The 72,089-nt window shown below is 42.3% G+C and overlaps 1 protein-coding gene across 12 annotated transcripts; it reads left to right on the top strand.

Annotated features, from left to right (window-relative positions):
• The first annotated feature begins 18,963 nt into the window (after positions 1 to 18,963).
• Positions 18,964 to 47,542, top strand: LOC113019343 (transducin-like enhancer protein 3-B). Of its 12 annotated transcripts, none has more exons than XM_080308250.1 (22): positions 18,964 to 19,438; positions 19,958 to 20,181; positions 20,718 to 20,818; positions 20,998 to 21,061; positions 22,961 to 23,005; positions 29,183 to 29,245; positions 29,974 to 30,048; positions 32,696 to 32,734; positions 34,892 to 35,094; positions 35,561 to 35,618; positions 37,978 to 38,100; positions 38,557 to 38,607; positions 39,016 to 39,171; positions 40,061 to 40,199; positions 40,670 to 40,842; positions 41,435 to 41,511; positions 41,604 to 41,853; positions 42,728 to 42,975; positions 43,106 to 43,253; positions 43,436 to 43,586; positions 45,522 to 45,598; positions 46,090 to 47,542. In XM_080308250.1, exons 2-22 carry the CDS (start codon positions 20,158 to 20,160, stop codon positions 46,195 to 46,197), a joined length of 2,373 nt encoding a protein of 790 aa, XP_080164376.1. In that variant the 5' UTR covers positions 18,964 to 19,438; positions 19,958 to 20,157; the 3' UTR covers positions 46,198 to 47,542. The 12 variants fall into 12 exon arrangements, with proteins under 12 accessions (XP_080164376.1, XP_080164354.1, XP_080164324.1 ...); XM_080308228.1 differs by having other exon boundaries at positions 34,889 to 35,094; XM_080308198.1 differs by having other exon boundaries at positions 29,974 to 30,078.
• The last annotated feature ends 24,547 nt before the right edge of the window (positions 47,543 to 72,089 follow it).

Raw genomic sequence — 72,089 nt, 5'->3', positions numbered from 1 at the left:
GTTGGAAGTTGTTTTTCATAATAAAACTGAAATGAGTGGCTGAATCTTTAATGATTTTGTGTATTTCACTGAGGTTAAGAGGAAAACTAAAATAGCATTTTAAAGAAAGTGTGTAGGTTAGTAAACAAAATGAGGAGCTTTAGTGATTAACAATGTTGTTTTTCTTGAGAGGACTGTGTCATTTTGACCGTGTCGTCTTACCTCCGAGCATATAAATCTAAACCATTTAAAAGAAAAACACAGTCATCTTCAGCTTTTTTTAACCACGCAACCTGATATAAGGAAGCCAATGAATGCTCTATTCATTTTAGTATATGACTAATTCTGACATGTGTGTTTTCACGTACACCGAAATCACTGACACAAAAGCATCACCCAACACTAATTCTGTTTTCAGTCAGAGCTGGTGCAGCGTGTCTTCAGCTCTATCCGCCTACTTCAGCTGGCTACTCACAGCTTGATCGCAGTTCTTTAATCTCATTAACCGCTATCGCTGGGAGCACATCTAAATGACTTTAAGGCAGATGATGCGGTTTAATAGAGATTGAATAGTTGTAACCTCTCTCACCCCCCCAGCTATTGTAACTGCTGTCTTAGCTAAGAGCTTGGCAGTAGGGCCAAATCTTCCTTCTCTTGCTGCTGTCTCTTTATTCAGTCTTCAACTGAGGCCTTTGGTATGTGTCACTGTATGAATATAAATGAGGTTTATGTGGATCTGTTTGACCCTCTTTAGCCAAACTCGAAATGTGACTGTAGGGCTGATCTTCATGGTCTCAGTCAAAACTGAGACATGCAAATAATGATAAATTCAATTTAGAGCAATTATTAGCATCCTATACTAAACTACCATTGTGAACATGGTCGTAATTATACCTCCTGAGTGCAACCAATGAAATGAATGTGGGACTCTTAACCAACTGTTCAGGCTATTGTGGACTCTTTGTTGGCACCTTTCTGCATCATCAGCATACATGTGGCACGCTGCTTCTTTACAGCTATCTGGTGTCTCACTAATATATAGTAGTGGTCCCAATATTGAACCTTGTGGAATTCCCATTTTGCAATTCTTATGTTACACTTAGTATTTATGAAGTGTACTGTGTACATCCACAGTACTCACCTGCAAATCTCAGGCGCACATCTTCTGCACATTGTAAAGATGTCAACTGCTAAAGCCACTTAAAAACAGGCTGACCCTGGATAATACAGTGCTCTGTGTGTGTGGCTCTTTGAATGACAGAAATGTCTGTTGTTGGAGAGGCACTTCAGTTTCTAAAACATATTTGTGGGTGATGCTACAAAGAGCACGGAGTAACGTACATACTCTTGGAGGTGCTAAAGCCCCGCATTGTGACCCCTGAGAGGCTGTTGATCACGTTTTGTAACAATCTCATCTTCTCAGGCCTAGAGGATGGAAAGGCTCAAGTGGTTGCTCTGTCATTCACTAACAACCACTTGAACCTCGCTACCAAGGAGACCCAGGTACTCCCCAAATCCCAATTAATGAGAGAAAAGCTTGAAGAGGGTGTTCTTGACGGTAGCTGTGACAGCTTAATTGTGATTTTGGCAAGGCCCCTCTGGCAACAATCTTCTACACTTGACAGTTCTGTGCTCTTGATTTAACTGAAAGCCCCTTTTTTGCATACTAATTTAGCTTCAACTGAAAACAGTGTAACGGTGGAACATATGTCTGATGAGAGGACATGGGCAGGTTATTTGAAGGCAATAGGTTTCATCTACTCAGCATGCTTGCATAGTGCAGAGAAATCACAAACATGCTTAACTTAGTTGTATTTTTGTCCAAGCTGATTAGTCCTTGTATATGTATAGACTCCTCATAATCTGCCTGACTCTGTATGTCTCAGTAACAAGTCAGAGTAACACACCAGATATTTGGCAGTTAGTGCGCATAGCACAGATATTCCTCAAGTTTCAATAACATGTACACTGCTATCACAGTGAGGTGGCTGTGTTAGTTTGAACAAGCTAATGTGGACACTATTAAAATTGTGTCTTGAACAGTATCACAATCGCACAGTTGTAATTTCTTAACTTCAGAATATGAGTGTATTGACAACATGTTAATAGTATGGTACTATAGGTGCAAGATGATGTATTCAGCTTTAAAAGTAGCAATGGAAGAAGGGATTAACACCTCTGTCCATGGATGTGGGGGCTGTGAGAAAAGATTCGCTTGACTGCTGGGCCTTACTCTTCTTGCAATAGCTTTGCACTTAATGGTATGCAAGGTTAATAGAAATATTGACGATAATAGCAAAAAAATAATTATATATATATGAACATTAGAGATGTTTTTTTTTTATCTTGAGCAAGATTCAGTTCACCTTGTCAAAGCAGATCTACAATGAGAGTGAATCAATTAATCATCAGTTGTACTGCTTTCATACAGATACTAATTGTATGCTAGTGTAAAATTTGTATCTGCATGCGATCTGCTGACACTGAATGCTCATTTAATACCGGTGCTCTTTATTCCATTACAAAGAGCATCATTGACTATTGCATATACAAAATCATCTTTATGTCGAGTTAACACTAGGCCATGGATTGCTACGGTGATAAAAACTGTGACTTTGTAAATGATTGTGGTATCCTATGATGGCCAATAAATGATCCACTAAGTAAAGTCATTATCTGCCCTCCTATCTGACATACTGCATCTCTACTGCATATTCTATCTCAATCTTATCATATTAAAACACGATGTGACAAGTTAAAATATCAGTTTAATCAGCTGAAATAATCAGTAACATTTGGCAGTAAGCCAAAGTGGTAAAGCCAGACGACCATTAATCACACGGCTGATTGTTTAAAACTTTGACTATGAGTGTGTTGATGAGCTCGACAAGACCAGCATTTCTCTTGATATGTGTGGAGAAATTACAATTAAATCGTTGTGTTCATGGAATAAAATGGGTCTTGTGTCTCAGACTGATCTGCTGATGTTAGGCCGGAAACCAAAAGCTGTCCTCCAAGTTTTTTGCTTTTAATATAGGAGAAGTGAATGTGTATTTATGCTTCCTACATGTCTAAGTGTATCTAAGCACGTGCATATAGAGTACAGTCATTGCAGTACGGTTATGAGATATTTTGAGAGAATGGCCTCAAAGAAATTGTAGTTTCATTGTAAGCCTTTTGCAATGTAACTACATTTTCTGGATATTTAACTTTAGTGCTGTAAATGCGGAGACTTCTCGGTGGATGGAGCTGTGATAAATGCACAGCTGCTGGGTATTTGATGTGCATAAATGGTTGCAGTGGGTACGTAAATGTGGGATACTACTTTTGAATCAGGCAAACTCGCTTTCTTTGACTTACATAGCAGATAAAAGCAACCAAATGATCAGGGACATGTATTAAATTAAATCCGGCATTGTTTTTATTACTGAACTCATAAACAACTGACTTTGAGGTCTGTAGATTAACTATGGTAATCATCACAAATAACTGCCTGTTTAGGTTTAGAGTCCCAAAACTCAAAGTTTTATGCACAGATCTATTAAAAAAAGTTTCATATTGTTGCTACTGCGGCTTTATTGTCACATATATTGTCCTTATGCATGATGGTTTACATGAGAGCACTGAGGAACATCCCTTATTTCAGATCAACCCATCAATCCATGGGGAAAGGATGCATGATGCATTACCAATTTTTTAATATTTGTGGGCACTTAATAAAGAGCACTGTAGTCCTTATTAATGTAATATTAGCTTTGAGCAGACCGGACCTAAATGCATGCTTCTTTGTGAATAATATAAGTAAAAGAAACATGCTGTCTTCCACACGTCTTTTGCACACACAGTCCGGCTTTTTGTCTCTGAAGTAGACGCCTCTAAAAGCCTTTCTTGGGAGAGTGCAGTGAAGTGGACAGCAAAGCAGAACAAAAGGTTATTTTGTCGAAAGAGGCAGAATGGTGACAAATTATGAACAACTCATTACACTGAGGTGGCACTTTGTCGAGCAGTGAAACACAATCAGACATGAAGGGTGGATCTCTGGGGGAGTGTTGGAGGGTGCTAATGGCTCTTTGTCAGTGACAACATGAATCACATTAAATTTCCCTAAAGACCAAAAAGCCATTAATACTTTAGTGTTTCAAGTTTTAGGCGTATTTTCTGTGGTAGTTCTACTCCGATAGGTGTGTGGTTTCATAAGTTTGGGAAAACCCTGTGATGGAAGCAAGAGCAGGTTTGTGTTTTTATGTAATATTAGTTCTTATGTACCACTCACTCAATCCTGACAGTAACTGTCTGGACTGTGCTTTTTACTTGAGAAGTTCTTTTCTTTCTTTTTTAAGTTTAGAAACATGACAAAACACAGGACTTCTTCACAGGGGGTCAAGGTTTGAGTCCTGCATCCCAAATGTGAAGGTATTAAATTACATTAAATTACATAACAAAGCAAGACATTAATGAAAACGTATTACATTTGCCTGTAACACATTAATCTTCTATTTTTCTTCTTTTTTATTCATATAGCTTCAAATCACAAAACCGGTTGTGTCAGGGCGCTTTAAATTGTAAAGTAAAGACCCAATAATAATACAGAGAAAACCCCAGCAATCAGACGACCCTCTATAAGCAAGCACTTGGTGACAGTGGGAAGGAAAAACTCAGTTTTAATAGGAAGAAACCTTCAGCAGAACCAGGCTCAGAGAAGGGCAGCCATCTGCTGTGACTGGTTGGGGGTGAGGGACAGGAGAACAGACACACTGTGGAAAAGAGCCAGAGATTAATAATAACTGAACATATGCGGGATGGTGAATAAACACAGAGTGAAAAAAGGTGATGAAGACTCAGTACATCATGGGAAAGCCCCCCCAGCAGCCTAGGCCAATTGCAGCCTAACTAAGGGAGGATTCAGGGTCACATGATCCAGCCCTGATTATATGCTTTATCAAAAAGGAAAGTTTTAAGCCTAATCTTAAAACTAGAGAGGGTGTCTGTCTCCTGAATCTAAACTAAGAGCAGTTTCCACAAAAGAAGGGCTTCAAAGCTGAAGGCATTACTTTTCCTAAATGCATTAATCACATAATAGTTATTGCTATGATGTGTTCCAGCCTACCCACAACACTGAATTGGGTATGTGATAAAGAAAATGGATGGATGGCCGTTATACAGTAGCTACTAATCAAATAATTGCATCACTTATGCTAAGTCCTCCAATTATCTGGATGATGGGCGACATAAAGAAAGTAACTACTTTTGTCCCATCTTCGGACTCAGGACAGAAATGGCAGAATGTTTTACAGGGGCGAAGATTTAGACGTTCATTTATAAAGATAAGAATGTAACAACATGCCCTCCTTATTAGGAAAATGATAGGTATAGCCACATGGGTGGTTTAGCGTTATATTATCAAGCAGCAATTATATGACACATCTTAGGCCATTTTGTGGAGTAGTGGAAAGAGTAGTGTAACAAATTACTTTTTAAAGGGAATAAATAGGTGAGGAATGTATTTTTTTAAAACAAAATAAGTAAGAAGCAGTGTTTAATGTGTACAGGAAATACAGTAACAACTCAACAGGTTATTGTTGGATTATGGTAAAGGTGTTTTATGTTGCCAAAACATAACCATAAAGACTAATCGTGTTGTTCTTAATTGTGGAACAGCAGGTCAGAGATGCTTAAGTTATGTACAGCCATTAAAGGTGTTTCCAAGTTATGCACAAGACACAAGGCCTTAGAGCTAAAGTCATGAGGTGATAAGCATAACTGAGTTCAAAGACTGGAAAATGGGGACAAAGTTTATAAGATGAGTTAGTCATTTGACCTAAGATTTTACATAATATGTAAATGAATAATTGTGGTTTCTTTAACCCAAGGACGTGAGGATCAAATTGTATTTAAGCAGCAGGACTGTTTGCAGTTTTGCTAGTTGTGATTGATAGAGGAAAGCAAATGAACAGACCATGAAGAAAAAAACAAAACCAAAGAACAGTACAGTGGAAGAGAGCTGACAAACATCGACTGTCTCCATAATTGTCGTGGAGTTAAATCGTTTGCTTCTCACTTGCCTCTGGCGTGGCTGTGGGGTAAAATGGTACGAGCCACTTCTCATCTCTTGGATATAGTTATCAACTGTTTGGATGCTGTGGTGTTAAAGAGAACCGCTGAGTAGGCCAGCACATGTTTCCCCGGTGGCATCATCAAATCCCTGTGGCTGGACTCCCCACTTTGCTTAATATCCCCTGTCAACAACTGCTTTGGGTTCAGTTCCTGTCACTGGTATTCTAATCAGTCACTGTTACGGGTTAAACAGCTACAGTGGCCCCGAGGCCAGCTGCTGGGCATGTTTGGATGTGTTTGGATGCACGCCTGCATTGCAGCAGCCTGCCAGCTTGGGGGCAGCACTGTTTGACAGACACACGTATACACATAGTGACATGGAGAAAGAGACTGTCATTAATTATGGAGTTTTCAGTTTTGCTTTTTAATGACAAGTAACATCACACTGCGGTAGATGGCTTCTAATATCCTCAGACCTGGATAACTGCATGGCTAGGTGAAAATATAAACTCACTATAAATATTTGCTGAGTTTGTGTTAAATGTCGGATAGAAATATTATCAAAAGACGATTAAATTTAACAAGCTGTTTTCTTCCACATTTTACATCAGGTTCCTTTATGATGGCGAAACAGGTGATGAAAAAGGGGGTGAAAAAGCCAGGATTGTAACTGATAGAAGATTTGTCATGATTTAGACCAGGGATGTCAAACATTAGGGTTGGGGACCACAAGTGGCCTGGCAGAGTGTACAATCTGGCCCAGTGGATGGCTTTGGAAAATATGAAGGTGGACATAAAAAAGCACACACACACACATTGCATTTCATACTACAACAAAATAATTTAGTGATATATACTATAGAAGGGTTTGTCTGTTTGTTTTTTGCAGTGCATCCATGGTTTAAATAAACACATTTTCTAAGGATTAACAAAAAACGTTGTATCTTAGAATTACAGGACAGTCTGGTCGAGGAGGTTTTTATGTAATTTTACACATTTATCATCAGCAGTTTCACTGGTCGGGCCAACTTCAAATCAAAGTGGACTGCATGTGGCCCATAATGTAAACTGAGTTTGACTAACACTAATATTTTTTTTTAAATAGTTTTCAGCACATATAACAACGCTCTCATTCTAAACTGTTGACTTTTAAACCTGCAATTATATTTTTGGGATATAAGTGTGTGGCAGAAACATGAACGGACAAGGGTCAAAGTCTGAGAAGTGCCTTTTTCTGATGACTTTATCGGCTCAGGTGCTACTTTTTTAAACATCAGCTTGGATAAAACGTCAAGTCCATTTTGTAAATTATGGCAGTAGTGAGCATACATTTTAAAGAATCAGCTTTGAACTTTTTAATAGGGCTTTACTAACCACTGGGAGTGGTGAACTTGTTAGCAAATAGTTAGCAATGTTAGCAATAACGTATTTATTTACCCACAGGTAAATATGATCAACATGTTAGATAATTTGTGTGATCATTCAATGAGAAATATAAGTGCACTGTTCACTCCTTTTTTCAGCTCAGTTTTTATTCCCCTGAAAACCACGACCACAGATAAGGGGCCAAAAAAACAAATTGCTTCACCTCTGTTAGCTAAATTTGCCCCATCTCCCTCTGTTTTTAGAGCATCTCTGATAATAACAATTTGTTCAATTAGTCTGTACTCCAGTTTTTGCAGTGAGTTAAATTCTAGTAGTATTTGATTACTTGTGTCATGCGCCCAGCAGGATATTGCTAATACAGCTAGCTAGAGGTAGTTTATATCTTAGCATGCCAGCCAAATAAAACAAAAAAAACCCTCCAAACTGTAGTTCACAAACTACAGTTTCTGAGTGATGAATTCATTGGTACATTCACAGTTTAGTGTCTCTGCCAAATTTGCAGCTGTTTAGCTGCTAAATGCTTCACTGTGTTCAACAGCTAGTTGCTTACTGTATCTGTCTCTGTTGGCCAGACAGCTGAAAATGAGCTGAAACTCAAGCTGCAGATTCAGGTGATAATTCCTCTTTCATATTCTGACAGTGTTTCACATGGTTATCACAAAAAATATGTTTTTTCAGAAAAATAAAAATAAAGGTTTTAGATGTTCAAAGTTTGGGGAGCTCTCTCATCTTTGTTTAATATTAATATTAATATTAATATTAATATTAATATTACGATCAGTATTGCATTGCTGTATAATTTGAACATAACATTAAAGTTAGTAACACTTGTTTTTATGGTCTGAATAAGAGACTGAAAGACAGAAAGTGATGGGCGGTGGGCAGTGTGCCAGCCTTGGTGATAAGTGGACCACTGCAGCGTTATAGGCATGGAGAAACCTGATAGCAGGATGGCAGCACTCAGCATGTTGGAGGTCAGGGACAAAGGAAGGGAGCGTATAACACTACAACAGCACTGGCTCTTAAGTGGACGGCTTGAAGATATTAACACGAGATGCTGTTGGACCGAGTGGAGTGTGTTAATGTCACATCAAGCCAAAGTGCTGCTGAGAGGAAATCTAAATAGAGCAGTGAGTGAAGGTGAAACTCCATAACAAAGTCCCAGGCTTCCTTTTTTGTGCATTGTGAGAGTTTTTTTGTTTCAAATCCGGTGACGCGCTGAGAAAACAAAAAACCACATCTGCAGTTGGAGTACTGTATTTATTTTACAGCAACTTTCTGTTCTGTGTCATAACCTGCTTTAAAAGTAGCTTTGATCGGTAAGAATTTAGAAATATCCTGTGATCCTTCTGTCATTGGTGTGTTTAGCTGGTAGCTAACCCTCATGTTGGCAAACATACACACATATTGTGTGTTATTTAGCCAGAAAGATGTGTGTCAGTGTGTTTTCAGTTTCCATCCAACTTCCATTTACTGGAACTTTCTCATGTTTGCAGAAATGTTATATTGTGCTAACTGTGCTAAGTCAGAGTCTGGCTGGATCAGCTAGTAGAAACTGGTTGACACCGATATAGATTTGAGTCACAAAGTGCCTGACATTAAGGTAGTAGACTGAAATGACCAAGCATCTGTAAAAGTATATTTCCGCCTGAGACTGTTAATTTAGTGCCGTGCAATCAGCGATACTGTATTTCCTCACTCCAGTCCTATGAAGATAGTAGAATAGTTTCTGAATTCATTACGGTGGGTGGAGCGGGGTAATTAGAGCTATTGATTTGGCTAAATGATAGCTTTCGCCTCGTGCTGAAGGGCATGTGCTCAGCAAGCCCCAGTGTTATCTGATGACCCATAAAATCAATGGCCTGGCTGCAATCTCCCTGGTGATTTAGCTCATTCCATTTATCTCACAGGGCTGACTGGGTTCACACGCATGAAAACAGAACAGGAGCCTTTGCACTGGATTGCATGCTCCCCATAAACATCCATAAATGCTACACAGTCCCCCCTGAGGTATACAAGAGTGCCAAACACCAAATCTTGCCTGTAGTCCTAAGGCGCTGCCTGTAGGGGCTTGTTCCCTGGAAAAACACATTCTGCTCAGGTCATAATGAACTCAGTGCCTTTGTAACCTGCTGAGCGACTGATAAAAAAACATCACAACATGAGGGAGACATTTGAAATGCCACCAAGATGTCAGACTGCTTTCACATACTTTATTCAGCCCTTTTTTCCTTCCTCTGTAAAGTTTAACAAGGAGCGTAGCTCACTGTAAACCTCTGCTTATGATTAACAACGTCTAATTTGCATTGTTAATCATAACCTTGATTTTTTTCATAACCAAGTATAAACATTTTATAAGATACAGTATAATGTGAAGTATAGTGAACAGTGGAGACATATTGTATAAAAACAAGATGTTCTATGTAAAGGATCTTGCAGCTAAATCAAGAGTCTGCTAATTCATTCTCCTACTAATAAGGAAATGAATGGTAAGCAATGGATGCCTGAACAATGCTTTTTCATCCCAAGCCATCAAATCCTGCAGTATTATCATCCAAATCTATCAGGTTTGCTTATAAAAACATCCTGGTTTCAATTAAAATGTGTATAAATGGGCACTTCAGATGTTGAAGTAGACCCGTGTCTCCAAAGGACACATTCTGGTTTTTGGAATTATTTTTCTGATGTACACATATATCCATGTGTGACCCTCTACCATATGCCATTTCCTTAATGCGTAATTTATGAAAACTTGTGAAGTGTACAGAGGTGGTTTCCAATCACCACAGTAATGCTCCTGTGCAGTCCTGCAAAATCCCAACTGCACTGTGCACCGGGCAAATGCTGACTGGTTAACAAGTGGGCTGAAACAGGGAGGGTCCGACAGCATCAGAGATTAAAAAAAGAAGAAGAAAACACACTGGATGGAAAGCAGAGCCAGTGGCTAAAGTGGAGACTTTTCATTGTTGTAACTTAACGTCCATGTTATAACTTCACTCTTCTCCACAGCTGTCTGGTGGTCCAATAACAGCACAACCAGGAGTAGAGTAGCCCGTAGACTGATTGCAATAAATACTTTGTACACTGCCTCCATTGACAGCTTGCTACCACTGCTGAACCATAATTTCAGCACAAGTTGGCAGTGCCTTAGAACAGCGGTCCCCAACCTTTTTTGCGCCACAGACCGGTTTATGCCCAACAATATTTTCACGGACCGGCCTTTAAGGTGTCGCAGATAAATACAACAAAATAAAACTAGTACCGGTACCGAAAAAAAAGAAGATTTATTCATAACACACGTGAAAAGACCCAGGAAAACCGAGTTAATGATAAAAACGATAACAAAATAATGCTAAAAACCCTGAAAACCATACATTTCACACCCGAGCCCGGTACCAAACGATTCACAGACCGGTACTGGTCCGTGGCCCGGAGGTTGGGGAACGCTGCCTTAGAAGTATCCCCCTGTGAAACTTGTTTCATATATTATTAGGTGACATAAGACTTTTAAAAACATACAGTGGTAAAAGACATGAATATTTGCTGTGTTATTTTATTCCAACCATACGGATGAATGCCCACCAATTCCCACATTTGAGTTTCTCAACAGTGAGATAGGGGCTTACCCAGGTCACTAAAATTGCCATATGATGGCCAAAACCAACACAAAAATGGCATACTTAAAAGCGCGATGAAAACCATGTTATTCATTTCCACGTAATCATGCTCATTCACTTGCTAAAGGCAAAGTAGGCCTCGCTGTCATCACTAGGTTCTCTTTCACTCTCCAGCTGAAGGACAGGATAAGGTCACTTTGTTGACCTGCTTTTTACAGCAGCCACTTGGATGATAATCACAAAAAATAACACCAACCCACTAAAGAGCCATACACGGTGCTGGCCTGTAGACCAGGTCACAATGAGTGCTGTCTAAATGAGCTTATTAATCACAGACAGCACCAGAGGCAGAGCCATTGTGAATTCATTAATGCTCAGCAAAGGAGTGTGAAAAAAAGGCTCAATCATGTTTCCACTATCAACAACCGTGGACCCATTTCAAATTGAAACTGCATGCGTACGGCAAACACTCCAACTGCACGAGCGCTTAACATCACATTCCAGGGCAGTAGGTCCACAGAGCAGCACTACAGCTAACTTGCATTTGCAAAACTCGACAATTAACGAGTCAAATTCAGTTATTAAAGCAAACCACTGTTAAGCTGTGATTAATATACAGTATTACTTCAGCGCTTTTAAAGCAATTATTCATGAACTCCTCACTAGAAAAATACTTTTCCCAAGCAGTCTTGGAGCTCGGAGTGTTTAATAACTCCAAGCTCCCTGGAAAGACGAGAACAAAAGGAAATTGGTCAAGGCACTACGACGAGCCTCCCGTCTTTCCTCACTTCTTCACCCATGTTTACCTTGAGTACCTCAACAAATTGCTCTGATAGACAGCTGTGTTTTCAGGAGCCTTTGCAAGTTTTCTGTGCCTGCTTTCAAGGGCCAGTTGCAGCAAATCACCACATCGGATTTTACAAACAAAAAAGAATTCCTCAAGATCCGCTTTATGTATTTGAAGTTCGCTTTTGTTTAACTTAGTTTCTATTCTGTCAACGAATAGAAGAGACTATGGAGAGTATTTTACACCTGTTTTCTGCAAGTATAATGCAAATGTTTTGACTGTTTTCGGCATTTTTTTGTGTGTAGACATATGCAAGAAGCCACTGCTGAAATACCTGAAACCTGCAATAATTTTAGAGGTCAGCAGGGGGCGACTCCTGTGGTTGCGATTTTTATAGAAGTCTACAAGAAACTCCCTTGACCTGTGAATTCTGATGAATTCTTATTTTTATGTATTATTTAATACAATGATGTTCATTTTATAACTTTTTGATCTGTTAGAGTTAAAAATGGACCACAAAGGGGGGTATTATTTAGAACGGGCCTCACATGTGATGTCATGTGCTCAGTACATGCAGTTTCAAAATAGAAAGAGGACCCTGACCCTGTGGATGTCGTTACGGTGCCTACATCTATGTTTTCAACACAGTCTGTATCAGATTGACAAACAAGCTAAAGGTGGGGGAAAAAAGCCTTTGCTGTTTTTTTGTAGGACTGTTCAAGTCTGTGTTTGCCTCTCTTTCTAGTGTCCTCTCATCTTATATGCGTTGATTACAAGCTGACGAGTCACAGCGATACACTTAGGGGCCTATTCATGTTTAGAGCCCCCGCGACACACACTGGATCCTTTATTCTGAGGAATGTCTCCTTTCAAGGCCTGAACTCGCCTGTGAAAGCATGTCAATAATCCAGAGTCAGTGGGTGCTTCACAATAGTGCCGTGACCACCCCACCAACCACCCCACTGCAGAAATGGGCCGCAATTCTGCATTCTACCAGTGGAAAGAGACCCGGGTGGTTCAAAGAGGGAGCAGTTGAATGGATGAAGTCATTAATCTGATGGATGCTGATAAATTCACAGCTTCACAAAGGTGAGGCCACTCTTGCGGGGAACGTGTGTGCAGTCTTTATTCATTTCTAATGTCACGCAACCACACCAAGTATCTTGAGAATAGCATCCTTGTTTTCACCCGACAGACCCCCGAACGCTAAGTTGAACGTAGTTAGTCCTCTCAGGAAGTATCGGGGTGTTGGTGTACGGCAGAAGCAGAAACCAAGCATTGGTTTTCTGTAGAAACTGTGGTTTTGGTACTGAGTATTTGTTTGAGCAGAGAATCTGATATCATAAGCAGAATAATTGGGATTTGAGTCTTTAGTGGTCACTAAAGCCATTAAAAATATACATCTGTGATATTTATTCTAGAGCTGGTGTGAGTTGGCCGGTGGGGGGGTTTGCAGTAAAGGCTTAAGGAATCCATTGGCGAAGCTCTTGCAGAGATGGTAGTGGAAAGAGCCAATCATTGCTCTGTAAAGAATTAAAACCACCTCTGCAAATAGCCTCAATATTTGTGCAGCGCCTCAGAGTGGGAGTTTCACAGCGTCTGGGTTTCCAGTGCAAATAAACAGTGCGGAGGTCTACAAGGGCGGACTCCCCCCCCCCCTTATCCCAGAGGTGAAGCCTGCTCCTTTGTTGCTGCTTAATCTAGGCCACTCTCTCTTGAGCGGGATGAAAAGTGAATCTTTGTGTGAGTGTTTGTGTGTCACTGTGAGTGTGTGAGAGAGACACGTCCGGGGTCCTTGATGTGTCAGATGAAGCTGTACGATAATGTCTGTTTGTATGTGGTTCTTGAATCAGAGTCCCGGGCCTGTGGAGACCACCACTGTGTTTGCCAGTTCCCAGATAACCCACATCCTTACACCGGGCCTACACATACCGATCCCAGGATGCTCAGCGCAGAGCAAACTGACAAATATCAGCATGCCTGACCAGCAGCTCTGCTTAAATCAACAGTACATGCCCACTTGAGTACAGCTATGATGAATAGGGGATGATGCAGATATGCTAGCAGTTGGTTTTGGACTGTTTAAAATTCTGGCTGTTGCTGCAAAGCTCGTACACTTGGTCCACTCAGTTCCTTCATACTTAGATCAGACCCAGGATCAAACCTGGGAAGCATCTACATTAAATTAAATGTAATTAGCATTCGATTGGACAGTAGTTAATGCTTTTGGGGATTCTGGGTTAAATACAAAAGCATGTTGGAGTACACTGCCCGGTGATTTGGTATGTAAGAGTTACAGGAGAGAAATTAGTTTTGATGTAAAATAATGCAACTGAAACTGCTTCCTGTGTTGGTGTTCATACACCATCTCTTAGGTTCTGTTTGTTGTGGATTTGACTCTTCTTGGGTTTTTTGTTGCTAAATTATCAAATTTTTATAGGTTTTTTATTATTATTTAGACCTACTGTAAAAGCATTATAGTACATAAGACCATGTAGATAAAACGTAATAAAACTGTTTTTCTACAAGGAATGTCTTGAGTAAAACCTGAAACACAGTGAGCCCTTTATCTGATAGCAAAGGCTACACAGAGAAGTAGTTTCTGAACGTGAAACAAACTTACCCAAACTGTCACGCTCCTGTTTTTAATGTAGACTTGATGAAAATGATGATGCGCAAACGGTGCCTTTGGGAGGCAACTTACACATCAATTGGCTGTTCTTATTTCTGAAGTGGATTAGAGTAATACTTATTTTCTTGAGCACTTTACTTAGACTTTTGAGAAAACTGTGCTTTAACATCCTACATAATAACAGTGGGTAATTTAATCAATTTAAGAGTCACAGTAATTTGTATTTTCTTGCAGAGCACGTTAAGATTTACCTTAACAGCCTTACCTATGGGGAGGGGGGCGTAAGTCTCTAATACACCTGGTTGGCTTGTTTCTAGGATGTACTTAGAAACTGCAGTAAGCAGTGCAAATACACACAGAGCCTGTGAGGTGAAGCCACTCGTGCCGGCACGCTTTTAAACTAAATAAAAGGGCTTACTCAGAGTTGGAGGCTAAATGAAACCTGAACTTGTGTATCTGCTCTTGTCTGGATGCGTTTGTTCTGAAACATGCAGAATGCACTGGTACAGCCCGCAAGTTTGTGTGATTAAGGTCAAAGGTCAAAAGAGAGGAGAGGCAGAGAGGAAATTGCTCCAGTGGGTTTTTTTCTGTTCTTTTGTAGAAAGATTAGTTGATAATTAGAATTTTTCCATAACTCAATAATGAACTTTTAATGCTTATTATTAAATCATATCCAGCAGATTAAAGATTAGAACCCATCACGTCACTTAAGCTGTTTCAACAAAACTTTAGGAAGCTTTCTTGTGATTATGTGCAGCAGTTTTTAAAATGTAAGACATTGTATGTTTCAGACTTGTTTTTCCTCATCAGCCTACACTCAGTACATGATGACCATGCTAAAAACATTTTTTTTTTATATGTTTTAATATGAAATATCTCTTTTATGAAGGACACCCCTCACAACTACTTAATTGAAGTACCTTTGTGTGCAGTCTTTTTGTGAATGGCCTTAAAGGTTGGGTACATTTAAGCACAAGCAGGTTGCAGCCATTTCCAGGTCCTTCCAGAAATGATTCTCTGTTGGCTCCAGATGTTGACAGATGAGGTTTCTTGATGTTGTGCTTTGGGTTTTTGTCTTGTTGAAATGTAAACCTTCACCCAAGCCTGAGGTCCTGAGCTTCCTGGAAAAGGTTTTCAGTCAGAATGGATTCATATTTCTCTGGATGCATCTTTCCCTCTGCCCTGATTGGTCCCTTGTTTTAGGGACTGTCGCTGAAAGGCATGATGCACAGTCTGATGCTGCCACCACCATGTTTGACTGTAGGGACGGAGTTAATGAGGCTGGTACTTTTCAGCGCTGCAGAAATGGTTCCCCCATAGGTCTGTGCACTGACACAATGCTTTCTCGCAGGTCTGTGGAGCTTATAGCTTATTTTTTTCCCAGCCTTGATATGACCCAATTTCCAAGTGTACAGGTGTCTCAGCTAAACACCTACCTGTAACCGGCTATGCTTTGCATTCTGGGATGTACCACAAATGTGTAGATAAATAAATAGATGATAGCAGGCCGAGCTGAAGATGCTCAGGTTTTGAGTGAGTGATCAGGATGGACAGGAAATGAGTACATCAGAGGGACAGCACAGGTTGAGCAGTTTGGAGAGAAAGTTAGAGAAGCAAGGCTGAGGTGGTTCGGACATGTGCAGAGGAGGAATAAGTGGATATATTGGACAAAGGATCTTGAAGATAGAGGTAACAGGCATGAGGAAAAGAAGCTGAGCACAGAAGAGGTTTGTGGATGTAGTGAAGGAAGACATCCAGCGGGGTTGGTATGACAGAAAAGGGTAGGGTGAGATGGAGACAGATGATTCCCTAAAGGGAGCAGCCGACAGAATATCTATTAGTCCAGAACACAGCACCTTCTTCCTGTTTTTACTTTTTGTTACCGAGACACATCCATCCAGTAAGAGGACTGAACGTCCTTATGCGGTTTGTAGTGACGACTTTTGGATCACCTCGAGGTCACTTAGAGCGTTCTCTGTGCAAAAAGAAACCAAACCAACAGGAAAAAGCTACAAGTTTACAAGCTCGTCGGCTAATTCAGACCAGAGTAGCTAGAAAATTGATGACCCTCGGATAGCTGTGGACTCGGGTGAATTTTTGGAGGCAGCCTTAAGGACCACTGACAGAAACAGGATGCATGACAGCTCAATTCAGAATTTTTTTATTTTTTTATTTTCTTTACACATTTGATTGATATTCTGTATTTGTGTGGTTGTCAAATTCTATGGAACATAACAAAATAAAAGGGCCTGAAAACTTGCAAGGAAATTGGCACAATTATTAAATCAGATTGGAAAACATGACAGAAATGGTTTTTTCCAAGAGTGACTTTTTCTTTCTTTTTAAATAGAATAATGGGAGGCCATTGGTGTTACCTGTTAATGGGTTACGAGTCAAAGTGTCTGTCAGAAACACAAAGCCAGACAGCGGTTGTTCCTGGCTGAGAACTAACAGTTCCCTCAGGAAGCTCAGATTTGGAGAAGTGCAAAGAGTTTGCATGTAGTTTAAGTGCGTTCCCACTCAGAGTGCCATGATTACAGCGAGGACTACAGATAATTCATCATTAGGAGAAGTTCTGTGCAGGGGGGAAAAAAAGGGCCTTCTTTAAAGTCTGCCAGTGTGTTGCTCACTGACATGCCCTCAGTGCATGAGTTATTATCCCAACTGATGTCACCACATCTGCAGGAGGGATACATTTGTTGCTTAGCAACAGCTAAAGCTCTCAGCATGCTAGCTGCAGTTCAAATTTGATATACTTCTTGACTTTTGGCACTTAGTTATGCTACAAATAACATAGAGTATTTCTCACTATGGTCACCGCAAAGTATTATTCTGAAACAGTTCACATTTTCCCCCCTTTCTCATTTGTTGTCACAGCAGTTTCCTCTTAAATTTGCTCTCGACATGTGGTTAAGTGTCATACATGCTATCACCATTATTAATGCTAGGATGCATTAATTTAAAGTGTAATATATAGCCTACATACACGTACACACACACACACACACACACACACACACACACACACACACACACATACATACATACATACATACATACATACATACATACATATACATACATATATATATATATGACTACTAAATCTAGGTGAAATGAAACAGTGGGGAAGACATTTCACAGCATGCTAATATATCAGTCAAAGCATAAATGTCATGTGGGTCAGGTAAAGCCAGGCCACAAGCAAAAAGAAAAATCTGGTCCCTAAATTTAAACATGCAGGGGCTAAATGGACACCCAGGTAAACAAATGAATCTAGTTTTAGAAGAAAATGAGAGCAGAAGCAGATGAGTGAGAGAATCCAGTGTTTGAGCGAGGTAAAAGCTTTGTTTTGCAGCAAATGTTTTCATGGAGGGGTTGAAGAGGAGAGGGAGGGGGGGAATCAAACTGATATTTAGCCCCTACTGGCTTTTTTTTCTCCTGCTTTTGTTTTATGCAGGGCTCTTTTTACCACATGGTAGTGACAGATTGTTTGAGCTGAAAGGAAAAGCCATTCGAAGCTAATTAAGCAGCCATTCCAGGCACTGTTCGCAGGCAGGAGGGAGAGTAGCACAGGCATTTGTCAGCGCCGTACCCAACGTGGGTTTAATTGACAACTAGGACTCCTGACTGACAGCTTTTCCAGCCCCTAGCCAATGGTGAGCCGCGCAGGAAGACAGCTGCGAGATCATTGGATGAAAGGCGGTGAAGTGGGGGGAGAGGGGGTGGAGGGAAAGAGGGAACCCACGTGGGGCAGGGCATAGTGAGAAACACGTGATAGGCTGAGGCGCAGACGTGTTGTAGCCTACCTAGTGCTGCTGATAGGAAAGCTTGTAGATGCTTGAGGTCTCGTTAGAAATAGGTCGATCAATTCAAGTCACTCAAAGGACACTCTGCTGTAGATGAAGGGGTATTCACATCTGCGCACTTCGAGTCTTGAATGAAATTCTATGAGCGCGTATTATTCTTGGCACAGAAATAGGACGTATTTCTTTTTCTTGGCATCTCTAGCTCTCTTTTTCAACCGAGAGCGCAGTGAAATAGTCAAGCTTCAAACTATAACCTTCTTTTTCAGGGTCACGCCAGCTTCAGTTATAATTGCTCATATAGTGAGCAGATTTTGAAGGCGAAAAGCTTTTATTAAAATGATCCCTTCTATTTTCGGGGTGGGTTATTTTCTCTATTTGAGAACGAGACTTGTTTTAAATTGTACAGCTCGTTGGTACATACCGTGTAGTATTGTGAAACACTCGGGCACCCGCTGCAGTGCACGGACATATAAATTATTACCTTTGTTTTGAACAAGTTGTTGAACGCACCGAATGTCACTTCAAATCCAAAATGGCGAACATGCGAGGTCACATATCGTGGCCCAATCAGGACGCGACAGTGCTGTGTACCCCACGTGGGACTGACGCGCTGTGATTGGTCTTCGGCGCTAAACTCCTCCGGAGAACCCAATTGGTTAGCGCGAGGCCCCTCTCTCGGCAGTCGGGTCCTCGTGTCAGTGCACAGTCTGTGTGTGGTACAGCGCGCGGCAGAGGAACTGGGTACCCAACTGCAGGCTGGCGGTGCGTTTCACAACGGCCGACATTTTAAACAAGAAAAAAAAAAAGAACCGCTTGAGTCGCAAAATAATAATCCCTGGACTTACTGGAAGAGTTTCGAGCTGCTACTGGATCTAACAGAGGCTTTCTTTGAAGTTGTCTGCGGTCAAAAACTCGTCCCAGTCGAGGGGTTTCCAGCGTCCGAGCGGACTGAGCGGCGCTCTCAGTCTCGGGAATCACCGGGGCTTTTAAAGGACTCTCAAGGGGGCAAAGAAGAGCAAAGAAGTGTATGAAAAACAGAAACGACGACGGACAATTGTCTGCGGTGAACGTTACAGATTACCGGATATTAAGCTTCGTGTGGATAATATTTTTTTCATATACATTATTCTTACCTGTGCAGAGGAGAGGAGGAGAGGAATCAGTCGAGACAAAGGTAAAAAAAAAAGAAAAAAAGAGGGGGGTTACATGAAGAGAGCCGCTAACAAGACGGGTGGTAGTAGTGGTGGCGGTGGCTTTATGGCAGCCGACTTTGAAAGCAGCAGCTCCTTGTTTTCTGATCTTCCAGGACCACCAAAAACAACAGTTGCGTGTTTTCTTTACCCTCTAGTGGAAGACGACTCGTTAGATTTACGAGGAAAAAGCCAAAAAAAAAGCGCATCGTGTCGTTGCGGGTGTGATCAAAAGTCTAAACTTTGGGATTTATTTGATCCGTGGCATCAAACGCATTTTGCTGCCACTCTTGGTTTTCTTTTTCCCTTTCTTTTCTTTTGCAAATCTAGACGACAGATTTGTTTTGTGGTACACACGTTCAGAGAATTAGTGGGCAAAAAAAAAAAAGAAAACTACTTTATTCTGCATTTTGCACAAGGTGTATCGGAGAGTTCATAAAGCTCTACGTTCGTGTTGCTTTCAGGCGCTGTGAACGTGATCCAGCTGTTTTCTGTTTGTTTAGGTACAAAAGAAAGGAGCTGATCCATCCGCTGGGCTGGCTCTGAGTGTGCGCCTCGCAGCCGAGAACGAGGCTTTGTCCGCCGCCATCCTGCGCATATCGGGGAGGGGGTGGCGGGGATTTACCGCACCTTCACTGGGATTACGGAAAGAAAGCACGAGAAAAACAACACACAGACTCCCGTGTGGAAAAAAAGACTAGACATGTATCCACAAGGCCGGCATCCGGTAAGTCCCCCGTCTTTAGTCGCTGCTTGTAAATTGATGCAGAAGCGCTGCCCTTCAAAATGGCCTAATTAGCTCGTCAGAGTGAAGCTGCTGATCCACACCTTACTATTTATGGTCTGCATCAGTGCTGCTGAGGGCTTCACTGTGGCAAGGAGAGGCACGGAGAGGTGGTGTTTATTGGAAACAAGATCTGAGATTGTGTTGAACTCGTAAAGTAGATCATCAGTTTTTTTTTTCTTTTTACAGTCCTGAAAGTTAATTGTGCAGTAAAAAAAAACAGCACTGTGTGATTTAGAGACTCTACATGGCAAACGGATAAAGTCACATCTCTGTCACTGCACAAGTTGAGTGAAAGCAGCTCCCTCTGCCAGTCCAAGACTCAAGGGAAATGAGAAGACAAACCATTAAAAAAGGACTGAGGGGTGTTATCAAAAAAAAGAATAAAATAAAGGAGAGGAGGAGGTGCCAAGAGAGAGAGCTCAGCTATGTGATGATGTTATTTACACCTGTGGTATCTCCAATCTCACACTTTTCAGGCTCCTCACCAGCCAGGGCAGCCTGGCTTCAAGTTCACAGTAGCAGAGTCCTGCGATAGGATCAAAGATGAATTTCAGTTCCTGCAGGCCCAGTACCACAGGTAATGACTAGACTACTGTAAAAACCAACGGCTTCCTGGAAACATGAAGCAGAAGCCGTTGATGTTTTGTTCCCTTACTGTAGCTTTGTGCAATCATAACGTGGCGCACAAAAACCAAACGTTTTGCAGCGGTGTACCGATCCTTTTTACAAACGCAATGCTTTTTCTTCTCCACCCAGCCTTAAAGTAGAATACGACAAACTGGCCAACGAAAAGACGGAGATGCAGCGTCACTACGTCATGGTGAGTACTACAGCTATTAAGCCGAGAACAGGATTTGAATGGCGTTTCCTCCCTTTCGCCTCAGGTGGTGAACAGTCACAGGTGCTGAAAAGAACCTGGTTGTTTTTGTAGAGCCTGTGTTAAGACTGTTGACTCACGTCTGAGTTTTCATGGGATAAGAAGGGAGGGGGTGTGAAACTCTAGCCGAGGTCAAACGTCCAACTATTGATTGTGGGGTGTGACCACCCCCCCTACCCCTCCTCTCAGTGGCTCTGGGGTCCTCTTTATGACCCTCCACCACCCCTCCCTAACACACCCAGCATGGCCCACTGGGGGTTAATGACTGTGTGTGTGTGTGTGTGTGTGTGTGTGTGTGTGTGTGAGAGAATCAGACAGCTTCCTGTGTGTGTGTGTGAAAGTTTTAAATCTTAACTCTCCCAGAGTGAGCCATGTGGTCACACCCAGAGATCTCTCACATATTGGGAGACTTTGTGTGTTTTTCCTTCCAGCTGCAACGATAATGAACTACTTGTTGGATAATTACTTGTTATTGAAATATCAGTAAAATCTATCTCTCTATTAGTAAAAAAAAATGGATGGAAAATGGAAAAAACTTACATTTGATAATCAAAGTAAGAAATGGATTTAGGTCCCCCCCCCCCCCAAATGTTAAAGATGTGCTGATCACAGTTTGTCAGATGAGAAATGTTCTCATGTTTCTGTATTGTTTCTGATTATAAACTCAAAAGCATGCAAGTTCAAAATGTGTCTGTAAGGGTTTCACATCGCCAAAAACACCCAGGGGCATTTACTAGATGAGTAGCTTTTAGTCGCAGCTTAAATCACGTTCGAAGTCAGAGAGCAGGAAGTTAAAAATCTGACCCTGCGTACTTGCTGCATGTCATTTTGCTTGCTTTGTGCACTGCATGTGTCAGAGCTTTCACCTTTTAATGGAAACCACACTTGAGAAGTGAGATAATACTTGATGCTTATCAAAGTGCTGCAAAGGGTTAAATGTAAAACAGTTCCAAGAGTGCAGTTAAATCTTATTATAGTCAATTCAGAGCTCTCTGATGATCAAATGGGAGACAAAGAAATCTGTGCCTCTGTAAAGACAAGCCAGCTCAAAGCTTCTTGCTAATACAGGAAAGGCTTCATTGTGTGCATGGCAAGAAAAAAGAGAAAAAAAAGAACAATCTTTATCTGACAAGTTGTGTAACTTAGACCTCACACTTGTGTATGTGCGTGCTTATCTTGTTTGTACATGAAAGGAATGACTTTAACCAAACGCAGCAGTACGTTTGTTAAATATTATTTTCCCTGTGAGGAACCAGAAGGTGGTGGGAGTAGCTACAATAAATGGAAGCTGTTTGCTGTGTGTTTGATAAACAAGGCAGACAAACTACTAGGCTTTAGTTTGTATCTGTTGGTGGGCTTGCAAGCTTTTTTGGCAATCAGCAGCAGATAATGTTGTTTTCAATAATAGTATTGGCTTTCTCCTTGCTGTCTGGACGGGGTTTGCGCTCAAAGACGAGGCCGTGCCAAGTAGAAGTAAACAGGCGCTGCAGCCAGGCGAGCGTCTGCCGCGGCTGAAAAATGCACGTTGAGATGTCAGCCTCGTCGGCTAATGTCAGTTCGCCCGCGCTTCAGTTGTTATTCTACATGTGATTGACTTTCTTTTATTCTTGTTTGGGTGCTTGAGGGGACCGATAAGATGTCACACCAGTTAACCACTGTTTGTCTTGTTGCACGAGTTCTCTGTGCGTTCAGAGAAAAGTCTAGAGCAGTTTGGACTGTCTTGCGTTTTGCTCAATTAAGAATGGTGTCATTATGTATAAACATCTGTCTCTAATTAATTCAACATATGAATTCATTTAAGTTTATAATGTCTTTTTCTGCTCTCTCTCTGTTCTTTTACAGTACTATGAGATGTCCTACGGGCTTAACATTGAGATGCACAAACAGGTATGTAGCCATATCAGAGATGCTTTGTGTACAGCCAAAACACCCCCCTCCCCCATCCCTTCCTAGTGATTAAGAATATAAACACATACACATGCATACCTGATCTTAGTTTCTACCCTCATCCCTAAATGCTTCTGGGAGCGTACACATACTGGCTTCCTGTAGTGAAAACGCTGACAGGCTAAACAACACGAAGGGCACGCTGCCTGATGTGGATGGTTTGATAAGATTAAAGTGAAGTATTTGGCGCAAATTCTGAGAAGATGGTGCGTGTGTGCGGTTTGCCTTTCTGAGTGTGTGAGTGAGCACATACGTTGCCTGCTTTATTCTCCAAGCCTCCCAAGTGCCATTTGAGCTAAAAGCTCATTAGTTCAGCTGCCACCCAGTACTGCGCATCATGCTGTATCAAAAATGTCCACAGTTCACTCCATGTCACGTTACCGTTGAGTTAGGTTTAGAAGCGCTGGCCACATTTGTTGGTGTACTTCCAGTTGATCTTTGGTCTGTCATGTCCAGACTGTTTGAAGCAGGTTGGTGGTTTCTTTTTTTTTTTTTTTTTTTGCTTTTCTGTTTTGTTTTGTGGAAACCGTCCCGATAATGGGATAGTAGTGAAGTAGTCAATAGTGAATTGACTTACTGAACAGTCCTCTAGCAAGAAACAAAAAGTTGAGTAACTCCAGCAGTGCTTTGATGGCCTGTGTGTGTGTGTGTGTGTGTGTGTGTGTGTGTTTTTTTTTTTTTGGTTTTTTTTTGTTTTTTAAATCTATAATACTATAGAGTTGCAAATCTAGAGAATTAACATGAATAATGTTTTCAGTGGGGTTGGGGTGTTTTGGACTGGCTATTGGACACAATTTATTCCCTCAGAATGTTCGTTTGGGCTCTAGGTTTGTTTTTGTTTTTTTTTTGTTTTTTTAACATGAATCCAGAGAATAAAAATAGCTGTAAGTTGTGGCTTCTACCTGTAAGATGTCTGTACTTGTTCTGAGAAATCTCACCTGATGAGTTTTGATGCACGCACAGGTTGATCTGGACTGTATGCCAGAGAATTTTTGGAATAGTTGGAGTAAGATATTGTAATCACACACATACTGTAGTCACCAGAGGCCCAAATAAAGAATCAACCCTCTGTAAAAGTCAGATTGCACCTGAAGACAGCACAGCAAAATTGCTCCGTTTAGCTAACGATGTGACCCGAGGCTGTAGTCAGCTGTGTGAAATCACATCAGCATAATGTTTTTATTCTGTTTACTTTAAAAGGAGAAGAACAAAAGATGAACATAATCTCCAGACTGCCCCCTTTTTATCTTCCTGCACTTACATTTCCATTTGCTCTGATTCACACTTGCTTTCTGTTTCCTTCAGTCGCTTTTGCCTCCCTAATTCTCCTTCTCCACCTCCTCTTGGCGCCCTTATGTCTTTTCATTGCGCCCTCCTCCCTTTTCTGCCCCCGCCGCCCCAACGATGTGATGTGAATGATGGTCCTGTGTCATTAGCTGTGTGATATGATGTATGAGAGTGGGAGTCTGTCAGAGGGGGAGAGAGAGAGATGGAGAGGGGTGGGGTGGAGGCTTCATGGCCCTCAGATCCAGAAGGTTAATGGCATCAGTGGGAGGGTAGCCCAGTTGGAACAGCAGCACACTGCGCAATTCATCAAGCGTAGACATTTTCTGTAGGCACGTGGTGTGTGTGTGTCTCTGTGTGTGCATGCGCGCTTACTAGGTGTGTTTACAGTTTATTGTGGAGCTGCCCACCCCCCTTCCTTCACGTTGCTGAGCGTTTCTCTGTAAAGCAACAAGGAGATTGTAGTGATGCAGGGTGGGGGTGGAGCTGGTTGTTGTGGTTAGATGATGGTGGCGGTGGACAAAACAAGTGGGTAAAAAAAGGGGTGTGGTGGTGGGGTAAGGGGTGGAGACAGGAAAGAAGTGAGGGCCTTCAGGGTAAATGGGTTAATCGACTTGTCCTCTCCTCTGCATCTCCTTTGTTTATCAATAAGCCCGGTGGAGACGACTGAGATCTCTGAATAATGCATGCCCCCCCCCCCCCCCCCCAACACACACACTCTCTCTCTCTCACACACACACACACACACACACACACACACACACACACACACACACACACACACACACACACACACACACACACACACACACACACACGATCTCCCATCCCTGGTGAACGAGTGTCTGTGGTGACATCAGCGAGTGGTAAACAGATGCCCCTCAGCTGTCCCTGTTATTGGTGCGACCGGAGGGAGGCTGGATTATTGGATGCAGGCAGGCATATTACTTCGCTTGTGCTGAAGATTTATTGCAGTGTGGCAAAGAAATGATAAACTAAGAGCGCGATTGAAAAGAGAGGGGGAATAGGTATAAACACGGGGCGCACATAAATATCTACTCCCCATCCCTTACATGGTAGCACCAGTTGTGTCTTTGCACACAAACACTGCAATTCAAGTTCCCGCAGATACAGTTTCCCCTACTGCTGCCGCCGAGCTGAATAGTTGCTATGAAAGGGATCTGTGCGTCTGCCAGGGGGTAATTTGTTTTGACAGTGTCTCTTATGATGGCAAAGAGTGCAGGGTGGAGGTAATCACCCTCGCTTGCTGTCAATAAGTGATTTTAATTAGCGCAGCTCATTAGGCTGCCTCAGCATCGTGCCCTGCTGACTTTGTGGTGGGGGATGCTTTGTGTTTTTTTTTTTTTGTTTTTTTTTTTTGTTTTTTTCGCTCCCTCTGTTCTCTGTTGTGGTCCCTGTTTATCTCTCGTACGCTTGCCTACATTTTGATTTTTTTTATTCTTTTTTTTTTTTCTCTCTCTCAAATGTTCTCTCTTTGGCAAAGTGAGTGCCACATGATTAGAAAGCCTGATGAATAAATTCCTCTATTTTTCTACTGTGCTGCTTAACTTAGTTGCACCTTGGGTAGCCATTTTGTGAATTTGCTCCACATATCCGTTTCCTCACTTGTTGAATGAATGAGGGAAACAGAGAAAGTGCTTTGTCAAGGAGAGTGAAGTCCGTTTCCTGGAGGAAGAGGGTGAAAGGAGGAGCAGAGGGAGGGAGACGGGAGAGCTTATGCAAATGAATAATTTATACAGGATTCCTGGAATTGTTTGCCAAGGTGATGATGGCCGATCTTTCTCAAAGCCAAAACAAACTGACTATGAGAACACACACACACTGTGTGTGTGTTTGTGTGTGTCTCAAGGGAGCTTGACGAGGTTACCGGAGGCTGAGAGACCTGCTTTATTTTGATAGCCAGGCTAGAAGGACTGGAAGAACAGTATTACACAATGAGTGTGTGCGCGCTCGCTAAAACCAGCTGATGACAGGCCTGTCATGAATATGTGTGTACATGTAAACTACATAATTCAGAAATAAGAAGCATAAAAAAATGTTGTGTATTTGATGATTTGAGCGTTAACAAAATCAGATGTAATCTGTTGGAAAACAACCTGTTTCCATATGCTCCCCCTGCAGAAAAGTGTGTGTGTGTGTGTGTGTGTGTGTGAGCTCAAAATAGAATGACATGCACATGCAAAATATTCTTCATGCATTTGTAATGAACAAGATACCTCTAAGTGCCTCTTTCTTTCTCTGCTCTGGCTGAGAAGATAATTCCCAAACAGCCATCTCTGCGCCCCCCACCCCCCACCATCATATGCCACTTGTTTTCCTCACCAATTGAATCCTCGTCAGAGACTCAGCTCTCCACTCGGGGGCTAATGCCTGGAGCGACAAACAGCCAAATGGCTTTCAACGCACCATTGACCGGGGGGGGGGCAGGCAATGGAGGGAGAGAGAGAGAGAGAGAGTGAGAGCCTCTCCAAACTCTGGTGCTACTAGACAACCCTGAGTACCTGTAATTGTGGAGCTGCAGTGAAAAGCTTCTGCCGGCTCAAAGGCTTCTGTTTTCAGTGGCTTTAAGTGACAGTAAACTCTTTCCAGTGCCCATCTCTGCCACTAAAAGCACTGTGGAAAATAGTGCCTGCAAAGTAAAGTGGGAGTCGTTACGAGCGCTGCAAGTCATTGGATTTGTTATCAATGTGTGCAGGTTTTTTTTTTGTTTTTTTTGTTGTTGTTGTTGTTTTTTTATTTTAACCCTTCAGAATGGCTGGCTGTCAAAAAGACGTGCAGATATGCCATCTGCCTGTTTTGCTCTCCTTAACGCATGAACTCTGTCTGAACAGAGCTGAGTGACTAAATACGACACGGAAGGATGAGATGTAGCTGGCGGCATCAGCGATTCGGTTGAGGGGTTTACAGTCACAGGTTGACATGCGAGCCGTGTTTGCCCTCATGATCTCTTAAATCGACGGTCCTGTGTGACACTGCAATAAATTGGGCCCAGAAAGTACAACAGAAATGGATGCAAAGGAAGTCTGCTCCATTGTTTTATTTCCTGGCTCCAAAGTAATATTTAAAGTCGAGGAGGGGTGGGGTGGGGGGTATTTCAGAGGAAGCCATGGGTTTTGGGAATATTTAAGTAGCTCAGCTCTCAAAGCACCTGGTGCTTCAGCTCATGTTTCAGAATGAATTGTTGAGAGAAATCTGTGTTTTTTAGCACAGTACTAAACAACTCAAAAAAAGCAAAGGTGCACCTGAATTCAGTGAATTTTATTTATTTATTTTTTTGGCTTAAAAGTGGTGGCTCTGAAGTGGTGATTTGCACCGAACAAATGGATGCCTTTCTGCGTGAGGGAGGGTTTGTATGGTGGTTGCTCTAATAGCCGAGTGTATCAGCACAACGCCGTTTCTACAGGCCCCATGTTGCTCCCCTTGCAGCCATTTCCAGAGAAGTGGTGTGATACTGAAACACTCTCACCCTACCCATGTGTCATTGTATCCAGCCTCCGCTAATGATGATGGTTTATGAGTCTCCGAAGAACCCCACCACCATCACCACCCCCATTTCCAGTCTCCCAGTTATCCCTCATTAATTTCCCGTGCTGATCAGATCGACAGGCCGAAAATTCAATTTAATGACCTGCCTCTGTGCTGCGCCTAATATGATTTTACAGGCTGTTCTGGTCAGAGCCCCAGCCCAATTTACATAACGATCAGCCGTGCCAGATAGTGTTGCCCCAGCAACAGAAGAGGGGGGAGATGAGAGGAAGAGGAAGGAGGGAGGGCAGAGAGAGTAGTGGAGATTAGCGTGAAGGGGTGCGAAGAAGCATTTGGAGGAGGAAGGAGGGGAGAAAGCACAGTGCGTCTGAGGTCAGACGGGGGTTGTGAGATAATTCCTGACAGGCCAGCAAAGGTCTCTCTCCTCCTCTTCTCTCCCTCTTTTCTCGTTTCTCCCCCCTCCTCAGAGGCTGTGCAGAAAGCTACTGGCACCTCCTCCCTCCCCCCCTTTCACAGTCAAACAAGGTTAAGGGAGAAAATGAGTGAAGTGCAGCATCGTATAAAACGGCGGGAAGGACCTCTTCAGCCCACACACACCTGCTGGGCCTCCACCCCTAATCTCTCAGAATCAATTAGTTCACCTCCCCCGGTCCAGTCAAACCACATTACCTTAGTGTCACATCAGAGGGTTTCACTTCACCATTCATCACCCCCACACATACCCCACCACTTCTCTTTTATTCTGCTTTCTACTTTTGTGTTCCTCTCCTATGCATCTTCCTCATCTCTTTCTATGGAAAGTGCAGATTCAAAAAAAAAAAGGAAATGGGCTTGGGCAAAATGTCTAGGGACCTTCAAGTGCGGTAGGCGGGCAGCACAGCATATCCATTTGACCAAATGCAGCACTGTAAAGTGCTCCATGTATGGTGAGCCCTCCAGTATCAGCTTACTCTGCCAGCTAATATTCTGTGGTCGATACCAAAGATGCCTCTGATAGATAGGGCCAGAGTTAACCTGTCTGCTTCAGCACGCCCTACCCCCCTCTGTATGGGCCGTAATTATGAAGTATGGACCTCATTAGGGTTTCTCCAGCCAGATGGTATTAGCATATTTCAGGCCTTAATGAAATAAGGCCTGAGCTTAATGGAGGCAGGAGAAAGGGGGAAGCAAATTTGTTCTAAGGCGGTCCCAGTTTAGTTAAGAAATACATGGTGTGTCCAGATGGACACTGCAACATTTAGTGCTATTATTGGCTATTCTGTTGTCTGAGGCATGCAGTATGCTGGAAGGATGTCATTCTAATCATTTCTGTCTCTTCTCCTACAGACTGAGATTGCCAAGCGCCTCAATGCAATTCTGGCTCAGATCATGCCATTCTTGTCACAAGAGGTGAGTGTCAACCCAGCCAGCAGCATTTCAGGGATGAGACTGAGACTCATTTGTTTCACATTCTGCTGTTACTGTAGTTGTGACGATGACTATTGTGCAGATAATCTCTGGGGAACAACAGATGATTCACTGCACATAACAATGAGGAAACCCTTTTTTTCCCCCCCCTTCTTTTTTTAAATTGACAGTTTTAGCCCACTAAATAATGTATTTGACTCAAACGTCAAACAACTACTGACCACTTCTAAAAATATCGCCCCTTTTCGAGCTCATCCTGTCAACATTGAGCAAATAGTCAAACATAAACACATAAATCAGTTCTTCTGAAGGAACTGGCTTTCCTGGAAAACTGAGATGAGAATTAATGCGCAAGGAAATGAAATGAAAGCAAACCTTCAAACGCCTCAAGCGGCAAACCTCCAGACAATAGATTTCAGTTTCAGTGTTCCTTTGATTCACTCTGACCTGCATTTCTATAATACATATAACACATACAATACAGAGTATTTTTTTTATGTCTTGTTTTACCTAGTAGAAGATTCTCCTATTATGTTGAGTGCTATGTAGTACATTGATGTGTTGTTTTATTGACGATAAGTGCCATTAAATGACTATCGTGCATTATGGAGGCCCCCCCCAAGCTTAAGTGTCTACTTGTCTAGATGAACCATCAGGCGGGAACTATTCTTCTCCATCAGTGATCTAATCTTTGTTTATGTGTCCTGCAGCATCAACAGCAGGTGGCTCAGGCTGTTGAACGGGCCAAGCAGGTGACAATGACTGAGCTGAATGCTATCATCGGGGTACGTGGACTTCCCAATCTGCCTCTGACTGTGTGTATATCCCCTCTTCTTCCTTCATTTGACCCGAGACCAGAGGCAAAACTGCATACGTGAAGGAGGACCAGCATTCAGATAGAGATATGTAGATTATTGAAGCGTGCTACATTTTGCTCACGGGTGTATTTGACCTTTCTAAGCTTTGGCCGAAGTGTCGCATGTCAAGAATAACCGGGGAAAAGGGCAATAGATTCACAGGGGAAATGGGGGTGAAAAGGGGATAAAAGTAGCTTAGCATATTAATCTGCAGCAATTTTCTTTCACCCGTCTGTGGCATTTGAGTTTATAGACTGAATGCAAACTAGTAACATCATGTCCTCTTCACTTGTACAGACTTGCCCTGGTCTCAAGTGGTTTATTATGTTTTTATTTGAGTTGACAATGTTTGCAATGTGCTGTCAGTATGGCGTTTTTGTTTTTTTTGCTGTAATTTCTGATTGTTGGTTAACCATGACCCGTCAGCACCCAGGTTGCAGCTCCGCTCTGATTTTCCTCCTCTCAGCCAGAGTCAAAGAACATCTGATATATAGTAACACAGTCCAGACTGGGAGATCAGATCATGGTGTTTCTCAGATTTCACTTTGGCTGCACTTTAATTAGATAAAAGGACCCAGCCAACAGGCTTACCCCTACCTCTGACCCAATAGCTCGAGGAATTAAGAGTGGTCAGGTCAGGACAAGCCATTGTGATTACAACAGAGATTACAGCAGCATGAACTTAGCAGGTACTAAGCATTTGAAAGGTGTAGTGGATAAAAGATTTCGGCAGTTGTGGAAGAATAGGGAGAACAGGAACATCTTTTTTTCCTCCCTACTGTTTATTACATTGTTCCCTGATGGTTGCCACGGCTTCTATAATTAAGTCATGTCATTTAACAAGCTTAATTTAGCTATTTATGTTGTTGCTATGGGTAAAAAGTGCAACAAGTTTGTTTGTTTGTTTGAATTATGATGACAATAAATAAAGTTTTCATTTCAGGCGTTATTTGTTACAATCCAATATTTAATGGAGCAAATGATTGGGACAAGCTGCAACAATGTTTTGCTTTTAATTCTTTAAAAAAGTAAGCAGAACTAAATTGTTTATTTGTAAAGCTGTTAATATGAACAGTAGGCGAATAAATCACATTGGTTAACTTAACAGTTGGAGCTTATTTCTTTAAAAAAATCAAATAAAAATCCCAGATGTTTAAATCTAGCAGACAGTACAGGGAAACTCTTTCCCCAAAAAATCCACTCTGAAATATAGCCTGTGCACTGCCCGGATCTTGCATTTGCTTTTCTTAAAAACATACATGCGTATTTGGTTTTGATAGTCAGGTTACATGGTGATCGGAGGCTGTCGACTGAGCAGCGGATTTTAAAATTCGGTTTAGTTTAATGAGCCAGGAGCCGCGGGTAATTATCCACTATTGGCGCTTCTATGTTTTTTTTGGGGGGGTTTTCCCAACGAAGTCCTTTCCACAACAGGAGTTGACCCTGCCTTCATTAAAGATAGGCAGGGCTAGCCTGAAACACACACACACACACACACACACAATAATACACTCAGGAAAACAGGCTTAATTATAGGGTTGAAAAGATGGCAGGTGATCAATCTCCATGCCCCCACAGGGTGGGTGAGGCAGTGATGCTCTAGCGTCTCAACATTAGAGCCTCAGAAACACTCGGAGCATCAAACTCAGGGAGTGTTCACCTCAGTTGGATCAGAAAGTGCATTTGAGACATGCATAAGTTAGAGATTTGCCCTGCAGGCACCACCTGCTGTACTGTCAGGTTGTCATGTAAAGACAACCTGACTGTAAAGAATCCATACACACATACTGTATGGAGTACGTAACAGAACCACCCCACCCTCTCTTAATAGCTGTTAGTGACTGAGGCCAAAAACAGTTTTTCTTTCAATGTGGGCCTCACTCATAAAAACAAATGTGTTATGCCGTAGGAAAGCTGATCGGTCAATTTTCTAGCTGGTTTGGTAGTGTAGTTTATTAAAAGTCGTTCCTAAATAAAAGGGCTAAAAATAATTAGATTAGCATAATTTTTACAGCATCATAAGGCTGGTCTCTACTGGTCTCTCCCCTATTTTGCATGAGTTTTTGGCCAGAAGCAGCGTATGATTGAGTCTGATTTGACAAGTGTCAGAGGTGCAGACTCATTTCCATGTTCCTACCCTCATTTCCATGAATTTGACACAGGGCGAGATTGTAGTTGGGATAATGGTTAACAAGTCAGTTACAGCCGGTGTGCTCCTTATCACGTATCATGTAAATGCTAATCCGCAGAACACGACATAAACCTTCACAGCGTCAAGTTTTGCTGTTGTCACTCCAGTAACAGCGATCTCCTCTCCTTTGCATGTTTTATTTGGCTATGCGTATGTCTTTTATTACAGAGTAAGAGTGTCTACATTTACATAGTGTGACTACAGTGTCCAAATTTACACATGCTTTGACTTAACATCTCACAAAAGCCGGTGATGTCTTCATCCGATTTGAATTCATCACTTGGGGCTTTTTGTCGATTTAATGAGGAAAAATAAATGATTGTATTAAAAATAGCCATCAGGTGCAGCCCTACCTCTGAATCTCTGCTCTCTCCTCTGACCCAGCACCTGCACCCGCCTCGTGGCGTCTACCCAGCCTTCACGGTCAGTGTTGAGAGGAGGGTTTTGAATGATTAGCTTGCAATGAAATGTCTGTTTTTTTGTGAAGGGGAATGATGCCTTTTGGAGACAAAGGACAGCTTGGGGCGTGTCAGGTTATTTTTGGCCTCTACTCTGCCCGACTCTGGTGTTGTGCATTTGACAGAACGTTATCTCTTTATTTGACGACTAACCTCAGAAATGTTACCCCCGTTCTTCCACTGCTGTATTCTGCTTCAAACATAGGTTGTAATCCAAATCTTAGTCTTTGTTGTGACGACCGAAGAAGATACGATGAGCTCGAAACTGTTGTAAAGCACAGAATAAGTGGGTAATGTGGCGATCATTGCCAGACTTATTAAGCCAGGGTGCCAGCTGGTTTGTGCTGGTGCTGTTGATGCTTGTTCCACCTGACAGTACTGTTCTGCAGGGAGCCAGCTTCGCCTAGTTAACTTTAATTGCCTGTTTCCTGTGGAAGTTGCCTGAGCTGCTGCGGCATTTACACATAATGAAAAAAGATAAGTGTGAAAGGAAGCCAGCTCTTTATCCATGAATATTGAATTGGAGGCAATTTATTTTCTGAAAATTTTTTTTCCCCCTCTTTTTTTTTCTCTCTTCTCTCTCGCTCTCTGCACCTCACGACTCCCTTCCCTCGTCTCTCCTCCTCCTCCTCAGCCATAGCTCGCTAATGAGGCTTCTTGATAATGATCCCTGCACGCTTTTCCTCATTAGGCACACTCAATAGGGACGTCCCTGCCTCAATCCCTCGCTCACTCTCTTTCATTCTCTTGTTATTTTCTGATTCTGCCTCTCCCTCCTTTTCTTGTTCTGGCTGCCCCTTCCTCTCTCTCTCGTTTTTTCTTTTCCCCCTTCTCACTTTTTCCCTTTTTTCACAACAAATAGGCTGCTCGGCAAAGCAGTACAATATCGATTAACAATGCCACCCCTCAGTTGCTTATATCCATTGTGCGATTTCAGGTCCAGCTCGGCATAATGAGCTGACTGAATAATGGCCAACTGCTAAATAAGCCTTTAAATGTGGGAAGTCACTAGATATACCCTTGTCTAGTTTCTCCATTTTATGTAATGAATGTATGGATGAGCTTATTGAAGTTCTGTCTAGCAAGCAGAATAGCAATCATGTTTTTTTTTTTTTTTTTTTTTTTCTCCCTTTTTGGAGAGGCAGTTGATGGATGTGCTAAGTGTTATTTAACCTTGTTTTAAAGCACTTGCTTCCCTCTTGCCTGAGTGGCTATTTAACTCCTGTCTATCTACTCTCTCTCCTCTCTGGTTGCTTCTCTCACAGACACATTCAGGGCGTCATGGGAGCCGTGTGTGTTCTCTGCCGTCTCTGCTTAACAGCATTTTGCTGAAGGAGTGCATGCTTGCTTGGTTTTCCAGAGTGTTGAAAGGTTTTGAGGTTTTCAAGTGTAGACCTATTGATTTTTTTTTTTTTTTTTTTTTAATATATAAACTGTCCCAGCTATGATTGAAGCACAGCGGTTTGGGAGTGAACAAAAGCGTTGTATCGTTTTTGGCGACCACAGGTGACGTGTTATTGAGTCAAACACAGTTGTCAGATAAAGGTCACGTACCAAAACAATGAGCAATTTGTAAAGCTTGCAGTGATAAGCGTATCAGTGTGGTAATGAGTGCAGAGCGTGATTTTTAAAGAGAACCAGACGTGTAGAACAAACGTGAGGTCGGGGTCCTTTCAGAGGAGGAACATTATGAGTCATCTGTGTGCAAACTCTGCACGGGTTTGCTAACTTTTACATCGCTGGTGAAACAGCCTTTTTGGGGCAGTTTGTAATTCAAGTGTTGCTCAAGCCTCAAATGGTAAATATCATGTGGCTGCAGCTCCTCCTTGTTCTGATTTGCTTTCTTTAATAGGAATTTAAATTGAATATCTTTATACTCAAACACCTGTCAGTTTTTCTGGGAAGTAGTGATTGGTATTTCACACTATTTCCTGGTGGAGCTGGATCCACATGTTGGCGGAGACTTGCAGGCAGCTATTACGCATAAACTGTTTGGCTTTCAACTGAATGTCGTCAAAGCCAGCTCTAATGCAGCAGAGTGTGCTCATTCATGGATCCACTTCCCAGCCGACCCACTTGTCCTCTGTCGTGTCTCTCGTCTCTCTGCGTTTGTTTGCAGCAGCAGCAGCTTCAGGCTCAGCACCTCTCTCACGCTGCCCACGGTCCCCCGGTCCAACTGCCCCCTCACCCTTCAGGCCTGCAGCCGCCCGGCATCCCCCCCGTGACGGGCGCTGGCTCCGGCCTGCTGGCTCTAGGCGCTCTTGGCAGCCAAGCCCACCTGCCTGTGAAGGATGAGAAGAACCACCACGACCTGGAGCACCGAGGTGAGGAGCAAAGCCTGCCACACACAAACACGCTGCCTATGGCATTTTAGGGATGATGGCTAACTGTAGCTGCCAAGCACTGCTTTCTCCAGCCAAATATATTAATCAGTGAAACACATCAATATAGGTTTTTAAATGTTTTTGTACCAAATGCTTGTGTGACAAAAAAAATTTTATATTAGATTTTAGATGTTTTTCTTGTCAATCCCTTGATTGTGTCAGCATGAAAATAGTTTATTCTGACACAAGACAACATAAGTTGTAATCATTCCTTTACCATTAGTATTAAGGCTTTAAAAGCCATTAACATATCAGCAATTGAGGTATCAGGTTAATAATTGTTGATCTTAAATATGAAAATTAAACATGTCTTCCAAGTGGTATCAAAATCAATACTGCTGAGTTGCTGATATGAGTAATCCTGGTGACACCCATACTAATTTGTGTTTTGCTTTTCTCTCTCCTGGCCCCTCATCTTTTCACTCGCCCCTGGCCATTCCTCTGAAAGAACGCGAGTCGAGCACGGTACGTTGACTCTCCGTCTCCTGTGTGTCGCTCTCTTGCTTACTGTGTTTGGTGATTAGGTGTCTTTACATAGACGACAGCCCTTTGTTCAATAGAAACTCATGTGCGGACACACACACACACACACTGCTGTAGTCACAGGGGTATAAGCTGACTGAATCAAATAATTACGTCTGGCCAAATAAGCCAGTGCCATCTAATCCAGGTGGAAAATGACTCCAATCACTGAGCAAGGATTAGTAGTCAGCAACCTCCTTTAATTTCAGCACAATTAAAAGCGACTTTGACTCTCCTTCTCTTCATCCCTAACCACCTTAAAGGATTTACTGGTTGCATGTGTCCCCTACCTGGCTCTTTACATCCCCTCTTATCTACCTGTCTCCTTTTCTTTTGCTAATTCTATTATTTTTCTGCTCTGTATTCTTATCTTAGTCATTCATTCCTTTCCAGCGCTTTTTTGATTCACCCTCCAGTCTCTCGCCGTCACAGTCTCTTCCTTCTCATGTTAAGGTCCTTGTTTATTGGGCTAGCTTAAAGCTCTCAGTTAGCCAGAGTGCAACGCTCTGTTGGATCTGCTTGGCCAGATTGAGTTCCCATTGACTGACCATCCTGAATGGACCCACTCATGTCTGAAGGGAACCCAAACTCGTCCCTCTTCTCATGTGGTGACGAGCGGCTGCCAACGCCACCTTACCTGATCTCCCCGCCACAGTCTTCTCCCTCTCTTTTCCAGTTTGCGCACACAGTCTTCCTGTCCTTTTGTGTCAGGTCATCTGATACTGGAGTTGGAGGCAAGTGCAGGGTTATTGAGTCTAAGCAATCCTTGAAAGGCTTCAGACTCAGATACACAGACAGGCTGCAGTAGATTTTTATCGGTCTATCTTTGCACCAAACCAGATTAAAACTCTTCCACAGCAGCAGCTGAACCTGAGGAGGAGGCCAAAAGCTGCTTGGTTAGCGTAAATGGTTGGGCAACTGTAGTGGAAGTGTATGTTGTTAACTCCTCCAGCACACTTTTTTTCCTCACACTCTCCTCAATTTAGGAGGTTTTTAATCTCACTAGGTTTTCAAGCTGTTACCTTTCTATGCTGTTCTTTCTTTTTGAGTCAGCCAATATGTCAGAAACCTCCCTACTGCCTCTTTCACCAGGCCTTTCTGTCTCTGATGAAGGCAGGGATTTGTTGAGCTACCTAACAGTGTGGGCTATCCTCAGGGTGTTCTCGCCTACACTTCCTCCCTCCTTCTCCCCCTGCCTTTTGGCCTGTTTGGCAGTGCCACCCCACCACACCAGCGCCCAGACTACAAAAACCCTGTTTGCAGCTTCTGAGAGAGTGCCAGCCTGTCCGAGCATTCCCACTAGTGGGGAGGACTCATTGCCACACTGCTATGCTCTCATTGCTTGCCAAGTTCCTTTCCTGTTTTGCTCTCTTGTCTGCCTTCATTTTCTTTTCTGGTTTTTTTTTTTTTTCTTCCTTTCCCCTTCATTTTCTCACTCTCTCTTTCATGGCTCTTTTCTCTGCTGGCAGCACCCTCTTTCACTTTGCTCTCTGGTCCAGGTTCCCTTAGTGGCCTCTTTCTTTGCTTCCTCTTTTTTAAAAACATTAGTTCATTTTCATGAACTCTACAGTCAGTGTTTTTTCACTGTGACCTGTCACATTACAGAGATAAGCACACATACAGGAGCAGCAGCCTTAGACTTGGTTTTTGTGGTCAGTTTTGTTTTTATTTGCATGTACTTACTGTTATGCAGTACTGTTATGAATGTGGCTTGTTGAGTTTGAGTTGGTAGCGTGTTTCTGGCTTTCTTGTGTGTGTGCATGCTTCAATTTTTTTTCCTCTTTGCCTCTGCTCTTTCATCACCTTGTGTACCACTCTCCCATTGGTGTTCTCTGTGTTTATGCGCTAGCTGTTTCCTCAGTCTAGGACTGTTGTCCAGTTAGCTTTGCACCCAATAGTGTTACTGGTCTGACAAAGGAAAGGGCACTAGAGTCCTCTCTGGGTGAAAACGCACTGCTCGGTAGCATGCGCCTCTCATCAAGGTTTGTCACCTGCTGCATTTAAACTACAAAACAGTGACTTTGCTGAAGGGCACAATCTGGCAGAAAAGAGTTTGCTCTACATCACAGGCTCCACTCAACCGATAACTCCATTCATTTGCAATATTGGGTTGCCAAGACAGCAGCTTAAAGTGCTGAAAGATTGTTTCAGAGATTTATTAAAATGCAATTCTACATAATGCAACACACCGTAATGTCCTCATAGCTCTCTAAGCACATATAGTTCAGGATATTTATTGTTTTAAAGAGACTAAAAGGGAACTGGAGACTGATGTGGTCTGTCTGCATGTTCTTGTTGGCAGAATAACTCAGTTTCGCCATCAGACAGCCTGCGGGCAGCAAGCGAGAAGCACCGCAGCTCATCAGACTATGGTCTCGAGTCCAAGAAACGCAAAGTGGACGACAAAGACAGCATGAGCAGATATGTGAGTGTTTGTTTACTTTTCGTCCAAATAATAAAAAATGATGATGTTTGTAGCCTGTTTCGTTTCAAAATTTACCTTTCAATTGCTAATTGCGGTTTTCCTGGAAGGGTATACCTGAGTTTATTCAGTTAGCTTAGTAATGAAACTTACTTAACGCTAAATGCAAAGTTTATTATGTGCATACTGTTTCTATCCACAGACTTGTCTTCATATTAGTTAAAATTAATGCCAGGTTGCAAAGTTCTCCCAAAGACACTTCATTGAAGATGTAAATATTAGAAACTGTGGCAAAGTGTTACATTTAGCATTTTGAACTTTTCTCTGTGTGCAGCAAATAACCCTGTAGCTCATTCATTCTCAGTCTTCACATCTGGTCTGTCAAGAATGTGGACCACTTTGGTTTATGCTGTAATTTTTGCCGTCCCAGTGAGCTAACCCGTTACTCCGTCATTTCAGGACAGTGATGGAGACAAAAGTGATGACTTGGTGGTGGATGTCTCCAATGAGGTAAGACTGCAATTAAACTGAGCTGCTCAGTCACATTTTTCAGTGTGAAGGCTGAACACAAAACTAAACACAGCTCTCTTTTGTCTGCCGAAGCCTCAACACCTTTCCACATTGCCAAAAAGTCTATCAAAATATTGGTTGTGTGCGATGAGTGTGTGTTTACTTGCTGTATTTCTTTTGCCACTCATGCAGAAAGTGCGACAAAGAATACAAAGAAAAAGGGGGTGACAGGTGAATGAGAAGTGCGTGCATGTGTGTGTGAGAAGGAGAATGTGAACGTGCATGAGTATATTTATCTGTGTTTGCACATGAGGCCCCGGTTTGTTTGACCTACATGTACATGCCAGTGGCTTTCCTCCAGTCTGTTTGCTCAGTCTCGCTCTCTGTCTGTCTCATTTAACTCTGTAGGATCCGGCCACCCCTCGAGTTAGCCCCGCTCACTCCCCTCCTGAAAACGGGCTGGATAAATCACGAGTCCTGAAGAAAGATGCTGCCCCCAACAGCCCCGCCTCTGTCGCCTCTTCGGGCAGCACGCCGTCCTCTAAAGCTAAGGACCACGCCCATGTGAGTGTCAGTGACATGCTGCAAGACTAGAGAGAAGCTGAAATAAGGAGGTTACAGCGGAAGGGCAGGGGAGGCTGAACTGACACACTAAAGAGCATTTGTCAAGTGAAGTGGATGTCTGTGTGAAAGACTAATACGCAGGCTTAGCAGTTAGCTCTTATGCGGGGCTTGCGAGGGCAGAGGGTAGATGCACTCTCAGGAAATCAAACCCTATGGCTCAGCCCTCTCAATCTCCTTTATGGCTTACCCAATAAATGGTCATTTCTCCCTCGGCCTCAGGCTGTAAATAACCCAGAGACACAGCAGCGGGGGAACTGCTGTCTCTGTCTTTTTATGCTGCAACTCATCTTCTCTCCTTCCAACTCCCACTTTCTCTAATACTGAAGTGTTCACTGACACGGCTATGTTAGTGAAATGTTTTTTGTAAAGCTAAGGATTAGGATAGCTTTTTAATCCACATCATCTCTCTCCACCTATAATGTCACTAGGCTAAACCCCCACTTCTTCAGCCTCCCATTTGCCAAACATTGAAGGATTTGGATTAATTATAAGAGGTGTTTGGGACATCATCTTGAATGTCTAGCCACTCCTAATAAGCTTGACTTCTAAGCAAAGGTTTATATCCGTACCCCCAAACACACAAACACACACCATGGCTGTAATGGAAGTGTCAGTGTTAGATTGGATTACCTCAAGCCGTCCACTCAGATTGTCACTCTGGATTTTCCTGCCAGTGAGGGTATTTTTGACTCTGTGGGGGATTTTGAACTCTGGTATGGATGCTGTTTGTGTGCCCATGTGTATGTGCACGCACATGTGAACTTACAACTTTCAGTAATAGGATCCAAATCACACTGAGGTTAAAAGTTGAAGACTCTCTGTTTTTTAGAATGACAAGTCATCTACGCCAAGCTTGAAGTCAAACACGCCTACACCGAGGAACGAGGCGCCGACACCTGGAACAAGCACCACTCCAGGACTACGGCCTCTAACTATGGGCAAACCGTCCGGCATGATGGAGGCATTGGGTGAGTATCTGCAAGATACTGTTGTTTGTTTGTTTTTGTTTTTTTGGGGGTGGTTGTAATCAAATCATCCAAATGTCACATCCAGTCATACAGGCCCACAGGCAAGCCAGCACCGACTGGTTGTTAGGAAAAATGTATAGTTCCCAGCACCAACCACCATAACAACTAATAATTTGAATTTCAACTGAATTTGACTGTGGTCTTATTGGACCAAGGGGAAAAAAATCTCCTTCACATTTAAAGTTCATTTTAAAATTTGACAAAAACACCTCACCCAAAGCTGCTCCCAATTCCTAACCCCCTAACCATGTAATGTAATGCAATTTTCAATGCAACCCTGCGCTCACTGTAACAAATCATTGTTTGATGCCTAACAGAATGAATGATTCTTTCTTCTATGAGGTTTTTATATTTATCTTTATCTGGGTTTTTTTGTTTGTTTTTTTTGTTTTGTTTTTTCTCTCCGTCAGCCGCGCCAGCCCTGCGTACCCCCCTGTCCATCGCCGGTTCTTATGCCACTCCCTTTGCCATGATGGGTCATCACGAGATGAACGGATCCCTGACGAGTCCTGCCGTGTATCCGGGTCTCATTTCCCCACAGATGAGCGCTGCAGCCGCCGCCGCCTACGGACGCTCGCCAATTGTAACTATTCCAGCTTCTATAAAGCATTTATTAGTGAAAATGAGGATTTATCACACACATCTGAATAAATAATGATTTGCCCGTTAGATAACGGCAGCCCTCGCGAACAGCTGTATTTATTATCCGCCGCTACAGTAGGTTGTGTTTGCAAAATGACTTTGAGAAACTTGAGCATTCCTTCTGCATTTCCATAACTCATTGTGAATATTTCTGCTTGGCTGGCTGCAGCTTGTTGTGTGTACATAATGAGAAAGTAGAAAGACGGCCCAGCTCCTTTACTTTGATGTTGGCTAGTTAGCATTCTAAAGACTAGAGAAAAATACATAAATCTTGGCCTCAAATGCATCTCCATGTTTGAAAATCTCTGAGCCCTTCATTAGCATTAGCATGTGGGATGTTATAGCCTTGTGCAAAGCTCCGCTGTATGCAGTGAAGCTCAGTCTGTGCCTTTCAAGGGATTTGCCTGGAAACAATGGTACAAGGGTTCCCCGAGGCGTAAGCACCTAAAGCAAGGCTGCAATCCGAATGTTAGCTTAGCCTGATTTATCTTTGCAGGTTGTTTGCTAACTGTTCCGCCGTTTTGTTCATGCAGGCGGGCTTCGACCCACATCCTCACATGAGAGCCTCTGGGCTGCCAGCCAGCCTCACTTCCATTTCTGGAGGAAAACCGTGAGTATTTAGGTTTTGTGTTTAAACTAGATTTGCATTTAATGGATTGCTTGAACTTCTAATGAGCTTTTCCATTCCTCTCTGTTCTGCAGAGCCTATTCTTTTCACGTAAGTGCAGATGGTCAGATGCAGCCCGTGCCCTTCCCTCCAGATGCACTGATAGGGCCAGGCATCCCACGGCACGCTCGCCAGATCAACACACTCAGCCACGGGGAAGTGGTGTGCGCCGTCACCATCAGCAATCCCACACGTCACGTCTACACCGGTGGCAAGGGTTGTGTCAAGATCTGGGACATCAGCCAGCCAGGCAGCAAGAGCCCAGTGTCCCAACTCGACTGCCTGGTAACTTTGTTATTTCGTTAGAAGTCTCAGGAGGAGAAAGTGTGAAATGTGATTTAGATGCGTGTCATTAGACTAGCTGTTGTAAGGCTTCCAACCAGAGCACAGACATAATGCATTCATGTTTCATGAAGTCTGTGTGATTGGTCACTTCATTAAGAGTTTTCTTAAGCATCAAATGTAGCCTGACCCCACATCCCCCAGTAGCTTTCCTCCTGATCCCAGCAGACACAGATGTGAATAATTCAGCATAGTGTCTCACTGCTGTGCTGAAATAATCCTTGGTAAGGGGAGGGGGAAAAAAAGCCTGCTGAGTAATGATGTTCTGATTGGCCAACCCTGTCTGCCATTACCCAGCTCATTACTTCCTCCCAACTGCCTCCCGTTTCTCATTTTGATACTGTAGCTTCATGCAGTTATACTCGTCTGGCCTCCAACACCCTTAAGGTTCGTCCAGAGTGCAATCGGGTCTTATAAAGTCATCAGGGTGCTGTTTTAATTCCACCAAGAGCTCCCACGGTCCTATTGATCTGTCTTCTTGCTTTCTCGGAGCCTGGCCAACAGCTGCAGCCCCACACGTTCTTTCTGCATCTCTTGTTAACGCTGACATCCACATATTCGCTGTATCAGAAACAAGAGTCGGCTACAGTGTGAAAACTTGTCAAAGAAAATCTGCTTTTGAGTTTAAAAAAAGGAAGCCTTAAATTAATACACTGATGTGCGTCGCTGATGTCTTTGCTTTTCAGCAGAAATATAACCGTCTTCTTCAAATCACTAATTATGCAGATATTTCACATGTAAAAAAAAAAAACACAACACACAGATTATATCCAGTCATTAAGATTGGGGCGATACCCTGTCTTTGTTTATGCTCCAGAACAGAGACAATTACATCCGCTCCTGCAAGCTGTTGCCTGATGGCCGCACCCTAATAGTGGGTGGCGAGGCCAGCACACTGACCATCTGGGACCTGGCCTCACAGACGCCCCGCATAAAGGCTGAGCTCACTTCCTCTGCCCCAGCTTGCTACGCACTGGCTATCAGCCCTGACGCCAAGGTCTGCTTTTCCTGCTGCTCCGATGGAAACATCGCTGTGTGGGACCTCCATAACCAGACCCTGGTCAGGTCAGTACTTTGGAGCAGGGGATTTGTTTTAAACACTGCATTTAACAAAACGGCCAAACGTCAACATAAGACACCTGCATGGAGAACTTTCTTTGTTCCTGGTCTAATTTTTGGCATCTTGTTGTTCCAGGCAGTTCCAGGGCCACACGGATGGAGCCAGCTGTATTGACATCTCCCACGACGGGACCAAACTGTGGACCGGAGGACTCGATAACACGGTCCGCTCCTGGGATTTGAGGGAAGGGCGACAGCTCCAGCAGCATGACTTTACCTCACAGGTAACAAAAAGTGGGGGGAAAAAAACTTTTCTGTACATCCAGTTATAGTACTGAGTAACCTTTCTGACATGTCTTAGGCATTCAGTTTAGAAGTAGCAGTTAAGGGTTGTTTTAATGATTCTGGTTAGGGGATTCTTGGCTGCTTTGATGTTGTTGCTGATCCTGCTCTGTGCTTGTTGCAGATCTTCTCATTGGGCTACTGTCCCACTGGGGAATGGCTGGCCGTGGGTATGGAGAGCAGCAATGTGGAGGTGCTCCACCACACCAAGCCTGACAAGTACCAGCTGCACCTGCACGAAAGCTGCGTTCTTTCACTCAAGTTCGCCTACTGTGGTAAGTACTAGAGGAAGAGCTGTTTATATATTACAGACCTGTGAGCAAGAAAGTTTCATTTCACTTTTATCTGGCAATTATAGTGTTTAATGTTTGAGTGGCGCCAGATTTTGGCATGAATCCTATACTCCCACACGAAGGACGGCACGACCAAATGAGGGATGTACATGAAATTGTGTGCTACTCGAGCTGATGACAACAATGCTTCCCTACGTGTAACAGAACCTGCAAGCAGGGACAGACATGAAGCAAACAGACATGATGATAGCGAAATGTTATGATTGTGCTACAAACAAAAGCTAATCATGCGGTGACTATACTTGTCTTTGCTTATAGTGGACGTGTACTCTAACATAAGTACCTGTAGAGCAGCAAGTGTAGTCATAGCAGCAGAGAGGATGAGTAATACCAGTGAGCTGCGCTCTCCATCCTTTCTCTTAATGGTTTATCCAGTTAAGGGTCACGTTGGCATGGAGCCTGTCTCAGCTATCATAGATCCACTTTAGAAATGACCTAGCGTGCAGGACTTTGGACAGCACGCAAGCACCACAAAGAAAAGGCAACTGTTGGATTCAAACCGCAAACTTCCTTTCTTCAAGTGGACAGTTTTCACCACTGAACCATCATGGCACCCAAACAGAGCCAGTTCATTTATATAAAAAAAAAAGGAACTGGCTTGTTTTTTGTACAAAAATATGTTAAGCTATTGTAATCTTCTTGTGTGTGTGGCAGGTATCACATACCTGTCGATGAGAAGATGTGGTCTAGATTGATTCTGCATTCACAATGAGCAACCATTGCTGATAACGGGGTTTTGGTACCAACAACCAGAATTGTATATAAAAAAAAAAAGTCAGCTTGGGAATGCTTGCTTTAACATGTATTAGCAATGTTAAGAAAACATAACTGAAAAGTTAAACAAATGCATAAAATGTGAAATATTTAGAGACGCTTGGTGGTTAGTCTGCTACTCTATAGGTTTTTTTGGGGGGTACTGGTGAGAGAATTTGGACTCCTGACCTAACATCCCTGACCTGGCCGCCTGTTAAATGTGGTGAACATGGATTTTTCCGGATCTTTAACTTGTCTTGACAGCCGCTTGGGCTCGAAACCACATCTTTACACACTGCCTGGCCAGGATTTTGCAGTCTCTGTGCAGCTGGTTACTACTCTCTGTACTATAAAAACAAACAGGACCACCATTTGTGTAAATCCAGAAATGACTGAATGTGATTAAAGTGCTGTTTGTTTGCTTTTCAGAATATTTTTATGAACTCTTAATGGTGCAGCTTATTTGTAAAAAGTGAAATGTGACACTTATGCAGCTCACATGACTGAGTCTGAATTTCAGGGGGTGAGGACTGTACGCGTGAACATGGGAGAAGTTACTTTACAAACAGGATCATTAGGGAAATTTGTTAATGCTTTTTAGCGAGGATCACTGTGCCTGTTAGGCAGACCAGCTGGTTTCCAGTTTGAGGCTGAGACAAATGAGGTTTTACTGCTGCACTTCTCCTAGAAATGTCCATATTCATTTAGTCTCCGAAGACCCCCCACAGCACCGTCTCATATCTCTGCCGCCACAGAACTAGTTCATTCAAATAAAGCTCACTGCTTCAGAGCTCGCGCTGTCACTAATTAAATCATTAGCCAAATAGTCAATTGGGTAATTAATCAGAGGGTGATTAAAATAATTATCTAAGAGGAAGTGGTGCGAGTCTCCTTCATTATGGGCATTTTATGATTGCTGGTGTAGTGGCAATTTTTCCCCTTCAGGTTTTTATGGCCATTGATGATGTTATTACAGTCACGTGTTGGCTGTGTTCTGCACAGCTCTATTGCAGGACTGAAGGACAGCAGTGACCATGTTTGTGTGTCTCTCTCAGCACACACACATTGGATTGTACTCTAAAGAGGTGTGTTCTGTGTTTGCAGGTAAATGGTTTGTGAGCACAGGGAAGGACAACCTGCTGAATGCATGGAGGACTCCTTATGGTGCCAGCATATTCCAGGTAACTGGATAACTACGAACACACAGCTCCAGTCGAAGGTTTGGACATGAAGGAGCGAGTGTGTCCAAACTTTTTAACTGGAGCTGCAGTGCAAAGAGAGGCCGATGGGTCCTAGAATAATTTTGGCTGGAAAAATGGCTAAATTCAGATTGTTTTAATCTCACGCTGCACTTGTATACAACTCATTAGTTTTGTTTCTTAATTTTAAAATGCAAGCCGAGGCTTTTCCAGTTCAGATTTCTGGTTTATATTTTGTCCTTGAGCTAATGTGACATCAGCCGATTCTTCCTGAAGGACAGTTGGGCAGCTAATTCATGAGTAATCTGACTGAATTAAACAGCTGTGTACCCACATGGTGCTGAACAAATCACATAGTTTTCTCTCCTTGTGGTTAAAATATTGAGTCCAAGACTGAGAACCTGAAAACCGACACAAAAGAAATGATGACTTGGAATATTCAGTGGTAATCCTGTTTTCTTTTCTTTCCACAGTCGAAGGAGTCGTCCTCCGTCCTGAGCTGCGACATCTCAGCAGATGACAAATACATCGTGACAGGATCCGGTGACAAGAAGGCCACCGTCTACGAGGTCATCTACTAGAGAGAAAGAGGCTCCCGCTCTGCTTCAGCACTTCTACTGAGATTAAAGTTTTCTCCCTGACCAACCGTCTGCGGGCTGCAGATTTCTCAAAGTGTACTCGTGGAAATCAGAGGCGCTGTCGGCCTGAGGATGCTTGTACTGGAAAGAAATGAACTTTTTTTCGTCCTTTTGTCTTTGGGTTTATTTTTGGGTTGCACTTTTTTGATTTTTTTCTTTCCTCAAGAATATTTGGATGTAACCTGGTGAAGCAGCGCTTCATTGTGAGAAACTCCTTCCCCAGACATCTTGTGCAAAGTGTACATATTGGAATAAATAAGACATTTTATATATATTATAAAAATATATATATTTTCATGTCCTGGGTGTACTTGTGGTGATTTTTTTTTTCTCCCCCTCCCACTCTGTTTGATATTTGAGTGGGACATGAGAACTTTTTAACAGTTTTGCGCTTTGTTTTTCTTAAAGCACATTCTGCAGGCTGATCTTTTTTTGGAAATCAGAGGAGCACCAAACTTGTAGATTTTTTTTTTTTTTTTTAAATGGCCTTTTTGTCACAGTGCTCTTACGGACAAAAATCACGGTTTCTGTGTGAGATGGAGCTTCGGCTGCTTTGGACTACTGTGGGATCGAACGGTGCACTATGATTCGTGAAAAGACATGGATGTAAATTTCATTCATATATATAGAAATTCTTTTTAAAGTGTACTAAGTGTACTGCTCTGTCTGTGCTATCTCTCCCCTGTTTGTTTTACCTTGTTAGTTTAAGGGAGATGGGGAAACATTTAAGCTCAGCCTAACCCTTGGACCTCAGTTGGCAGCAGAAGCACAGCGACGGGCACAAACTGAATGACAATGTGCTTTTTGCTAACTTGACGTAATGTGGATGTTGAATTGCTCCATTGATTTCCTGGCTACAGACCAAACTCAAACAGTCCAATCTGTGCTATTGGAATTACTCTGCCCTTTGTATCTTATCAATATTCCTGGAACGTGTTTGTTTGGCCGTGACGGGGAGACAGGCAGACATTTGACCCGACTGACTGCGCGGATTGGTCCGTCTCTACAGACGTGCTCGATGCCTGTAGATGCTTGTTAATAATAAAAAGAAGAATGAGGAGGTGGTAATGGCACTTAAATATAAACAGAAAAACTCAAGTTAGTGAATCAAGGTGGTGTAAAATTCAAACTGTGCTCTTGGTTCTTGTCAGCATTTCCCACAAGAAATTATGAATGGGGTGAAATGCACCAGTCCCCTCTGAGTAACACCAAAGTATGTAGCAAATGCTGTCGGCACTGAAAAGAAATGTACAGTTGTTAATAAAATCAATAAAACTGTTTTTCTAGACTGGCCCATTTCATATTGTTTGACCCAACGGTGTTCATCAGGTGTTCCCGACAAGCACCCGTGCATTGTGAAGGACTGCTCCGACACGCAAGCCAGCATCGCGGGGATGGAACTTTATAGGAATGCTTTGACATTTTGGGGAATTCTGCTTCCTGATAGCACTCTTACATAAATATGATGTTACAACCCACAGACTGTTAGCTTAGCAAACTGAGTGTAAACAGGGAAACGGCGTAGCTCTGATCAAAGGTAACTGTACGCTTTGTTTGCTTTACCTGTACAAAAGGCCAAGTTTAAGAACAACTCGCGTGGATTGTGGTTTTCATGGAGGTCTGTGGGCTGAAGGTTACTTTTCTCACTGGGACTTTGATTAGTTTTTAAAGTTGTGTTCAGCCGAAAATGATCCTTCCAGAAAACACTAGCATGTTATTTTTACATTTAAGAAAAGAAAAACCATTTTAAACTGATTTCTAAAATTTTAGATTTGGTAAAATAATCGTTGGCTACTTTTGGGATCTTTTTTTTTCTAGACCTTTTTTCCCTGTCAGTATGTAGCATCCGCTCTGTATTTCTAACTTAATGGAAAAGGACTACTGAGCCGTCATTATAATTATTATAATATTCTAGCATCTTTAAGCTCAGGCATTAGAAAGTTAACGCGTGTCTAATAGTAATTCTAATGATACAGTCCAACCATAAGTTCAAATCATGGAAGTGGATAATGAGAATACTGCTTCCCTTTTTCATGTTCAAAAATATACTTCTTAGGCATCAAACCTGACGTGAATAGATGAAAAATCACAAAATATGTTTAACCCTCTCAGGCCCAAATTAAGTTTTTTGTTGCTAATGCACAACCAAGTCCTGCAGTGGTACTTCTGAATAAAAAAAAAACTCATAAAATATGTATGTGGGGTAATCAGGTTGTTAGTTCTTAACTGTTGCAAATCTGCAACGTCTGCCTGGAGAGGGTTAATGTTTCAAACCCAGTTTTCATTTGATTCAGCTGAAACTGCTGTTACTGCCCTCTTTTTTTTAACATTCAGACTAAGGTGGTTAGAAGTATAAATAATAATAATAAAGGGGCATATTGACTTACTGAATGCAAATGATATAGCAGCTAGCAACATAATCTAAAGTATAACAAAAAATGTTATTTAATCTGATTACTGCAAAATCCAAACTTGAAAAGACTACATCCTATGCTATATGTTTCTTCTTTGAATACTCTGTCAGTGCAAACAAAAATGCTTTTTTGATATTCAGCACTGAAACAAATGAGACAAACGTTCAGCACAGCACAAGCTCATGCCACCTACAGAAATACTGACACGGTTCTGCAGTGGTTGGATGTATTGGTGTGGGGCTGGAGGAGGACGCTGCACCAGTGGATGATTTTGTGGAGTGCTCTGGAAACGATCATCTATGTTTGAATGTAAATGAGACCAGTTAGATGACGATCAACTTTAGATGTAAGAGGACAACTACATGGTCAGGATGTTGATGTGGCAGAGAAGCACAAGTCTAGGAGCACTGGAACTGGAAGCCCAGCAACGAGGCTGTATACTAGAAGAAGAGCATTTCATACTTCCTAAGGATGCTGAAACCGTTCAACGTGCATCAAAATAATGGGGGGTGCTTTGCTGCGGTCTGCTAGGAGGGCAGCATGGGAGCTGGTGACACCCAGCAAATGGGATAAACTGATTGGGAAGGCTGTGATTGGCTGCACACTGGATACTTTTGAAGCAGTGATGGAGAGGAGGTCACTAAACAAGCAGATAATCCTCTGCACCGCTTACTGGACAGGCAGCAGAGCACCTTCTCTAACACACTGATGGAGCTGTGCAGCCATGACGACAGATACAGGACAGCTTTCATATCACATCAGTTATCTGTTTTTGTTTTTTTTAAAGATTCGGTTGCCATCTGAAATTCTGCAATGCTTTCCTGATTTTAAAATATACCACTTGTTATATATTATTATGATTTTTTACTTTAAGGCAAAGGATAAAGAAACACCTCAATTTTTCCTTTGCTGTCAGGAAAAACAGTTGACGTTGCTCATTAATCATCGGCTAATAGAAACAGCTCGGTTGTTCTTCTTCCGCGCTGTGCAAAGAAAAAATCAGAAGTACATACGTTTATAGAGATGTGCAGGGATTACTGCAGGTGTAATTTTTGCTCACAGAAACAGTTCAGTGTCGGTTGTTCCTTTGAATATGATTGTCGGCGCACACTTTGCTATGAAACGGTGGAGTGCGGTGGAGCGAGGACTTGTGAACTGAAGCAAAGGGCGTGGGAGAGACAGAGACGGTTGTTGTGACTTAATGGCTTTGTTTCCAGACAGGATGGTTTGTGGTTTCGGGCCTGCTGACAGGAGTAATGGTGGGAGGGATGAGACATGGAGCTTTGGATCAGTGTGGCTCACCAAACCACACACATGCACAGACATGCACGTACACGCACGGCTACAGAGTGACTAGTCGGTGGCTTCACATGAATCACACAGCCAGCAGAGACACATTCAGTCGCACTTGCATTTCACACACTCCCACACACACACACCTAAGAAAAAGACAAGCTACTCTGGGAATTTGTGGCTTTGTACTGATATCTGAAATGATTGTTGGGCAGCATTTCTGGATAAAATGTCTCACAAATAAATATCACGCAAACACCAACAGCTATATAGACTGTCAAACTGCAACTTTTCTCTTTTTTTTTCTCATTACGCATTTTTGTCAAGTACAGGCCACAGGAGATGATTCATGATACATACTATTAATGTCAGCGTCTGAATCCTGTTGTACTGACTCACTGCCATGAACACTTGCCATGTCTTTTCTTTTTCTCCTCTCTTTCTTCCTCTCCCACTCTCTTGTTCTGCTCCCACCACAGGTGGCGAGTACATTCATTTTCACTTTTGTGGGGGTGCTGGCTGTAAGGCTGTGATTTCTGACTGTGCATGTGAGAGAAGGGGGAGACGGGGTGCTTAGGGATGCAATATGGGGTGATTTTAGCTGCGCGTGTGGGCTGAAGGCGCTGTGCATATGGCTGAGCTCATGCATCCATGGACATATTTTGTACAGATACTTCCACATCAATTACCAGCTCAAGGACCTGAAGCTAACCTCGCGTAACCTTCTGCATAATATGAAAAGTGACTGTCTTTGGCAGTATTTTGTGCAATCTGTAAATGTTACATTAATTGCTGGGTGTAACACACACATGCTGGGAGGTAGTTGGTGAGGATTGTGGACTGTCATGACTGTAACTGGCAACATCATTTACAAACCGGATTGCAAAAAAGTTGGGACACCAAACAAATTGTGAATAAAAACTGAATGCAATGATGTGGAGATGGCAAATGTCAATATTTTATTCAGAATAGAACGTAGATGACAGATCAAAAGTTTCATCCGAGAAAATGTATCATTTCAAGGGAAAAATATGTCGATTCAAAATTACACGGTGTCAACAAATCCCAAAAAAGTTGGGACAAGTAGCAATAAGAGGCTGGAAAAAGTAAATTTGAGCATAATGAAGAGCTGGAAGACCAATTAACACTAATTAGGTTAATTGGCAACAAGATTGGGTATAAAAAGAGCTTCTCAGAGTGGCAGTGTCTCTCAGAAGCCATGATGGGTAGAGGATCAACAATTCCCACAATGTTGCGCAGAAAGATAGTGGAGCAATATCAGAAAGGTGTTACCCAGCGAAAAATTGCAAAGACTTTGCAGTTATCATCATCAACTGTGCATAACATCGTCCAAAGATTCAGAGAATCTGGGACAATCTCTGTGCGTAAGGGTCAAGGGCGTAAACCCATACTGGATGCCCGTGATCTCCGGGCCCTTAAACGACACTGCACCACAAACAGGAATGCTACTGTAAAGGAAATCACAGAATGGGCTCAGGAATACTTCCAGAAACCATTGTCAGTGAACACAATCCACCGTGCCATCCGCTGTTGCCAGCTGAAACTTAACAGTGCAAAGAAGAAGCCATTTCTAAGCAAGATCCACAAGCTCAGGCGTTTTCACTGGGCCAGGGATCATTTAAAACGGAGTGTGGCAAAATGGAAGACTGTTCTGTGGTCAGACGAGTCACGATTCAAAGTTCTTTTTGGAAATTAATTTTCATTTCTAGAAAGAGCTCTGACTCCTACACATAAGCATAAATGCCCAAAAAGCAGATAATTTAAGGCAAGTGAAATTTCCCCTAAAAATGAAACAAACAAAAGACAAAACAAACAAAAAAAATTGTGATAGACAACTTAAAGGTCAAGATGAGTATTTACAGAGCTGATTTAAATGTGTGCACATCACATATTTTAAGCATATGTACAGCCACATATCATCAGCATTGAATGACTAGAGGGAAGAGAATGGGGCCTAGAATGCAGCCTTGGGGTACACCACAGAGAACTGAAATTGACTGACAACTAAAATCAGATTGTTGCAATTGAGAAATTAACCACACTACTACGCAATTAAAAAGTAAAGGAACAGCTTTAATTAAGACGATGTGATTACTGTCTATGTTTAATTCTAAATATGGGCGATCGTGGCTCAAAGAGTTGGCAGTTCGTCCTGTAACCGGAAGGTTGCTGGTTCGAGCCCCGGCTCGGACAGTCTCGGGCGTTGTGTCCTTGGGCAAGATACTTTACCTACCGCCTACTGGTGATGGCCAGAGGGGCCGATGGCGCGATATGGCAGCCTCGCTTCTGTCAGTCTGCCCCAGGGCAGCTGTGGCTACAACTGTAGCTCCCTCCACCAGTGTGTGAATGTGAGAGTGAATGAATAGTGGTATTGTAAAGCGCTTTGAGGGCCCCGAAAAGCGCTATATAAATGCAATTATTATTATCCATCCATTCGCTTCCGCTTATCCTTTTCAGGGTCGCGGGGGCGCTGGAGCCTATCCCAGCTGTCATAGGACATGCAAACTCCACACAGAAAGACCCCGGCCTGATGATGGAATTGAACTCAGGACCTTCTTGCTGTGTGGCACTATTATTATTATTATTATTAAAGGATTTCTTGCTCTTATACTGACACAGAAAAGCAGTGCAACAAGCTGTGAGAGTATAAGATCCACCATGTCCAAAGTATGGATGGGCAATTTATTTTCCCAAGGGGTCATATGGCAAACTAGGACTGTTGAGGAGGGCCGCATAAACTTATTGGCATGGCGCTCCACAACAGTCCCAGTTTGCCATGTGACCCCTTAAGAAAATTAACTCCCGAGCCTTGATCTAAAGTTTCAGATTTGTTGTTACTGATTTGATTTTTGATGAGAATGAGTTTGCAAAAGGATGCTCACTAACCCTCCTTCCTGCCCACGATCTTCGATTAGCGGCCTGTTCGGCACCAAATGTAAAGAGAGGCACACTGAATCAAACAGAAATAAATTCTCATGATCGGGGTCTAGTATCCACATAATGTATCCACACACAGGTCCAGTCAACCTTCACTTAGATATTTTTTTAACCTCGACATCCATCCTAGTGTGATTTCATTAGCTGTTTTATTTCAGAGATGTATGAGAAATGAGCCTGGATGTCATTTCATATTTCTGTTTTTCTTTACATTTTGTTGTCGGCATAAATTTCGATATCTTACCTAAAAAAAAAATCCATTAAAGACTTTTTCTCTCAATTCATAAAAAAGACTTCCCTTCAATCTGTGCTAAAAGCTGACTGTGCGCCAGTAAAGGCTTCTAACCACTCTGAAAGGCTCTGCCTGATGCAAGGTGTTTTGTTCTCTTGACAGTCGAGAGCTTTTCCTGTGAAGGAGAACTGATGCAGGTTGCTCTGCCTCTCTCCTCCCCATTTCTCTCCTCGGTCCATTTCAGCGGGAGGCAAAGGTTTTACTCCTCTTTACCTGACAGGCTTCTGATTTCATTTCTCTTTTATAGCACCGTGAGATGAAATGGAGAGCAAAATGATGAGCCCTTTTCTCTCCTTTCCATCTCTCCTTCCTCACTGAGACAGCCTTTTATGTTTTCATCTACCACTTCCACCACCTCCTTTCCCCCCATCCTATCTCTTCAGCAGTTACATGCCTGCACGGCTCTCTTTTCTCTATCTTCACGTCTTCTCTCCTGTGATGGCAGCTCCTATGAGCACATCGATTGGGCTGAACCAAGTAGCCTGAAGAAAAACTCGGTGTATGAGACAACAGATAAAAACAAGAGGCTCTCTCTTTTCTCTTTCACTCACTGGGATAACCAAGTGCTGGCAGAGAGCAGAGTGAGATTAAAGGGAGGTTGTGTAGAGGCAGAGAGCGCTGGTGCTTCAGCTCTCAGAGGTCATTTGAGTCCCTTTGAAAGCATTCAGCCCTCGCTCCATCTTCTGACCTGTCCTTAAGATGAGAAGCTTTCATCAGTCTCTGCAGGACACAAGAGCCCACTCAGGATCAGCGCCTCAAATTAGAGGAGGGCTTTGTGTGTGTGCGTGCATTGAGTTTTCATATTGTTATGTATAATTCAATGCTTTTACTGTTATAGAAGCCTTTCCCTTGATCTTTGATCACAGAGACTAGCGAGAGCAGTACTCAAACTGGATTTTCCAAAATTTTCTTTGCCCGGGAGGGACTGGAGGAGGCTTTGAAAGCTTTTCAGGCAAATAGAAAACAAAACAGTTGAAGAGGCCGTCCTGCAGCAAGCTAACAGCAGCCAGACTTTATACACGGGCAGGCAACCCCCCTGCCCCCCAAAAACATGTCACAACGTAATGAAATTCAACAGATCTTTGCAATGATGCTCGTGCTCAGTTTTCTGTTTCCTTGTCACGCCAACCTTCTGCTTCTTCAATACTTCCATGAATCTTCTCTCTGGTCTCCTGTTACCAGTCAGCCCCTGCAGTCACCTCCACACTCATACATGTACTTCTGTCTTATTGCCTTTAAACGTGCCTTTCCCCTCTCCTCCTCCTCTGTCTTCGCCCAATAGCAGCTGATTGGGGTCTGATCTCGGAAGCATAACAGGGTTGGGCCTGGTTTAATACTTGCATGGGAGGCCGCCTGTGAATACCAGGTACTGTAAACTTGGCTTATGATCAACCTCACCAACCCGAGCACACCCACTATTGTCTGATTTTGGAAGCTAAGCAGGGTCAGGCCTGTTAGCACTCGGATATGAAACTGCCTGGGGATAGCAGTTATATATGCCTGTAGCTCAGGAGGTAGAGCAGGTCATCTACTAATTGGAAGGTTAGTGGTTTGATCCCTGGATACACGTTGAAGCACTTTGAGTGCTCAATTAGAACAGAAAAGAACTAGTCCATTTAACACACTTTCCACTGGTCAACAGGGTGGCGGCTGTTGTTAACTCGGGCCTCAACCTATCTGGTATGAATGTGTCATTCATGATGAATCCAAGGCTGCTTTTTCAATTTCATTTAACAGATTCTGGTCTATTTTTGTCATGTTCATTGAAGCGGCACTTCATCTTTCTTTCCCCTTCAGTGGAAAAAGTGAGACGCACCAGCATCCACAAATTAACATGCGGCACATTTAGTCACTTTTGGTAATTATTTCAGAAACAATATTTCTTCAACAATGATTCAACAGGAGGTTCAACAGAAGGCTTCATAAAGCACACAAAGCAAAACTTGACTTTTAACTCAAACATGAGTAACCCTCCACACTCCACCCTCTTATTACGAGGAGGTGAAAAAACAAAGATGAAGGGCATGTTCTGTTCTTTGTTTATTTGTTTGACTTCTGAACCAGAGAGGATGCTGGTTAATTTATTTGGCCAATGGGTTTCCATAACTTTGAGAAAACCTTTCTTCTTTCTTCTCTGATTTTCAGACATGCACAGAGTACATATAATAAATAAATCCATCCATCCATCCCTGCTTATTAAACTTGAGCACACTGAGTTTAGTTCTTAGTTTTACGTGGTTTCTGTTACATGTTCTGCTGAGACCACTTAACCCTTTGTATACAATGCTGACTTTAATGAGTCTACTAAGTGTACCCACTTTGTGGAACCATCTTGAAGTGAATGCTGTCTTCTGTTCAAGTTTGACATACTGATAGTTAATCACATTTTGTGTGATAATTCAGCCTACTCCTTTTCAAACAAATAATGGAATGATATTTTGTAATGATTGTGAAGGCACATGTTTGAAATGTTTGAAATAAAAATGAACTGAACTGAACTGAACTGATAATTAATTAGTCATTAACTTTGGGTTTCTGTCATCTGTCCCTGTCTGCCGGACACCATTTTTCTTAATAACGGCAGCTCAGACCGTTGTTTTGGGGGGTGTTGATTAGTTCTTGCACACCAATCTCTATTAATATGAGTGAAGAACGAGAAAAAAAATAATGTGTGCTTGCACGGGTGTGAGAGAGATGGAGAGATGCATTTCGTAATGTATGACTGACACCCAAAAGCAAGAAATAATGACTCGATAGCTCAATATCTTTCAGCTGAGGCTATAGACTCACTGCTTTTTCAAAACCTCTCAGTTTACATCTGACCAACAGTGCAAAAAATAAGAAATCCACCGTGAATCCTCTCACCCTTTTTATATGCTGAATATTATGCTTAAAAACGAAGGCACGTGCCTTTAAAATCAACAACAATAACATATAAACCAGGCTATACTTCAGATATCAGACGACCATCACTCGTCTGCTGTAATAAACTGATTTAACATGTTGAAAACTTCACTACACTGCATTAAAATGTCCATTAAACTTTTTATCCATACTATTTCAGGGAATTTTTTCCAGGATGGGAAAACAACCTGGGTTCAACCAGATCGGAGCTCAAACCAGCGTCTCAGCTGACACGCAACTGTGACAGATCGTTAAGTTATGAGGTCTGAAGTACTTTGTGGTTTGTCGTGCATTTTGTGACCTACGGTAAGAAAAAAGCAGCTCACAGACCCACGGAGGACTCAGTTTTTCATTTCATAAGGCCTGTAAAAGGGAAACGCTAAAGCACTCCTCATAGCAATCGCTTTAACTGCCAAGGTGAATGCGGGGGTTAACAAGCTCAGCAAAGCAAATAATTGGTACAAATAAGTCATTAGCACAGTGGAAGGGCTCAGATAAAATGTGAAGGAGCACTAATTGAACATGATTATAAACTTCTTTCCTCCTAATAAGGAGGTCCTCAGAGATAATTAGGATCACAGGACAAAAGTGCCACTTAAGAGAAACTCAGAGGGAGACTCCTCATTACCGTATTAAAAAAAAAATACAACAAGAACACTTTACTACAAATAACTGTCAGGTTCACATTATCACAAGCAATATTTTTCATATTAACACTTGATCAAATTACTCGGTGTTTTGTGAAAGGGCTGCAGAGAAATCCATTTGCAAACAACCTGCAAAATTGCAGCTTTGTTTCACTTTTGTGTTGTTCAGCCTCAGCACTGAAAGCACAGGCTGCTCTTTACCTACAGCACCGGTTCATGATGCGCACCGGTGAATATTAATTCAGTAGTTATTACAGCAGCAGGAGGAGACCAAAACAGGAGCTCACACCGATCGGGAGCCTGAAACACAACATCCGTCACATAAACATGTTTCTTTATGTCCACAGCAGCAACTAAACATTATATCTGCCAATTTTCTCTCTGTTGATTGACTGGACTGGAAAATATCAACATTAATGGGGTGCAAGCTGTAAATATTTGGCATGCTTACTGGAAAAAAATGACTGAAATCAGCCATTTATTAAAACAGCACCCAATTAATTTTCTGCCAGTCGGCTAATTATCGTTTCAGCTCTAGTTTACACAAGCAACAGCTTTACCTGTGTGTGTATATAACTCTTATTTCTGTCAACCATACGTATTTAAAGAAAACACCAAATTTTAATGTAGCTAATATATTACATTTAATAAACTGGATTAGCTGAGACAACTTAATTCGCTTGCAGAGTTCACAGTCCCAGCCAGAGCTCAGCTCAACAAAACTCCTCTGTATGCCACAAGATCAACATTGTAGTCTTTCATAGTCACTACGTATATGTCTAAATGTACAGTCATGTGGAAAAAAAAGTTTTCACATGACTCTCTGCAGTCCTTTGAACAACTTCCATAGAAATTAAGGGGGTAAGTAGCAGCCTGGTGCTGCTAATCAGGCCCGTAGTAGTCCTGTAGGCCCGAAACTAGGTTATGTAACAGGACAATGATCCTGAGCAAAACAACTTTTCTATGACAAGTGGAAAAAGATAAGAATCGAGATGTTCCAGTGACCCAGTTAAAGTGTAGATCTCAGACTGTTTGAAATGCTGTGGAGCGACCTGAAGAGAACTATGCATAAACAGATGCCCACAAACCTCAATGGACTAAAACAATGTTGTAAAGAAAAGTGTGACGCTGATGTGAGACACTGATAAAATCATGCAGGAAAGAATTAGTGCAAGTTACTGCTGCTGAAGGTGGCTCTACAAGCTACAATCATGTTTTTCACAGGCCTTCACAGTTCTGTCAAACACACACGCATGACTGTACGCATTTGGCAAACTACAAGATGACACATTGATTACTGGAAACTGACTGCATATGTCTAAATCAGGGATGCCCTACTCATTTTACATCGAGGGGTGGATGCTGAAAAACAGGAACTTTTCTGTCATTATTGTTTATTGTCATTTATTTATTGTTTATATATTAATTAATTAATTGGCGTAGTATGAATGAGCATGCTGGAGAGTCTTTGTGAGCAGGAAAAGCTGTAAAACCCATGAAAACACAGATAAAAGTCCAAAAATTGTGGCCCTGGGGTCTTATGTTTGACACATCTGGTCTAAATCTTCACTGCCAGCTGTTATTGTAAATAGTTAATATTATTTTAATCACATTCATCCAAAACTAGATGAGTTGGTTCATAAAGCATAATGAGAAATGAGCTGCTGAAGTCTCTTTGAGAGGGAACACGTCTGATGAAGTGATGGATCTTTGTGATCAGTAACAACTTATTTATAGAAAACAAAAAGATCACATTTTAACAGATGCACACAAAAGAACAAAAGATTGATCTCTCCTCGACAATGAGCCGGCCCTTAAAGTATCCTCCAACATAAATGAAGGTAAAAGCTTATGATGAGGGAGGAGTCAGACACAGGTGTTACAGTGTGTGTTCATGTCGCTTGAAGATGACGACGGCAACCTTGATTTTGTGTGAAACAGACCGCATTTGTCCCTCTAATGGACTTTTTCTTCGTGGCAACAGCAACTGTGTGATCCAACAGATAGGGCCCACTGCCCCACTGCCTCCATGTATATACCTCGACCCTCCATAATCACTACAATTAATCACTACAGCGGTGTGTCTGTGTGTGTGAGAGAGTGAGCTGCGACTGAGCACAGTGGCCGTCTGTCCTCGGTGTTTACTTGGCCTGTGTGACCACTGATATATCAGAAAAGCTCGACCTTAACGCACAACTGACAAACACACTCACTCATTGCATTCCAAGTAAATAAAGTGAACGCGGTGCGAACACACACAAGCTTCCTCAGTCTGCCCTGCACCTGCACTCGTCGTTTCTCCAAACAGCAGTAGCTGTTGCATGCCGTGTCGGCCTCTCATTAAACCCAGTAAGCTTTGTGTATTTACTGGAAGGTGGTAAATATATCTGCCTTTGTAGTAGTTATACATGGTATCATTCAGGTGTAACCGGTTAGAAAACTTCTCCGAGCTTTTCTGCATATAAGTTGTTAAAAAGGACATTTTTGAAAGAAAATGACAAAAAATGCAGGAACATCTTTAAAACTATGCTTTGATCTTTGATTTATATGGAGTTTGCGTGTGTTCTTCAGGTGAATGGGATTTATTTACCACCTTTCACTGCACTGGACTGGAGTTTAAAAATAAAGTGAGTTAGCTGTCATAAAATCTATGCGAAAAAAACATAATTAATTACTTTTAAGTACTGAAGTAACTGCTAGAAGAGAACAAGGGAAACGAAGGCTGAAGGGAAGGTTACAAGAGGTTAGAAGAGAAGCGAATTGAGGCCGGAAGGCTGACGGGGAGGGGAGGAGGCTTTGTGCTGAATGAACAGGTCATTTGTTTGGGTGGGTCACAGTGGTTAAAGAGCCAGAGGAAAGTGAGGTGCCAAGTTAATGTGACAGGCAAATGACTGGGAGCCTGTTCCTGGGATTTCTATGGGCTTTATGCAAAGTGAGAGGCGAAAGGGAAAACTACCCATTCAGTGTGGCTGTCAGTGGGGCGGCAGAGCGGAGGGAGGAGGCTGCGACCGACACCAATCCAAAGCAGCGGACGCAGGACCACACTGAATGCATTGCTACTTTGAAAACTCGGTTTAATCTGTGAGATCAGTCACATAATCAGCAAACTCTGGTGCTGATAACCAAGCCTGGCAAAGTTGGATGCTGTTGCGTTGAATGCTTATCTTTCAGCGAGTGTTAAAACCGCCACGATTCCTGAGAAAATTCAAAAAACCTTATGAGTGGACAGCTGCACGATCCACAGTTTGCGTTTAACCAACCTAACTTACTTGTGCAAATCTTTAGCTTAATAGAGGTGATGAGATTTGTATAGATTGTATAAATGCATCTCTCTCTTGGTGTTGTTCTTGCCACATCATAATCATGTTTGTCCAAGACCAACATTGTAACTGGCCAATCACGTATTTGTGATGTCAAAGCGTCAAAAATCCTTTTGTTTACATAATTTTCTCTTCTGGAACAAATGGTAAGCATTTCAAGTGTTTTCCTTACCGATTTATGCAATATAATGAATATATTATCAAGCTAGTTTTGCTGTTAGCCAAATTTATTCATGTTAGTTTGATTTCGATCATTTTTAATAGCAATAGCCAACGTCTTGGCTAACGCTAGCTGAAGGCTCAGACAACGTGAGTGGTCTGTTACACTGTCGAGCCTGGGCCAACACTGTTATGATGATGATGCAGGAACAACAGCAAAACGGAGATATTAGACCTCGTTTGAAAAGCGAGGGATGATGCTCAGGCGCCTGGATTTGGAAGCAGGGCTTTATTGACCACGTCCAGCATGTTTAACATATAACTGAATTTGTAGTCATCAAAGAGAAAAATCTTTATCTCTATGGTGACGTGATGATGAGATTGCAGGAGAAAATATGAGCCAGTTTTACTCCGGTTGTGGGCCGAGAAGCTTACAGCTAGCGCCTTGGCAATGGAGCTAGCTGTTTAGGTAACAAGTGCGCCTGTTATATCTCCTCAACCATTTTCAGAAATGAAGGAAATGCTGCTGCGACTTAAAAGCAAAAGAATTCACAGAGATTCTTGGAGAAATCTGGGCATTTCTAAGCGTTCAAGTAAGCACTAAAACACGCTATTAGCTGTGCTCGTGAAAGAAACTGCCACATGCTAACATGCAAACTGGCAATTTCAGGAACAGCAGAAACACAAGCACATCCACTCTCTGCCATGTTTCTGAGCCTGAGTTTATCCCTGTCACACACACACTCACAGACACAGCATATTCCCTCTCCCTCTCTCGACCTGTCTCACACACCATTACCCCTGTGAGGCGAGGAGACAACCTAGCCGCGGGGTGGAGGGAGAGGAGGGGCAGCATCATGGGTAATGTCAGTAGACACATGTCAAAAGTACAGCCTATGTCCTGAAAAAGCTGTGTGTGGTGTGACAGCGGTCCGCCCGCTGCAAGCCCCGCATCCCCACCACCACCAACCCCGACTCTATCCAGCTGACACAAAAGCTTCCTGTGTAAGCCCGGAGGGAGAAAGAGAGCAAGAGAGAGCAGGAGAAGAGCCAGCAGGGAGGGTCATCAGCACTACTCCGCTAGGATAAATGCTTTTCCTCTTGCAGTCTCACCTCGCTGCACAGCTATTGTCCTCAGGAAGAGTGAAAAAGGGTTTTGTGTGTCTGTGTGTGTCACGGAGAAGCAAAGCATGAGGGAGTAGTTGTGTGTGCGTCACCAAATAAAGCAATTCATGTATGTGTGTACGTGCTGTGTGTTCGTGTGTGCGTGTGTGTGTGTGTGTGTTAGGGTGGCTCTCTACTCGACTAATCTCTAAGCCTTTCTCTATGACTTTCACACCGATGAATCAAATAAGTGGATTTTTAATGAGATGGCACGTCCCTTGTCGACACATCTTCCTGGAATTTACCCTCAATAATTCACTCGTTACTAAACTACACGACAGGACATCAAGCACCTCATGATCTGCAGGCTTCTCGTTTTTCACAAGCTTCTTTCGACTGCATGGATAAGTCCGGATTCACTGTTGATTTGTCTCAAATGTGCCTCAGGTTCTTACAGTTTGTCATTTATCCAGCAGAAACTTGATTAATAATTTTTCCTCTGATACAAAAAGACAGTGGACTTTAGATTTATAACAGACTTTGTTTAGTGTTAAGACAAAAAGGATAATCCCCAAACAGCTTGGCAACACAATATAGTTAAAGACCTATATTGTGTTTACTGTGGTTTATGAGGATTATGATACCTTAAAATTAAATTAAAGGTAATCGGTTCTTCCTTTTGGCATAGGTGCCCCCAGTCCTACTTTATTAGAGCTAAAAAGCGGCTCAGTTCCAACTTTATCCCATGAGTGGTGGTAGAGTGCTTGAGGTGCAGATATCTAGAACTCCTGAATCAGCGCGACCAACTTCGAAACTGATAGCACACAGGTCTAGAGGTCGTGACTTCAGTGGCAGAAGAAATAAGAAGCAATACGGGGTTATTGCTACTGAAGATATCAATGATTAGCAAACGAACTTTATTCCAACCTTGTGGAAAACTGCAATTTTGGCCTCCATTATTCTTTAGTAGCAGAAGTTCTCAAACATACAGCCTGCCCAGACAGTTGCTGTCATGTTTCATTTCATGGTCTATCTCTACTGCTGAAGTTGGATTTTTGGAAGCACATTCTCTATAAGGCAGGTGAATAATTGTTGTGCCAGCGATGTGTTGCTGTACCTAGTCACAATGCAAAAAAGGGATATGATCAAGTTTCATCACAAGACTTCTCAAGAAGTCTCCCCTCCAAAAAACACAGGGTACTTTCTCAAAGCTGAAGATATTCAGATTCTTGTTCTTGTTCAGTTCCACCAGAAATACTGCAGAAAGAATTCAGTAACTTTACACATGTAACCAAAATCATAAAGCATTTTTTTTTTTTTTAGCAAAACAAAGAATAAGCAGCCCCGTGGCCCCCACAGAGTCCGGATATGAAGACCATGGAGTCATTCTGGGAATACATGTAGAGCCAGTGGGAGATTCCAAATCAGTGGAAGTGCTGTAGCAAGTTCTCAGAGAAAAAACTTGGCATCAAAGTACCATGAAAAACAAGCATACACAGATGAACTGGTGCTGTTTCGAAGGAAAAGTGTGGTGACTACAAATGGCAACTTATTGGCCCTTTGTTGTTTAGTTGTTGCTTTGTGTTTAGTGCATAAAGCTTTTGTAAGCTACTGTGTGTTTTTATTCTAGTGACAGAGCCGTGCGTAGTAGTATGACAGGAGCATGGACATGGACTTGTCAGTAAAACTTCTGACTTTAATATGAGAGACAGTGTTGGGGTCCATGCTCAAAAAGTCATGTATTACACATGACTTATTACTTATTTAAAAAGTAACGCATTATGTTATTTAATTATGTTCCAGACAAAGTAATTTGTCACACTACTTGATGCATTACTTTTATGTTTAATAGTATAATTACCAATTGACTATATAAACCTTAGGCTCCATAGTGGCACTAATCCCTATCCTAATGAGGACATAAATAATAGGCTGTTTTAGTTTTCATAAAGGAAACAACACAAAGCAAAGTTCAAATTGTTCCAAAGAGGCGTCGAAGCTCACTACTGTGATTCTGCTGTAAAGGTAAAAAACAAGGCTACAACCATACAAGCGCAACTCCTCATACTGTCTTGTTTAGCGGTTAAAAAAAAGGCTCTGGCTGCAGGGCCAAGGTCAGCATGCACTCACCCGTAACATCACTCTGGGTTCTTTGCTAGCTTGGTGCTAGCATGCTGTCTGAGCAGATGTTTGCACAGTTCATGCTCCGTTAGCAGGGTTGGGCGTAACCTGTTACACATGACATTTTTCTTTACTAAATTCAGCAGTTACATCACAGCCACAGTTATGTTGTTACTTGCATTACAAAGGTTCTTTATCTTCTGATGTTATCTGTACAGCAGGCAGGTAGAAAGAAAGAAAACATCAAACATTCTTGCTACAATCAACTGATTTCAGTTTCTGTGCAGGCTGAATGACACATTGTCTGGTCTCAGGCATGTTTTGTACATGTGTTATTGTTTGGAGGAGTTGATGGATGGAGGACAAACCTGCTGTACAAGGAAGGCTTTTGTTTCAGATGTTCCATGTACATAAGCTAATAGCACTGCCCCACTGTAATTGCAGCATGCACGCAGTACAAAGACTAATATTTACAGCGCTCAGATTGTGAAGCACTTTTTCAAAACTATCAATGACTGCTAGCAAATCCTGTGAAGGATTTTTTTGGACTGCAAACACTTTTGCACATTTACCGTTTGCAGCAGCTACACAACCGTAGCCTATACAAATGACTACAGGTCAGTGCTTTAACAACACCAGCCTATGAAACAATTTCCGCAGGCAGCCAAAGAGGAAAGAAAGGGACACATCAATGTTTAAATCCTCAGCTGAGGATCACCTTGATCTCCATTAGTCTGCCGCGACCAAACAGAAAACTGCTTCATGTCGTGATGGAGTTTGGATGTGCTTAAGTAACCCTTCATGTTTTCCTTTCAGCCTCTCCACAGCAAGATTACAGAAGATGGAGAGCATTATAAGAGGCACAGGTAATTGCCCTCATTTCTGCTGCAGACAAAAGCCAATGTTCTGACTGCTCTTATGCAAACTGTCGAGTGTCATTCAAGAAGGCTTCAAGGCTGGAGAAAATGGCATGGCTCTTTTTTTTTCCATGACAACTACCAATCTGAGGATATTATGAGTTTTCCGTTTGGTAGTCTGCTGCTATTTCATAGACAGAACCCCCCCCCCACTTCTCTTTCTGAAACGGCCAAATGATGATTTTTTGCCTAATTTTTGACAGGGCTCACATTGACGTCAAAGCGTTGCACTGGATGATTATAATTTCTTTGCCAAAATGAAAAGGGAGATGAGCCATTTTGTTGACTCTTGTGGCCAGAACGCTTGATGAAAACAACCTGGAAATGCTGGTTTGGATGGAAATCATTTTCACATGTAAACAGTATTTTCCGGATTGATCCACCTTAATGTGTAAACTCAGAATAAAATGGCTGTTTGGGAGGCTGAGCTCTTGGTAACTATAGCCTTGAGAGAGCAGAACCGTCTGGTGGCTTTCCACTTCACACCAAAGTCACCACAGATAGTATGCCTGTGCTCTGAGCGTGCAACCCACTTGGGAATATAGAGGGCATTAGTCGGTGATTTACGCCTTAATGAATGAGTTGCCACAGCTCGCACACACACATAGCTGTGTCCTCATCAAACACACTCTCGCACACAAACACGCTAATCCTTCAGTGAACTGTAACTAAGCATTACTCTCACCACAAACCCTTCTTCCTGCTGCAACGCTAAACACCAGTTCATGGGACACCATCTGGTCTCCTCCCACCAAGAAGAAACGAGATCTTGTCAAACCAGCGTGAGTAAGCACACAATGCTAAAACCTGAAAAGGAGAATCTAAGGCTCCACAGGCTAACTGAGGATGAGAAGCTTAGATTTTGCCCCATTACTCATCCTCTAATCTTAAATGCTATGTCCATTATAGCACGCCGACCCACTAGGGTATAGAACCAATCCTAACCCAGCTGCTTTTTGCATATGAATAGCTTCAGCCTCAGAATATATCATCCAGAGAGGTAGCTCTGGCTCTGATTTCAAGGGATATTTAGCCCCCTATTCAGCTATCAACAAAGAATGGGCATTCAGACAGGCAAGGAGGGAGGCAGTGCTTGCTGAGCCGTCACAGAGCTCATTTGTTCTCTTCTGTTTACTTTAGGCTCCTTCTCTTTTTTCCCTCTTTCCTCCAGAGGCTTCAAGCATGGATGGGTGGGTGACTGGTAACCCTCTTTCTGTCGCTCCAGCCCAATGGGAGAGATAAACAGCAATTCATAACGTAGTCAGAGAAAGGTTTTGATTTGCATGCATTTATCGGACAATCAGCGCCACTGACAATCATCATTAAACCATCAGAGGCCAGAGAATTATTTACAAATTTAACTCCTTCATCCTCTGTGTAGCTCTTCGTAGCCTGTGTCTGTGTATCTTCCCGGGAGAAAGACTGCACTAGTGTGTGTGTATGTGTGTGTTCCCTTTTAGTCTTTGCATAGTTTAAGTCTGTTTAGCCTCCGCTACGGAAAACTTGATGAGCTGAGAGGAATTCTAATCTAACCTGCAGCCTGTATTTGCTGTGAGAGGAGGGGTATTTGTAATTGTATAGGTGGATTAAAAGGTAGAGCGGAGGCCAAATGGACTAGCTTATCAGAGATGTGGGTGAGCTAGAGTCGAACTGCACATCCCTCAGGTATTGAACGACGTGCTCGTAGCTGGAGGAGTGGAGAGGGTTAAGCGGTCGGCTGTAGATTAGCTGGGTGTAGAGTAGCAGGGTAGGAGATGAAGAAGTGAAGAGAGGGAGACAGGAATCTGATGCTGCCAAGACACACGTCCTATTTGAAATCTATACAGAGGACTGCTGCAAAGGTAAATCCAGATAGATGAGGTTATAAAGGGACACTGTATAGAAACAAAGCACTTTTAAGCAAGGCTTCAAATACAGTAACAATCTGACCTCCTGAGACTTAAATTTAAGATGTTTTACAAATTTCTTGCTAATTCCCAGTTTATTAACATGTGGTTCAACCACATGCTGAAAAACATGCTAAATGTTTACAATGTTTTCTGTTAGAGTAAGACCAGAGTGATACCATCTTCAACTTATTAAATAAAGCCTGGAGATTTATAACAAGGTAACTCACTGAAAAGCTCTTTATTTCTGACACTTAGTAACTAGATCATGACACACAATCTTCACCTGGCAACTGTATTTGCTGCCTTGTCGTGACATGTGTCATACCATGCTAATATCACACAAGCTAAACTTATAGGAAAACACACACAGAGCATTTTAACCTCAGACGTGGACAGGAAAATGAATTGCCCACCTTTTATCTAGATGATAGCAGATTTAACATGGCTAAATCTGAAATATCCAGGTGCACGACACACTTAAAGTTTGTAAAAAAAAATCATGTAAATCCACCAAAGTAAGAATATTGGCTGTTTTCTGTAAAAAATATATAAATGTCTTCTTAAGTTATCTAATATTTCTATTAGGCATTACCGCTGCTTAAATGTGATTTATCTGCGGCGACAGCAGCAGCAGCGTAGCCGCTGACTCTGACTCTTTCTGTGATACATACACTGCACGCTTTGATGCAAAAGCTCAGCAAAAGTGAGATGGAGTAGATTGTTGTTTATTGTTCACAGAAGGTTCTGGAAATTCACATCAATTAATTCAACTTCTACGAGCTGCTAAGACAGATCATTTGTTTCTCTGCTTAACTGTCAGAAGGATACAAGCGAGCAGAAGACAAAGTCAAATCGTCTTCCTCTACATTTTACCTTTAATTTGCCCCCACCATCATTTACATCTTCTTTTCTTTAAATTATTGAAAGTGCAGCAGCTGCATGAGCGGTTGTGACAATTGTGACTTAAGCCATCAGACCTGCAGACATAATTTTGCCTGTTTGTGGGTAAACAAGTCACTTCACACGGTCACAGCTGATGCTTCATGTTTGTCAGAAATGACACGTTACAAAGCATACAGACCTAACCAATGTCCATGGTACCATTTTGACTTTAGCATATAAATCCTTCAGCTTGTTGTAGTCCATACCGGTCCTTAGAAAAACCCTGACGCTGGTTAGCAAACAGCAGTTTGTTTCAGACAGCTCGGCTACATGTAGAGAGAAAATCAGTTTTCGTAGACTATGGCTTGGTTAGACATTTCAAATGTTTAAAACTGTGGGAAGAAGTTAAGCACTTGTTCGGCTCATCTTAGTTTGAACTGGTTTTCTACAAAATGGACAAAGGGGGGCCCAGAGCGTGCACTTTCTGCACGAGCAAAAAGGGGTACTGTCCATGGTGCTGAATGAAGTCCTCCTGCTAAAGAAAAGCCTTCAGCAACATTGGCATTGTGAGTGTGAAAGAGCACATGCACTGTCTCTCTCAGGAATTATGCCTCGAAAGTCAAACATGACCTGAATGGCTCCAAAAATCTCCATAAGAATATTTCCTTAACACACAGACTGACAGAATAGTGTTGATTACTGTCAGTACCAACGAAGGAGTAAAACTTGTGTTTGCTTTGTCATCGTTTGTTTTGATATAAACAGTTTCTTAAGGCTACCATAAAGAAGGGACAAACCCATATTACGAGAAAAACTGAATCTCTTAATATGACTAACCTTTGCTACCTTCCTCTCTTGCACTGATGCTAAAAGTTAAGTTGCAGCCTCCCACATTAAAAAGCTTCATTTTTGTGGCTCTCACTCCTCTGTTATCAGTAAGCGTTTCATAGCAAGCACATTTGATTCCAGAGTACTCAAATAGAGTGCAAACAAGTGCAAATCTTGTGGCAAAGGGTAGAAGGTTTGTAGTCAAGCCTCTTGTCTCTGTGCCTCAATCTCTTTATCCCTGGACTGAGCCACCTCTGGCCCAGGGCCCGCTCCCAGGCTGTGTGTGTGTGTATCTTTATCCTCCCAGCAGGGAGTAATCTGGGGGTAAAAGGCTCACTACTGTTTTTACATAAACAAAGACTTTGGGATGAAACAGAGAAAGTGCCATGGCCAAATCCCTGTGCCTGGCTGTGGTCCACTGCTCCATGCTGATTTCACCTTGTGGACACCAAGCTGGTCCTGGTAATTAAGCAGCACAGACAGGCACCGTGATTAAACTAAGTGACACTGAAGGCCGAGGTAGCGCCACCACACAAAGACGTCACTGTGGTTTTTTTATTCGATCAGACTCTCCTTCAAAGAGCAGATTACAGTTACTAGGACTGACAGAAATGCAATATATATATGATATATTCATTCAGTGAGGGGCGGTAGCTTGAGATTAAGCACAAAGGTCAGATTCAATAAGCAATCAAAGCTCATATTGTTTTTTTTGTTGGGGGGGGGGGGGGGGTCTTTATCCAGTGTGAAATTGATGTGCTATTAATATTTATTATTATATTTAAAAAATGATGGCTCTAACATCACTGATACACAGTACGAGATTAACACGAGACGAAGGTGAAGTCAGAACTTGGTGATTTGCCTTCACTCGGCTCCCACAGGGAGTCTGGCCTAAAAACACTATAATGTTCGCCAAGTCCCAAATGTTTTACTTTTGCAGTCAGTCAACGTATTTATGTGATGCTGAACCAGATTGTGACTTCCATCTGCAAGCAGGAAAATAACTTCTGCTGAACTGAACTGTGTAAAATGGGACCAGCACGGTCAGATAAACGCAGTTTAAAACTTCATACTGTACAGATGGATCCAAATATTCTTGGATGCCGGCACCAGTGTGTACAAAAATATATACAGTTATAACATAGCAACACGATGTGCAAGGGATTAAGTTGGAGATTTTCAGATTTAATTCCAGAGGGTGAACAAAAATATACGACTGCTGCTGAATTACACTATTTATTTTTATAAGCAGTGCCTGAATTCTAAGAGGCTCAAACAGTGTGGCTGTAAAGAGACAACAATTTGGTAGGCTGTGGAGGTTAAATGATGCTCAGTCATTTCTAAGGGGCCCAAAGTGTGCCAAGAAAATATCCCGTACACCATTACACCAGCAGCAGCCTGAAGTGTTGATACAAGGCAGGATGGATCCATGCTTTCATTAAGTTACAAGAGAAATCAAGACTGATCCAGTCCAGTTTTGTTAAACCTGAGTAAATCATAGTCTCAGTTTCCTGTTCTTAGCAGACAGGCAGGCACCCAGTTTGGTCTGCTGCTGCTGTAGCCATTCTGCTTCAAGGTTCAATGTGCTGTGTGTTCAGAGATGCTCTTTTGGATAAACAGTAATTAATTTTAATTTAATTTATTGTTGCCTTCCCATCAGCCTGCCTATGACCTCCCTCATCAACAATGTATTTTGACCCAAAGAGCCCTTCGCTCACTCTGTATTTTCTCTTTCACAAACCAGGCAGTGACATCGGAGTGACGTCTTTTATGTTATTTTTGGTCAACAGTTTTGGTCCACTGAAGGGGCTGTTTTGTAACGGCTAGCAACGTCTTTTTTTCAACGTCTGCTGAACATCTAGTGTTGACATCCATACCTCCGTTTACGGGCTATTTGTAGTCCAAATGTGGTCCTTGTGGATGTCTTCTCAATGTCAAACTAAGACTTATTTTAGACTTCGTTTTTATACGGTTCAGTAGTCCCATGTTTCCAGAGGGTTCGATGACATGTTTAATATAGACTACAGCTTTGTTTACACCTTTGTATACGTGTCCAGTTATCATCTGACAATCAGATTAAGTGATTGGAACATGATCTGGAACAGTATGCCACCCTCTGAAATGGGATTAGATGATAACAGTTATGTGTGAACGAATGCAGAGTGATCAGTGGACATATCCAAGATGTTGTGGGCTCTAAAACATACTTCCCGTCTGTTCCTGGACACCCTCATGTACTGAATAAATCAGACTAACACATAATAAATCATGTTTGCTTATAAATAATCTGTATTCACAGGTATCATGTTGATAACAACAATGTTGATGTTTGTAAATAAAAAAAGGCACCGTGCAGCAGTCCTACATTTATTAATCGTGTAAATTTCCTGGACCTGTCATAGATGTCCACAGTTCGTCTAAAAAAAATTACCCAATCCAAAGTCCAAATGTTCAACTTCATTATGACGTCCAGGTTGGGTCGTGGTTGGACGTCTCTTTTCTCTGAAAACCTTTGAGATGGTTGTGTAATAGATCAGTAAATCAGTAGGTAGTAGTTTCTGAATTACTTACACTGGTCTGTCTGGCACCAACAACCCTGTCATGTTCAAAGTCGTTTTCTTGTTTCTTCATTTTTCTGATGCCCAGTTTGAACTTGAGCAGCTCACACTGAACACGCCTACATGCTTTAACATGTTGGGTTGCTGTCATGTGATTGGCTGGTTAGATATTCATAGTCTAACAGTTAAGGAAGTGAGCGTACTACTATATTTTGCTAAATATATGTTTCCTGTCACTTTAGAAAGCTTTTACTCTTCATGATTTCACGATGACAGCATATGCTCTCTACTACACTCAGTCCTATCTCCATGGGAATTAAAGCTATTTATTAAATGGCGCATCTATTTCTAGTAAATGCACCAATTATTATACCGAAACACCTTAATTATTTAGTCATTTCCCCCAATATGTTTATAAAATTCCCATTTGGATATGGAAATTTTCTTCTGTAAGTTTGAAGTCAAAATCCTGTCTGAAAAAACAAACTTATCTTTCACCTCTGTGTGCTCACCCACACACTAAATACAAGCACACACACACACACACACACACACACACACACACACACACACACACACACACACACACACACACACACACACACACACACTGAGCTGTCTGTCAGGATGAAATTGTGCCAGCTAGCTCCCACTAAGGAAATGGTAGATGATTGACAAACATGGGTGGGAGCCATGGAAACCAGAGACAGATTATTGAACCACTAACAGCAATGGCAGACATGAATGACTGTTAGTGGGGTTATTGTGTGGTCTGCATGCACTGTTGGAGACATTGCACTTCTCAGTGTGCTTTCAAAGCCTGGGTTTCCCACTGTTTGCTCATGTCTGTGTGTGTGTGTGTGTGTGTGTGTGTGTGTGTGTGTGTGTGTGTGTGTGTGTGTGTGTGTGTGTGTGTGTGTGTGTGTGTGTGTGTGAGAGAGAGCATGTAGCTGTGAAATGTTTATTTGCAATACTTCCCGTCTGTTCCTGTAACAGTGTCAGCTACATCCCGCTGTATTTAGTGGCCGTTTATGTGAGAATCTACCAGCAGCCATCTGTCACCTGCTATCTATGCAAATAGGAGACCAGCACCACCTTTTTCATTTTGCATTCAAAGCACCGTGTTTGCATTTGTCACTGATCAAATAAGTGTGACGTCATAACTGAACATCCCATAGGTCTGGGGTCTGGAAAACAACACTGGCCTTCACTTACACAGCACACGTGCACTTACAAGCACTTCAGAAGATTAAGGCAAGAACGTTGTAGGTTCCTCTTACAGAAGAAAAAACTGCAATAGATATTTTATCAAGCAAGTCTTTGCATGTCGATGAGAGGGCGTGTGTGCATGTGTGTGTTTATATAAGCGGGACTGCTTTACCTGATCTAACTGCCAGTGCTGAAACAGAGGATGCAAATGATGTTAGGAAAACTCTGCAACACTAGATGTTTGCAATAGTTGCTGTTTGTGGTCTTTGTAGATGCTTGGTTTATTGGACACACCTAATACAATGAACTGAATTCCACTACAGCAGTCCTATGATAA

Source organism: Astatotilapia calliptera, chromosome 1 (genome assembly GCF_964374335.1).
Source record: "Astatotilapia calliptera chromosome 1, fAstCal68.1, whole genome shotgun sequence".
Classification (NCBI taxonomy): domain Eukaryota; kingdom Metazoa; phylum Chordata; class Actinopteri; order Cichliformes; family Cichlidae; genus Astatotilapia; species Astatotilapia calliptera.
This window is presented reverse-complemented; position numbering and strand designations above follow the sequence as displayed.

Bases quoted from the DNA above. Each gene is read 5' to 3' on its own strand.
- LOC113019343 (XM_080308166.1), top strand. From the start codon at position 20,158: ATGTATCCACAAGGCCGGCATCCG. The intron at 41,512-41,603 runs GTGAGTATTTAG...TCTGTTCTGCAG, and splicing joins TCCATTTCTGGAGGAAAACC to AGCCTATTCTTTTCACGTAA. The intron at 45,599-46,089 runs GTAACTGGATAA...TTCTTTCCACAG, and splicing joins ATGGTGCCAGCATATTCCAG to TCGAAGGAGTCGTCCTCCGT.